This window comes from Neltuma alba, unplaced genomic scaffold (genome assembly GCF_004799145.2).
Source record: "Neltuma alba isolate B1F8T4 unplaced genomic scaffold, ASM479914v2 tig00011184_pilon, whole genome shotgun sequence".
NCBI lineage: Eukaryota > Viridiplantae > Streptophyta > Magnoliopsida > Fabales > Fabaceae > Neltuma > Neltuma alba.
Genome location: NW_021635910.1, coordinates 487,176 through 559,264, shown reverse-complemented (window position 1 = coordinate 559,264; position 72,089 = coordinate 487,176). Strand labels below are relative to the sequence as shown.

Sequence of the window (72,089 nt, the reverse complement as noted above, 5' to 3'; positions counted from 1 at the left end):
GTTGGTTGATTTTTATGGTCCAACCCGGCTGGTCCGGTTCATTTTTTAATGTGGTAAGTTTTAATGATGCCATTTGACATGTCATCAATTTAACATGTTAAGTTCTAATGAAGTCTTCTGCTTGAGTTTGTTGCGAATCGTAACTTGTGAACTGCAAATCAAAAATTGTGAATTGAAAAATCTAACATGTTAATTTCTAAGTTTGTCTTGTGTTTGAGTCACAAGAGGTTTATTGCAAAGGTTTTGTTGTGATAAGGAACTTGTGAATTTCAAATGGGAACGTGTGAATTGCGAAAGTTAATGCTTTAACTTCTAAGGACGTCTTGTGTTCGAGTTACTGATGGTTATTGTATAAGTTCTGTTAAAATGGAAACTTGTGAATTGCAAATGAGAACTTGTGAATTTCTCAATGTAACGTGTTAATTTCTAAGGTCGTCTTGTACTTGAGTTAAAACATGGTTATTACCAAAAAAAAAATTGTTGTGGACGAGAAATTGCAATTGCGAATGGGAAATTGTGAACTGCAAAATTTAATGTGTTAATTTGTAAAGCTATCTTGTGCCTGAGTTATGAGGTTATTGCAAAAATTTTGTTATGAATGGGAACTTGTAAATTGCAAATAAAAACTTATGAATTGAAATTTAACTCGTGAATACCTGATCACTTCTATTGCTGCTCAGTTGGTAAAAGGAAACTACATTTTCTTAGTAATTGCTCCAATTGCCGCACAATATACCTCTAATTAATCAGTGACAATGAGTATACAAATTACTTTCAAACTCTTTCGCTCCAACATTATAGACCAAACCATCCAAATAAGCCATCAATAATAGACAAACAAAGGATAACAAAAAGGCTCGTGAATGACCATATCTGGTTAATCTTCCCCTTCTTTCATCCTCTTTTTTAAGTAATCTGAAAAATATTGTGATAAAGCTTGCTTTCTGAAGTTAGAAATGGGATTTTGGAAACTTGAGCTACTAATAGATGTCAGACAAGGTTTGAGCTTTTACGATATGTAATGTTGGAATACTAGTTAATGGGTGTGATATAGAGAAGTGCTCTTCAAGTGATTGAGATGAAAATGGGAGTTGCAAGCTCGAAAACAAAGAAAAAATAATGAAGCCTTGAGTCTCTGCAGTGGAACCAAAGCGATCCGTCAAACTAGCAATGGATTAAAGATATGATCGTGTTGCTACTCATATATCTTACATACAATCTCTCTAATCTGTTTGGTATGAGGAAAATGGAGAAGAAAGAAGGGTTGAAAAAATTTTAATGAGCTCGATTTAAGAAATTATAAAAGTGAGGTTTAAAGTTTTTAACTAATTTTGCTTACTCTTTTATTTTACACTTTCTGTTTATCAAAATTTTACAACCCCATTTTTTTTAATTTTTTAAATTGAGCTCATTGAAATTTTTTTTTCGCCTTCCTTCCTCTCCAATTTAATCAACAGTTAGGGATCGAGATGGCAGGAAGAGGAATAGAGGAAGCGAAGGAAGAAAGAGGAACAAGAGAAGAAGATGGACAAAAGTTTTATGGGAGAGAAAAGAGGCATTAAGGTAAAATACTACTCCACATTTATAAATCCCAAATTGGATCCATGACTTGACTAGGAATTTATTAAATTTAGAGACCCTTTTATAACTTCAGTATTTCAATTAGTTTTTAAAGCGAGTTTTCCCAAAAACAATTGCACAAATAAAATAAACGTGATATACTTAATAACCAATGTCAATTAGTGCTATATTTTTTGTGTTAAAAAGATGAAATTTATAAAATAAAGAAAATGATACAACTAAAATTGGTATAATATGATCCGGGGAATTGGAATTTCATAAATCATCAGTTTTGTAGAATCAGTTTTCTAGAGAGAGAGAGTGATCAGAAAAGGATTGAAGGAGCAAGTGGATATCATTTTCTATAGTACCACTGAAATTTGAATGGATGAGAAGATCATTGAGCAAATTATATTCTTTTTACATGTGACAACATTGATGTAGGAGTTCAAGGATGTAGACATAGTTGAGGCAACTTAGATAATTCAACATAACACCAATCTCAAACAAGAAATGCGAAATAGGCTAGGATCATAAGATCGCAGCTTCACCCATATGAAAGTTTTCATTTTATATCCCAATCTCAAACAAGAAATGCAAAATAGCCTTAACTTATAGATTGTCTAGTCTTGTGAAACTTTGATGATGTTGTGAATATTACAAATTTCATATGCATGGTTGCAATGAAGCTATAATTCGGATGGTGTGTAACGTTTTAAATTTTGAATACGAGAAAAATAAGTTAAATTGGAACAAAAATATAAATAAGAGCAAATATTGAGTGAAAATTATAGTCATGAAAAAAGCCCAAAAAATTGAGAAAAAAAAAAAAGAAAAAGAAAAATAAGACAGCAGTTTATAACGTGTTTTTGAGGTTTGAATAAATCATAAAAAGTAAATGATCTGTTTGGATTAGTAGTTAAAAAAAAACTTATTTTTAATCTGACTTTTAGAAAAATCAGATTAGGTAAAAGTTAGATTAGATAATGTAATTTATATATAGATTGACTATTGTAAAAGTTAGTTTATAAAGTGAAAAAGTTATTTGGATTATGATTGAATAAGTAAGTTTAGTTCGTAGCATGACCAACAGCTCTCAAATTTACAAACTGGCTTATCACACTTATAAGCTACTTTTACCCCTCTAAACGTTTTGACAAACAGGTTGAAAAACGTCTCAAAAAGGATTCAGTTGGCCAAAAAGCTTATTTTTAGATGAAATTTTAAAGAGATAAAGGAGTTTACTTTCCAGAAAGAGTTATAAACAATTTTAAAGCTTATTTTTTGAAATTAAGGGTTTGTTTTCTCAAAAATTCAAAAAAAAAAATAGTTAGAGGTTATAATTTGATCCAAACTTGTTAGGAAAATTATTTTATAAGGAAAAAGGCTAATTAAAATAGAAAATCCTCTTAAAGCATTAAAGGATTTATTTTTATTTTTATTTTTTTTGCTATACACGAGTATCTTCTAACTTAAGACAAACAAGTTTAAGATACTATGAGGCACCAAGTGAGGCACCTCTTATAGCAAGAAATTCAAATCTTAGTTTACCATGTTATGAGAGACTAGTTTCTTTTGTTAAATCCAATCTTAGTGATTTCTAAAAAGGGTTAATATAATCTTTGGTCCTCAAATTTTTTTTATTTTGGTTTTAAACCTTTAAATTTCAAACCATAGGTTTTATTTCTCAAGGAGTAAAATGATTCAAGTTTTTATTAAATTATAGGGATGAGTGCTTTAAATGAAAAGAAAATTGAGAGACTAAAACTTATAGTTTAAAAATTGAGAGACCAAAATTAAAATAAGGACAAATTTAAGGGACTTAAAATTATATTAATTCTTTCTAAAATTTAATTGGTAATTAAGCATCAACAAAGAAGGAAAAAGAGAAGAGGGAGTAACTTCGCCCTAAGCCCAAAATGGACTTGGTACATATTATAGCCCAATATGTATAGCCCAAAACGTGCTTTATCATGCCATGACACCAAGGGGATGAGTGTCAGTTGCTACAGATTTTGGTCCCATAAATGTTAAGGCGGAAAATTACGGGTGGTATTGTAAGTGTGGGACCAATAAATAATAAAAGTATATAGGGGCTATGTGCCTTTATGACGCTTGGTGATTGTTGAAGTTGAAACTTGAGAGTGAGACTAATAGAACTCATTGTTTTGATGCTCTTGCGCGTTAAACAAGTGTCTAAAATTGTTTAAGCATGATTAAGGATGAGAAAATGACGATTAAGTCCTGTTACTAAAGCTGGAAAATTTCCAGATTTAATAAGGATTTCTGTCCGAATTTTTTAAAGTTTGTTGGAGTGCTCAGAGGCCAAATAAATAGTATGGTTTAAATGATGCTGAGCGCTTAAGTTTGGGCTGCTCATGGAATTGATCTAACATATTTTTGCCATGTTATTTAATGTCATTTCATTGGCTTTTATGAGATTTATTGAGTTTAAATGTATGGTTTGATGTTAGTTGGTGGGAATTTAGGATTAAGGGTGACCTCTTGCACATTGTGTTTTATAAGGGCAAAATCATCATTATTTCACTGATTTCATTCAATTGAGTTGATTTTGAGGACATGGGATATTACAATTATTTAAAATTGCATTTCAATTCAAAGTCAAAGTCAAATTGAAAAAATGACAGTCGAGGACCTAAGGAAGTCACAAACAAGGGCCAAGTAATTCTGAAAATGATAGAAAAGGATTCCGAGGATCAAAACGCCGCATTGCATTTAAGTGTCTCGTTTGCCACCGTGAATGAGCAGTTTCACCGTGGCACGCTTGCATCAGTAAACCAGATTAGCACATTTGCACCTAGTGCAGGAACCCAACTTCTAGACCCACTCTAACTCGTCTACTATCACTAAAAAAAAAAGAAGAGAAGAAGGGACTTTCAATGAACTTTCAGCGGTAACATTTTATAAAAATGTGACTTTCAGCAGCGACATATCTTACCTTCAACTGTCGCTGCTGAAATTAGAGTCACCATTGAGGGTCAAGACTTTTAGAGGCGACCCTTAATGTTGCTGCTAAAAAGGACTTTTGCTAAAAGAAGCTTTTAGTGGTGACCTTACATGTTGCTATTGAAAGCAACTATTAGCGGCGACTTTTTATCCTGAAAGTCTATTTTAACTTTTTATTATTATTTTAAGTTTTTTTAATAAAAAATATCATATTTAGATAATAATTTTGTTCATTAATATGATTTGTTATGACAAGATAAAGTATTTTTACATGTTGTTGTGCTAGAGAGGACGAGTGGGTGAGAGAGATAATGTGATGTGTGAGAGTAAGAGAGAGGGAAGGAGGAAGGAATGAATGCGTGTATGAAAGTAAGATGTTATAATTATGTGTGTGAGAGAATTAAATAATCATGATAAAAGTTATAATTAAATTTTATTATTTTTATATACTATTTCCATATTTCCTAATTATAAATTAAATATTAAAATAAATAATATAATAGCTTAAATAATTAGAAATAAAAAATATAAAAAATAATATTATATGAATTATTTTTTTAATGAAATGGATATCATATTTTAATCAAATAAAAATATTAAATATATATATTTAATAATAGTATTATTATTTAATAATAGCTTGTCGCTGCCATCACGGCATTTTTTGCCACCACTGAAGGATTGTTTAAGTGACGATTTTTTACCATCGCTAAAAGTATCTTTTAACTTATTATTATTATTTTAAATTTTTTATAAAAAATATCATATTTAGATAATAATTTTGTTCATTAATATGATTTTTTATGACAAAATAAAGTATTTTTACATATTGTGTTAGAAAGAGAGAAAGAGAGAGTTAGAAAAATAATATGGTGTGTGTAAGAATAAGAGAGAGAAGGAGAAAGGAATAAGTGTGTGTATGAAAGTGAAATATTATAATTATGTATGTGAGAGAGAGTTAAATAATTATGATAAAATTTATAATAAAATTTCATTATTTTTATATACTATTGTCATATTTTCTAACTATAAATATAAATATTAAAATAAATAATATAATAGCTTAAATAATTAGAAATAAAAAATCTAAAAAATATTATTGTATGAATTATGTTTTTAAACAAAATGGATATTATAATCAAATAAAAAACTTAAATATAAATATTTAATAATAGTATTATTATTTAACAATATTTAATATAATAGCATGTGACCGCCAAAGGATACTTTTAGTAGCAATATTTTTGGTCGCCAGAAAAAGTCATTGTTGAAAGGCTATTTCAATATTTTATTACTATATATATATATATATTTATATATTTGATTTTATAACAATTATCAGTAAATTCATTCCAACTCAATGGCAAGAAGAAGGAACATAAACGAAGGAAGTCAGGAGTTCGAACCATGGAAAGACCATATTCATGGTGATAATATCTAGGTGGTGACATGGTGTGTCGAGGTGTAGACACGTGGCATTAGGGGTGTTTATGAAGCCCAGTTGCCTGCTATGCCCGTCCAAGCTCGCAAAAAAAACCCAGCCTGTCCAAAAAAAAAAGGCCCAAAAGAACTATCGAGCATGTTCGGCTGGGCAAACTATTGGGCATGGCTCGGTATTGGGCATGATATGCTGCTCTGCCCCTTTGGCCCTGCCCACAAAAATATATATAAGTTTATTTATATATATTTTATTTGCCTCATATTTATTTCCTAAATCAAACATATTATTGCATTAATATTTAGTATTCATTACACTTATTTATTTTTTAATGATTTTGAGAGTTAGAAACTAGAAAAACAATTAAGTTTAATAAAATATACTAACAACGTTTTTATGTCATAGTCCACTCCTCTTAGCTACTACAAAAAGTAGTTTCATGGTATATTAATTAGTAATAACAAAATTAAAGCCAAGTATCCATTTTACTATAAAGTTACATTAGATTATTTAGAGGAACATAAATAATTAGTTGATTAATATGATATATTAACTTGTTGGGCATAGAAGCCCGTCCTGCCCAACCCATATTTGCCTAGCCCAAATTTAGTAGGGCTTTTCATGGGCTGGATTGGGTAACGAGTTGCATTTTCCAGCCTATTCATTCTTCGAGCTAGGCATCAGGCAAGGGTCCTGCCTGCCCAGCCTTGCCCATATGCAGCCTTACGTGGCATATGCGAGGTGGTAAGTGACGTGGTCTAACGACATTTTGTCACTGTTGAAAGGGTCTTTAGCGATGACTTTTGTGCCGCTACTAAAAACTTTCAACAGTGACTTTTTGACTTTCAACGGTGACTTTTGTCGTCACTAAAAGTCAATTTTTTTGTAGTATATCATCCCTCACACCTCATTTTTGAACCCTAACCAACCACTACCCTTTCCTACATTCTCCCTCATTTTCTCTTCATCCACAATCATCTTCAATCTATTTCCCATTAATTTCTGCCATTTTTCAGCACTTTCCATGCCTGTACTTGGGATTTTGGAGCTTGGTGAGGCATCTTCAACCTCAATGAGTAGCTGAATATCCATGCCCTAAGGAGACTGTAGAAGACCTGAGCTTGGAGCCTTTATTTGGGGAGTTTCTTAGTTTCTTTCCATCTTTTCTAGCCTGCAGTCTATTAGTTTTTGCTAAACTTTGTAATTATGTGCTTAGAGCTGAACTTTAATTGTTATGTTTGTGTTTCGGATAGGATATTGGGATTATGTGACAAATGTGTGTCTTGTAATGTTTATTGCTGCATTTGATTGTAAGATTATTGGATCCGATTAATCTAATATATTTTATGGTTAAGTGTGGTAGCTTGTTTCCATTTTGGTTAAATTTGCTAAGGTTTTCATATCATCATATTAATACACATTAATGAGGATGTTTTATGGTTTCATGAGTCTTTGGATCAAATGTGTCATTAACGAGTTAATTCACTTGAGTTTGAATGGTAATTCAAACTACCTTTGAAAATGGTTTTGTATAAAACACCTACTATTTTAAGAAGCTAGGAAGGCTAAGTGCCATTTGTCAGAGCTTATTTTGAGGAGAAGCTAGATTGAAAAATTTCATCTTGTTTGGCACAGCTTGTAAGGCACCAAACTTGAGAATCAAAAGCTATGCAAACGTAAGATTGAAAATAAGCTAAGGGAGGGAGTTTATTTAAAGGAGCTTATGGACTGTTATTCTCCTTTTATTTTTCTCTCTGATAATGAAAAAATATCTCCAATGCTAAGACTGTAAGTCGTCAAAAATCTTCATCGACGTGCCACCATTGGAAAGATCCTAAGGACTTAGCTTGCACATCTTCGTCTTCTTCGTACTTAGATGATACAGTCGACAGTGAAGAGTGGCTACCGTCCTCTCTGTCCAAGCTACTATAATCATCGAGGTCGAGATCACTGAGAAGATTACTGGAGGCAAGAGAATGAGTCTCTTGGCACATTTTGAGGATGAGAATCTTGATTTTGTTGACGATACTCCCGAAGGCAGCGACGACAGCGAGAATCACAACACTCTATTTGCAAAAATTGTAGACTGCAGAAACAGATTGAATACCTGCAAGAAAATTAGGGGGGAGAGAGAGAAGAGAGGGGAAGTGAAACCGAAGCAGGAGGATAATGATCGAAATAATAAAAAGTTTTTTTGTATGTCTTATAGTTTTGGACTTTCTTATGTTTGTTATGATTTACAATAATTTTTTTATAATTTTTCAAATGTTTTAAAATTTAACTTAATCATTCAATTTCACTTCTTCATATTAAATTAATTTAAATTTATTGTATTATGTAAATTTATTTTTTTATCATGTTTCATTTTATATTTACAATATATCTTTTATGATTTCTCTAAAGCTTCAACATTTAATTCACTCATTAAGTTTCATTTCTTCATATTAAATTAATTTAAATTTATTGCATTATGTAAATTTATTTTTTTGATCAAGTTTCATTATTTATTAAAACTCATACCCATTTTGGTAATTTTACAAACAAACTTATTTTTACTTAATCATAATCCAAACAACTTTTTACCAATATTACTTTTACAAACGAACTTTTTTAAACTCCAATCCAAACACAATTCAACTTATTCAATTTAACTTTTATCTAATCTTACTTTTCTAAAAGTCAAATTGAAAATAAGCTACTTTTTTTTAGTGTCAATCCAAACGGATCCTAAGTCAATTTTTTAAGGGGCATTTCATCATTAATTATTTTCAAACCTGGTCATTTTCTCACTTTCGTTCGCTTACTTTTCCAATCATCCATTTTACAACAAAAACCCAAAAATATTTAAAAGTCATTGCACTTTACATAATTTCAATCAAGTAGATAGATTTCAAAGATAAGATTTCAGTTTTACCCTTTTCAATGTTTTTATCATTCAAGTTACTTAAGAGTTAATGAGACTCATTGAAGTGAACACGACTCATATTGCATCACTATAGTTTTTTTTTTATATACAATTTTATTTTGATACCCTAAAGATAATGGGAAAAATGGCAATTAGGTCCCACTCAAGGGAATTAAATACAAAAAGGTCCTTTGAAATCATGAAATTATTTTAAAGTCCCAAAAAATTTTTTGCATTAAATTTTATTTGTTTACTTTTATCCTCTTTTTTTTAAGTTCGTATTGACAACTGAAAGAGTAGTGGTTGACAACTCAGAGTGCAAGGATTGACAACTATCATGGCTGTTTTGACAGCTTATGGTGTGATATGCTGAGAAAATGTGTTGTCAAACCAACCGCGATAATTGTCAATCCTTGCACCCTGAGTTGTCAACCACCACTCTTTCAGTTGTCAATACAATTTTTTTTTAAAAAAGAAAGGTAATTTGATAATTAAACAAATAAAATTTATTGCAAAAAGGTCTCTTGGGACTTCAGAATAATTTCATGATTTCAAGGGATCTTTTTGTATTTAATTTCCTTGAGTGGGACCTCATTGCAATTCTCCCAAGATAATGGCTTCCATCATGAAGAGTAGAAATTTGAAGAATTGCCACTAGTTTGAAGTGTTATCACATGGGGTAATTGTGCTTATAGACTCTCAAAAGGATTCCTTGAACTTTGTGATTAAGGCTGGAAATTTTCAGATTATTACACATGATGCTGTGGCCCGAATTTTTAGAGTGTATGTTCATACTTGGAAAATTCCACATTGAAGGGTAATGTTCGGTTCTTGCAAGAACTATGTCAGAATGTTCAAATGTTAAAAAGGGTTAATTAGTATAAGTATTACTGATTGCACGATGATGAAAGCTTTATGGGTTCAAATTTCTGAGGCTTAAGACTGCCAAGGAACGTACTGTTTGATGCTTCTATAAGTTTTATATTTTCTATCAGTGACAATTTTGATATACTACAAAAGAGATTGTTAGCAGTAACATTTTTGTTGTTACTGAAAATTGGCCCCAAAAAAAAAAAGGAAAAAGCCTCACTGTCGGTGGACACCACCTCACCATCAGCACCGCCATGCCACTTGAATTCTCGATGCCAGATTCAAACTTGTGACTACCTTTTACATTCAATCTTCTTGACATTAAGTTCGAATAAATCTGCGGATTATTATTCTAAAGCTAAATATTTATTATTAAACTATACTTTTATTATCAAAATATATATATTTTCAACAGTAACATCTAAACTTATAACTAAAAATATACTTTTTTAAGTTTTTGACTGTGACAAAAAATATTGTCGCTAAAAATCTGTCTTTTAATGGTAACTTTAAAGGGTTGTCGTTGAATGGGAGACTTTTGATGGTGATTTTAAGAAATCACTGCTGAAAATTAAATTTTTAATTATGACTAATAAGTTATCACTAGAGGCCATACTTTTAGTAGTGACTAAAAAAGTCTCTATTAAAGGATATACTTTTAGTAGCAATTTTTTTAGAGTTATCATTAAAAGTCAACTTTTAACCACATTTTTAGTGCCCATTGAAAATTATGAGCAAAAGCCAAAATTTTTTTTTTAAGTGGTTGTTATGTAATACATGATATATTGATTATCTCTAAGCAAAATTTGTTAATATCAATAAAGTTGGCATCTAACAAAGGACTTTCAGCTCAAAAAAAAAACAAAGGACTTATCTTTTTGTTGTAATTTTATACACGCCTCTCCACGTTTTTTGGAGTCCGCATCAAAACCGGAGAAGTTTTTTTTCACATCAGTTAAACATTTTAAAGTATATATCTTTTTCGGATAAAGTATATATGTAGTCCTTTAAATTTATATTAAATTTTAGTTTAGTCCCTTAAACAATTGATTTCACTAACGAAAAATGCTAAGTGATTTCAGCTTAATATAAGATCTCGTTTGATTTTTATTTTAATTCTAAATATAAGATTCCAATTTACTTTGTTTTTCCTGTTTATTTATTTTTTCTCAAGATAGTTCTTATAATAATAATAGTTATGGCCAATAAACTTGATTAACAAATATATTTTAGGAAAAACAATACCTATTTATTATAAATAACTTATTTTCTTAATCTACTCAAATTAGTCAACTAGCTCTTATATTTAAGATTGGAGGTAGTAACATATTAAGTTTTAATTTAAAATATTTAAATTAAAAATTATTTAATATAAAACCTAATTAAAAGTACTGTCTAACATGGTTCTATAGGATTTACTTTTATATTTTCATAAAAATAATAATTTAAAATTTCTTTTAATTGTATCTTTTTAATTTTTTATTATCATACTTTTAAATTATGATACTGGATTTAATATCAAAATTATTTTTTATGCACAATATTAACACTAATCCTTAAAATAATTATAATTTTTGAAGTGTTTTAATATAAACTTTTAACATTAATTATATAACTTATTCAACAATAAATTAAACTATGTCAAGAAACTTCAACATAGCAAATTAATATTTAAATTCCTATTAGGAGAGGTGCATATATTTAATACATGATAATATCTTGCACATGATTGCTTCCAATAAGAGGACGCTTATGTCTAGCCAGAAAAAAAAAGTAAGGAAAAAATTGTTTATTTCATAATTATTAAACATCATATAAATTGTTGATAAAAATAAGATTTATTTTAAATAATTTTTAACATATTTTAAATTAAAAATTAATATGTTAGCATTTAAATATGAGGTCAAAATTTTCCATTAGTGAGGTTGATAATGTTAAGTTTATAGGACTAATATATACTTTACAAACTTAAATCAAAATTTAATATAAATTTAAAAGATTAAACGTATACTTTTAGCATTTTTTTTCCCTCTTCATCAATGACTGGATCTCATGGAAAGAGAGGTCAAATTATTGAAGCTTGGGAGCACAAAGGTAAGAGAAATCGTTTGGCAGAAACCCATTTGCACAAGTTAGCTAGAACATATGAAAAAATAGATACAAAATCTTTACCCTGGTGAAGATATTCTAGAGGGTGATATTGCTCTCATCTTTACTGGAAAGTATAATTGATGATCTTAAGTTGGAAGCAAGATTAATCATCTCTAATTCAAGGTAGGACCTACATTTCTAGAGGGTGATATTGGAGGTGGTTTTAGTTATAAATTGACTTTAGTTCTTCTGGCCATTGCTGAATTACTAGGTATCATTCATAGCCTCAATTTATGTTGGACTAGAGGTTACATGATCCTTTCAAGAATGTTATTAATGATAGTAGATTGTTAATTAACAGAACTAGCAGGTCATAGTTTTACATGTACCTAGGAAAGATATTATTGAAGGAAATTTTTAGCTCTTTGATCACTCTCCCCCTCTTATTCAACAGGTGGAGGTTGATGAAAGATGGGTTCTTGATCTCTTGTATTTTCTTGTTTTGAGAATTGTTGTTCGTTTCATTTATTTAAAAAAAAAAAGAAGAAGTGGAAGCACCGTGAAATTACTTGGACAAAGAGAGCAGGAGGAAGAACAGAGAACTGAAAGGAATTGTGAAACCAAGGGTTCAGATTAGTTGGCAAGATGGAACGGCTCCGATTTGTTTCAAGGGGCAAAACGGTGTGCTTTGGGTTAGTGGGGAGGCAGTCGGGGGAATGGCCATGGGAGAGAAGAGGTGAGACCGGAGGGAAGTGTGGGAACTGGGAACTGGGAGAGTGAAGCCTTGAAGCAAGCCGATTCCCATGCTTTAAAACCCCAACAGGAGGTTGATTTCCCTCCTGAAGCTCCACAATCAGACACACCCTATTTCAAATTCCGAAAAATGTCAACTTTAACACCAGACTTACTCATTAAGAATCGATTTCTGGGATTCTTAATCTGGCAATCGATTCCCTCTACCGTAGTCTATTTCTTCCTTAAAGCCTTCATTTCAACTATCGCCAATTCCATTGCTGACACTGATACCTCCAGCTTGCACAGTACAAGCAGCTCCTTATTTTGGACTTTCGTACCTTCATTCAGGGGCTTCATCTCGTTCATCACATTCCACTTTTCCCTGCTTCTTTTCTCCTCTACACTCTCCGTCATCGCTTCTCCACAGCCTGACCGACCCGCCTCCCTGTTTGAGCTTGCAACTGGTCTTATCCGCCTCCTCTATGTTCCCGGAGGCGGGGGTGGCGGGTCTCCGGTGGTTGATTCCGAAGATTTTCGACATCGGGCGAAGGTTTCTTTGAGCTTTGTGTTGTTTGTGGCAGCGGCAGCAGCTTCGGGTTTCACAGCATCGGTGTCGCTTTGTGGTGTGAGAGCAATCAGAGACCATGATGATGGGTTTTGGGTGATTGGAAGACTGGGTTTAAGGGGCTTCTTGGTGGGTTTGCTTTTTGGGTTGCATTATGTTTATAAGCGTCGGTGGGTTTTGGATTTTCCTATTATTCAGGCAAGTCTATGACTTTTACTATGTCTTAAACTTTTCTTTCGTGCTATTTAAAGTTTCTGAGTAGTCTTTCTGGCCTGTTCTAAATGCGTTGGTGGTTATTAATTTGATGTTGTCTCTTGCTTGAGGAGGAATTGATAAAACTACTTAACGACATGCCCATTGTGTATCATCCATGGCTCTTAACCGAGATGGATATTGCAAATTTTATACACGGGAAGTTCATTTCTTCATAAAAACACCAAAAACGTGTACGGAGGTGACATGTTACTGGGTTGTTGGAGATATTTCAGTTGTAACCCTGTTATTATCATGCGACCAAGATATATCTGGGTTCTGAAAGGGAGGGCAATTGGATGTTCTAGGATGCGAGTCAAACTTACAGACTTGCTCTGATGGCAGGTCATCATTATACTAGCCACTGGGTGTTTTTCACTGTTTCCCCAACGAGTTTGCGCTATGAAGCTCTACATATTTATTATTTTGTCTGAAACTACACCGTTTTCCATATATTTTGGAATTGAAATGTACATTTGGTGTATGCAAATTTTGATTTATTACCTTTTCTTCTCAATAATGATTACAACTGATTCCAATTGCTTGCATGAGCAGCGTCCTCCTTACTTCAGCTTCAAAATGGGACTTCCTTCAGCTGTTAGACGAGCTCTGAAGCTTTCCTGTGTGGCGTTCGTATTTTCAACTACTTTGGTTCAGTTTCTTCCGCATCCACTGAAGAGCAGCATCACCATGCGAAGATCCTTCATGGAGCAGATCATCTGTTCCATTGGGAGTTTTGCTGTCTTTATCTGCTGGGAATTGACTCATCATTTGCACCGGGTTGGTTTTCTAATATACTTAACCGGGTTGAACTTTCATTGCTCTTAATCAAGTGTTGCATGGTGTTGACAGCTGCATTGCACATCATCTTTGGATCCTTGTTTCTTATGTTCAACATCCTTGCAGTTGTTAGTTCTCAGTTGAGTTTTGACGATCTTAATCACATATTCTGCCATTCGTATGCTAATCTAAAATGGAACAGTGTTATGATATATTGTCAAATGTTCATATACATGTACGTGCATTTTTTCATATGTTTTCATGTTTGTTCCTTAGACAACTGTTGTTGTCATGCTGTAGTTATGCTGTGCTTGTTCAAATATGCATGTTGGTTGTCTCTTGTAAGTTGACAATGCGTGATTATTGAAAAGAAAGTTTTATGCAAGATGTTTTATTTCACAATCATTAGGTTTAATTGAGTACTTCAGTATTTATCATGGCAAGATGGCATGTAAATGCGAAAATGTCATGCGCTTTATAAATATCAGCATAGACAAATAGGGCTACGTATACTTCTTTGGTCATGAGCCCTGTATCTATGATACATTGTGCTAAGAATAGCAACATATAGAATAATGAACTCCCTAGAAGTTTACATCTTTTTCTCCTAAAACCCATGCACCAAACATTTGGAGGGCAAGAACCTACTGATAGCATTTTCTCTGTTGACTGAATATGACATGTAGGTTTTACATACTAAAAGGTTCATGTTTGCACCCCCAAAAGGATCAGCAGCAGCAGAAACAAATCCAAGCGAGTATCTCCTTGTAGCCTTGGAGGAGAGTAATCCAACATCTCTTTTACGATACCTTGCATATCTTGATCTTTGTATGGTTTGTGAGAACAATGTTGACACTTGGCGGCGAGCTGCATTTTTTGAAGAAACTGGTGAGACTTACAAAAGAATAATAGCAGTGTGTTTGAGGCCTCTGGAGCAGCTAGCCTCAAGGCTAGGTGAAGGCTTGGGAAATTCTGTTGACAAACCTGCTCAATTATCAAATCAGTTATTGTCTCCAACAGACTCACGACTAGATACGAAGTACTTAGAGCCACTAACTAACTTCAAGGTATGAGTATACTTTTGATCCTTTTATACTGTTTTCAATTAATTAATAGACTTTACTATTATTGCTTTGAGAATGTTGTAGGGATTAAAGCCTTTAAACCAATTTTGTACTTCTATCCTTGCGTAAATATCTTAAACCGATGGCGATGATGGACAAATTTGTCAGGTCTATCCATGGGCTGGAAATTCTGATTTCAAAGTTAGTTCTTTAGAACTGTGCATCTGCTATTCAAGTTCCAAGTTTTGGCTGCATATCTGGAAATAGCTTTCATTCAGTGTGTAAATGGGGAATTAAAAATGATGAAATGATTTCAATTTCTTATTGGTTCCAGTTTGTCTCTGTTTAATGTAGAATGCTATAAAGTGTATCCATCTATAAGGATGACATGACCAGGGTTTATGTTCACTTAGAAATGCCTATTCTTGATTCTTCTATAGCTTGTTATTTTATGAATGCGCATGAAGTTAAATGAAGAAAGAAAAGCAAAACATTGAATGGGTTTCTTGAATGACAGCTTACTACAAGCTTCTGTTCATCCTTGCTTCATCTTTTTTGTGCGCGTGAACGTGCATGTGCTTGTGTCTTTTTATTTGACTGAAATTTAGCAGAGGGAGTCAGATATGCGCAGCACACATGCTAATAACTCTTCATTCTGACACAAGAAGAAATCAGTTCTTTCTTATTGAATTACCTTATTTATTGGTGATTGGGTTAAGGGTGTTGACCTGACGTCTTTAAGTCACTGTCTGCTTTCTCATATCGTATCATCTGATTGCGGTTCTTGTATGATGACTCTGTTCACTTTTTGCTTTGAGTAATTGCTTGCACGTTGCATTGAAATTTGATTATGGTAGATCTGCTTTTCACATGTGAATCAAGATATAAAAGTTTTGAACTTTCAAATTCTGCTATAATTTCTTGCTCCCCTAGCAGAATTTGGACAGTAAGGATTCTGTTTCAAAACCAACTGAGGTGAATGATGGGGTTTGTCCCAGGAAATTCACCCCCCTTCTCCAGAAGACCTTATTTTCTGTGGCTTTTCAGCTTGATTAGACAATACACTATTGTAGACTTCAAAATCAAACGGTCATTTCAGTACTCCAGCAATAGGCAGACAGTTGTGAATTTGGAATTCAGGCCAAGGAGTATTCAAGGTGCTGAATATATTTGTTAGCAGGCGGTAGTTTTGATGGTCATTGGCTGACTAGAGACCATAGAAATGAAGGGAAATGGAAGAAAGACAGTGAACCTCAGTAAAGGTTTTTAGGTGCTTGTTGTTAGGTTCTGTAATGAAAAATATATGAAGGAATTTTATGGGCGAGTTAACATCTGTGAACAAAAAACCCCACTATTATGACTTAGCATTTGACATATTAAAAGTTGTTGGTTTGCTTGTGTGCAGCTTTATGCGTGGTGTTCGAAGACCGTGGCTTCACTGACTGCCTGCTCACACAGAGAGGACAAGTTTGGAGCTGCTCAGCTTTCAGGAAGTAATGCAGCTGTCGTGTCGACATTGCTATCCTGCCTTCTTGCTGTTGAAACATTCATGGGAAAGAAGACAAACCTACAATCTCCCAATCAGCTGTCAGGACCTGCCAGTATCCGGTGGCTACCGGCAAATAGTGGAAGGGCTGATGTTGCAACTGTCAAAAGAAGAAGTGGACCTGTAAATTCAAAAGCTTATGCTGTTGCTGATGTCCTCAAGACCTCTATCTATCAAATTGTCTCCACATTCCATGATGAGATGTTGGCTAGTGCTAAAGCAGGTCTTCTTGAGAAGGACTGGATCACAAGTGGGAAACCCATTTTCGGTACTCGGGAGATCCTTATACAAAAGTTGCGCTTGTTTCTTGATTTCCGAGCTACCTAACTGCAAATTTCTGGCTTTGATTGCAACTTCCCTTGTTGACCTATTGGTGGGATATCCTTTGAGCTATCAACATGCTTTACCGACATAATAGTACACACAGGTTTGTTGCCTAGTGGGAGGAAGGGGGGGGGGGGTGGGGGGAATCAATTTTGCTGTCTGAATATTGAGATGGATATTAATTGCTTTCTGTGTTCTTGAATGCAATTGATTTGCCAGTTGAATTCACAGTGACGAGATTTGGTAAGAAGTGATCTTTCTTTGGTTGACATAAATATTGAGTATGGGTTTAATTTTCAATAGGTTTATTTTGCTCTTTATCCTTTTCTTCTTGTTTTAACGTTCCTTGTTACAGGAGAGCAAGTTTTTTATGGGGAAGAATTCACTTGGATTATCTAAACTAATTGGTTAATTAATAGGAAATGCCGGAACTGTCTCACATTGAATAATTGGAATTGGGTTGGATTTTTGTTTTGAACGATTGGAATATTAAAATTCTTTTTTCCCCATAATGCTCTTGGGGTGCTAAATGTTAGGGGTGGCAGGGGGGTTGATTTTGCTTAATCTACTTTATTTTATTTATATATATATACATATAATTTTTTCCTAAATTACTTGACTTATAAATATATGTAAAATATTGTGTGCGTTGGCAAATATATATATATATATATATATATATATTGTGTTTAAGTGATTTTGTGTTATATGAATTATACAAGATTTGTCTCGTAAAATATAAAAGCTTTTAAATTAGTCAGCTTAGTTAAATAGGTGTTATAAGGCCCCGAGGAATATTAATAATTACTACCTTCTGTTTTTGATATGACATTTAATTTAGAATTAATATAATTTTTAGTCTCTCAAATTTATTCTCATTTTAATTTGAATTCCTCAAATTTCAAACATAGGTTTTGGTCCCTCTAGGAGCAAAATAGTCTAGGCTTTTATTGTATTATAGGACAGATGTTTTAAATGAAAAGAAATTTGAGGGACCAAAATCAGTGGTTTAAAATTTGAGAGATCAAAACCAAAATAAAAACAAACTTGAAAGACAAAAATTATATTAACCCTTTAATTTATTTCAATTTGAATTACAAATTACATCTTGTATTCAAGATCAGAGATAGTATAATGCTCTTATAATACTCTTTCGATCCTTAATATAAGATCTATTTAACTAATTTGATTAGATTAAAGGAGTGACGTAAGTTAGTTAACTATAAGAAATATGACATGTTTTTTCTAAAATATCATAATCATTTTTTTAATATTTTTTCTTTTTTTATTTGATTATGATTGAACGAGTATCTATAGGAATAATTTAAAAAAATTGATAAATTTAAGAAATAGGTCTTATATTTAAAATTAAAATTAACTTAATAATTATGTTTTATATTAAGGACTGGAGGAGTAGATATTTTCATTTGCTATGTTGCAAAAAAAAAATTCATGTGAAATACCGCAGAAAATGACAATTATAATGAAAAACGTATGAATATTATATATAATATAATTAACTAATTGGCGTTTGTTTGGGGGATTGAAGGCCTTTTATCAAAGGGCATTACATAGAGATTGGTAAATGAAAAACATTATTTATGGCTTGTGGTATAATTGAATATTACTCAAGCACATGGGGATTAATGTTAATGATGGATAATCAACCCGGCGCTTCAAAGAGAGCATTCTTTTTTTTTTTTTTTACGTTAAAGATGACCAATAGTTCATCTAACTTGAATAATTCAAATTTAGTGTGGAATAAAAAAAACTCCAGTCGTTAATTTTTTCATACAGTTGAAATGTTGGCATGGTTATATGATTTGATTTCTATATGACTTGTGAAAGGCTAGCCTTTGCAGAAAATTACTGATGCACAAGGGGTGAAAGCACAAAAGACATGAACTTTTGTTTATGACATTCCAATGAGGCCTATCCTTACATTGCTAATACGGAAGGTGAAGAAAACTTGTATCTTCTTAACAAGCTTCAAAGTAAGAGTGTGCAAGTTTTCATGTACCATAGCCTGAGCCTGGTGGCCATGCTACTGTATAATATCAAGGTAAAATTACACAAGAGAAAAAAAAAATCTGATTTTGTCAATGGTTAGGTGTTGTAGTAGTGACTCACCCGCCACACTTAGATGAAGTCCTAGGATCAAGCTTGACATTGATATATTTGTGTGCATTCATGTGTTTAATTGTATTAAATAAAAGAAAAGAAGCCAGACTTTGACTCTAATCCATGATTAAATATTGAAAAGACATATTGATGTAAAGCTTATAAATTATTTTGCCGGATTAGTCAGTTACATTTAACGTGGATGGAATTTCTTTCTGAAATTGATATATTAATGGGATAATTCAAAGTCACATCTACAAAGTTGAACAAATAATGAAAATAATCAAGGTTAAATGAATGATACTATATTTTTCTTCAATAAAGGTTCAGTTACAGTAGTATCTGGAAAAGCTTACTACCAATTTCTTCGGTTATCGTGTCCAAGGCCGCAGCTCATACATCAGACAATTATTATTTTTAAAATAGTGCAGGTTTAACAGAGTTTATCAATTTCACTAGCAAGCATGTACCTAGAACGACGTGTGGAAATAGTGAGAGAGGGAGTCTGAATCTTAACCAAGCAAATGCATATGCGATAGCAGGCTTATGCGTCAGTAATATAGAAAGACTTTCTATCTGTCAAATTCAAGCTCAAGCAAATTTTTAAAAACATATTACTGTTTTTTTGTTTTTCAAAACAACCAAATAAAAACAAGGCTTTTTTTTTTTCCAGAAGTGAAAAATTGTTTTCAAAACAAGAATTCAAACAAGCCTCCTATCTTCTTGACAAACTTCAATCTAAGAATATCAATATATTGTACAAGACGCGAGACAATACTGTTTGAATGCAAGTCTTAGACTTCCATAGCCTGAGCCTGGTAGCCATGCTGCCAAAGTGAACCTGCACTGTTTCAATTTTACTGCATAATATCAAGGGAAAATTACACAAGCAAACCAAAAGTCAAAACCCAACTATGTCAATGAGGCATAAATTAATTTCCTGACACCCTACGCCTGAGCAATGAATAGATAAAATTGATAAGTCATTACATTTTGAGTGACACTGCTATGTTTGAACCACACAAGCTACAGCGAGCAATAAGCTATATGAAGTAACACAAACATGCTATTTGGCGTGCTGTTGCACCTTCATCCTTGCCCTTTAATTTGGCATCTGTAATAACCAGACTTTGTTGATGGCTAGTTGTCCTAATAGTAACACTACCCGTTACTCTTGGATGAGGTCTCAGGCTCCAACCTAGTATTGACGTGTTTGTATGCCTTTGTGTGTTTAATTGTATTAAATTAAAAAAAAAAAAGGAGCCAAACTTTGACTCTAATACTCATGCGAAGCTATGGGCAGCAATCGCTGGTAGATTTCCAGCACAAGCAAATGGATCTGGCAAAGGCATGATGTGTCATGTTTCTTGGACAATTCTGGAGCCTTCATGCGTCACTTTTAAAGTGGCCTCGTTCAGCGGGTTCATAGAAGATTATACTTGTCATGAAAATTTCCGTTTTGCAGGCTTATGTGTCAGTAATATTGAAAGGCTTTTTACCTGTCAAGTTCAAGCTCAAGCAAATAACAGTGGGCATGGGTCAAAACTCAAAAGGCATTTTGTAGAAGCCTGGACATTGGAAATGGTCAAATGGATGTTAATTTGGTCAAGCATGAGTCAAAAAGCATTTTGCAAATAATTTTGTGATTTCTTCAAATTCTGCGCCCTCCAGATGCAAAACATATTGATATCTGCAAAGGATTTAAGTTATATATGCACAGAGGAAGTTGCATACATCCATTTGGATAGTTGCAAAAAATTTTCTTCAATCATGGGATTGGGAGCAACTGGGAAAATAAACATTGATGTATCAACACAAGTGACATGTATTTTAATGTGACGGTTTTTTTTTGGTCTGTTTGTTTGTTTGTTTCACATGGAGGACAACAATAAAATAAAATAAGTTAATGGTGTTTATACATTTGATAATTAGAGCCATGAATTACCTTTACTCTATATTATACACTTTATTATTCTTGGCCAAAATGATTTTAGTAGATTGTTAAATGTCATTAATGTGGTTCATTTGTGTTTTCCAGCCTAATGCCGACAACGGCAACCGACCGCTTCATCGGCTTCATCATACTTGTACCCAGGAAAGCTGCATTTATTGGAATTGGAGTTACAAAAACTAGGTGAGCTTGATATCCCCCCAAAAAAAAAAAGAAATGAACTAACTTAATTAATTTTCTTAATTTATTCAAATTAGTCAATTAGTTCTTATATTAAGAAACAAAGATAGTATATTATATCAATGAATCAAATATTAAAAAATTTACTCTTTTGATTAAGCTTTTTTTAAAAATAAAATAGAATTTTTTTCCCAGCAAAGTCTCTGTTAGAAACCCAAAATTTGCACATGGAAACATTAATTAATCCATGCTTCTAGTGTTCATTCTTGAGCTTATGATCAACTCGGAGAGATTTAAACTTTGTAGACTTACTTGTTAGTTCTAATTGGTTGTTATACCAGGATTTCTGTGTCTACTTCAGCAAACCTCAAACATCAGAATTTAATAATTATCATTCACTTTAAGAAAATAGCAAGAAATCAACTTTTTGCATCCATAGCTGATACAATAATATAATATTTTAATTGATTAAAATTTCCATCCATAGCTGATGATACGATAATTAATATTTTAATTGATTAAAATTTATATTATTAATAATTTGGAACATGATTTTTTTTGGTATACTAACAAAAAGTTATATTCTTCCGGTCCTAAACATAAGACCCTTGTTGCAGTGTAACCGCAGGAGTATTATTCTTTTGATGTTGTCTATTATGTTGCCCTCCAGAATTATGTGCTGAACTGCTTTACTTGTTATGTTGAAAATGTTTAAAGCTTTGGATGGGAAAAGATGTAAGATGAGGTTTGAATTTGTGTTCGTATACAGACGATGATGATGAGTCATGCGATGAGGAGCAATAAAGAAAAAGAGCAGATGGAAGAAGTAGAAAGCATTATTATGCATATGCAGAAGAATGTTGTTAGTTAGAGATTTGTTGTTGGATTGCAAAACTTCGTGATTTCAAATTCTCAAGTATCGAGACCTTTATCAGCTCAAAAGAAGAAGAAGAAGAAGAAGAAGAAGAAGAATATTGCGACCTTTAAAGTGTATTTGGTAAAAATGGGGATTATTTGTGAGTGCTATGATTCAACGTGAATATGATGTATTGGTGTTGCATTGTACCTCTTTTTCAATTAAGGTCATGTCTGGATAGAGGAGAAAAATGGGGGGGGGGGGGGAAGAGAAGGGATACTATGAAGTAAAACTCTCAAAAATAGTTTTAAAAAAAATTGGTGAAGGTGCATTCGACATCTCAAAATATTTTTCTGGTACATCCAGCATCCTAAAATATTTTGTGGTGCATCACGCACCTAAAGCATTTTGTTAAGTGTATCCAGCATCTTGAAGTATTTTTTTTTTGTACATCTAACACTTTAATTATTCTTCTAGGTGTGTTCAGTTTAAATTATTCTTCTAGGTGTGTTCAGTAACCTAAAGTATTTTTTGATACATCGAGCATTAAGGCAAAAAAAAAAAAAAACCTTCATATGCAAGCTTTACTTGAAATATACTTGAGGGTACAGAATGCACTACAAAATATTTTAAGGTGTGTAAAAATAGTTCAAGAAGTTGAATGCATCATAACCCTAAAAAAATTATTTTAAGGAGTTTTCCGTCTTCCGATGTTATGGGTATTTGGGATAACCCCATAATCATTTTTAAAAGCATTTTTCCCAAAGACAAACTCCTCTACATATTTACTTCGTATGCCATAAAAGTATTTCTGAAACCATAGTTTTTTTTTTACCCAAACACCCTCTAATGTTGATTCCACTTTTGCTTCAATCTCAAATCAAATTTAGTCTGTAACATATACAAGAAAAGGCACATTCTCACACATAAGCCTTTGCTTCCTTTTTTCTGTTGTCAATCATCCTTCTCACTTCACCTTCCTTTCCCTGATCTAGTTTTTATTGTAACCTTCTCGTTTTATAAAAAATATTAGAGATAACTTCATTACATAAGATTAAAGCCCCATTTGACAGAGCAGTAAAAATCCCTAAAATCATATTTCACGTAAACCGAACAAAACCCCTCATATACTTGTTCGTATTTATAAATCACTATTGAAAATAGCTTATAACTACTTATAAGTTGTTCCAAAAGACCCTAAATAAGATAGTTTAGAAAAATCAATACATATTTCTTACAATTAACCAATTTAACTAATTTTTTAATCTCTTTAAATTAATTATATGGCTCTTATATTAAAAACCAGAAGTAATATAATATTACATTAATGGTCATATGAGATTGGTGGTTGAAACTATTGTTAATATCAACGTTCTTGAGCAAAGATGCAAATGCAGATGGAGCTTTTGTTGATAGTTGTCGGTGGGTATACAGCTGTTCAATTAGCAGAAAAGGAAGAACTTCAGTTTCTTGCAGTATGCAACATAAGACCTAGCTTTTCAGCCTGTTGACATTGCTTTCAAATGTTTCCACAAAAGGAAAATGATCCAATTGACTGTATTTGAAACATCATAGATAAGTCACTCAAAACAAAAACGATTTCACATGACAAAGAAGGTTAGCAACCTTATGCCTTGCCAAGATTGTCTCAAGGATGTGCTCTGTCATAATCTTCCCACCTCTGACGTAATTCTGCAGTTAAACTAAACATACTGAATCTTTACATGTTCAAGTTTATTCATTGAATAAATGAAGCCTGCCAAGTTGCAGTCTTAATGCTGTGATTGCCGTGTTGTCCCTCCTCTGCCCACAAGCAAATGAACGCGTGTGGAGCCATTTTTTTACTTTCTGGCTTCCAGCCAGCTCTAATACTCAGTGTGCTGCCTAGCATCTCTTCTCTCCCCTACAGGTAAGAATCCTCTTTGGGTCATTCATTATTTAGTTATGAAGCAAACAAGGAACTTTAGTATGTAAAACCTACATATCACATTCCAAGTATTTAGTGCATCGTTAGTACAGTGTATAGAGGGTTCATGACCAAAGAAGTACATGTAGCCCTATTTGTCCATGTAGATATTTATAACGCATATGCCATTTTCGCATTTTTCACGTCATCTTGCTATGATAACTACAGAAGTACTCAATTAAAGCTAATACTTGTGAAATAAAACATGCTGCATAAAATTTTCTTTTCAATAATCATGCATTGTCAAATTACAAGAGACATCCAACATGCACATTTGAACAAGCAAAGCATGACTGAAGCATGACAACAACGGTTAGTATGAAAAAATGCACGTACATATATGTGATAAACAGTCGTACTTTTATATTAGCATATGCATGGCAGAACATGAAATTAAGGTTGTCAAAGCCCAACTGTAAACTAACAAGTCTAAGTACGTTGAACACAAGAAACAAGTAGTCAGAGATTGCAGCTGTCAACATCAAGCAACGCTTGATTAAGAGCAGTGAAAGTTCAACCCACTTAAGCATGTTAGAAAACCAACCCGGTCCAAATGATCAGTTAATTCCTAGCAGATAAAGACAGCAAAACTCTCAACGGAAAAGATAATCTGCTCCATGAAGAACCTTCGCATTGTGATGCCACCCTTCAATGGATGTGGAATAAAATCAACCAAAGTAGTTGAAAATAAGAAAATCATACAAGAAAGCTTCAAAGCTCGTTTAAGAGCTTAAGGAAGTCCCATTTTGAAGCTGAAGTAAGGAGGACGTTACTCATGCTAGCAATTGGAATAAGTTGTTATGATTACTGAGAAGAAAAGGGAATAAATCAAAATTTGCATACACCAAATAAGACTCCAAAATATATGGGAAGCGTTACAGTTTTAGACCAAACCATTAATATGTAGAGCTTGATAGGGCAAACTCATTAAGGAAATAGTGAAAAAGACCCTAGTATACTGCTTGGAAAATGGAGAACTTATTGGTGTGGATGCAGAGCATAGTGGTGGTTGCTCGAACATAGAACAAACTAGAAAATCAAACAACAAAGCCCCATACTATGGGTAGAGCAGGTAGAGATCAAAATAATATTCAGATCAGGCAAGAAAAAGTACGACTTTAAAAGCAAAGAAAGAAAGATGCCGACAGCATCGATAGCTTATTAAACATATTTCACTTCAATACAATGGAATTAATGATGACCAATATTGACCTCCCATCAGAACAAGTCTGAAAGTTTGATTCACATCCACGAACATCCCATTGCCCTCCCTTTTAGAACCCAAATATATCTAGGTCGCATGATAATAACATAGTTATCAATGATGCATCTGCAGCAACCCATTAACCTGTTACTTCCTTGAAGCTTTTAGTGTTCGATGAAGAAATAAACTTCCCATGTTTAAAATTTGCAATATCCATCTTGGTTAAGAGCCATGGATGATAACACAAAAGGCATGTCATGAAGTAGTTTTACCAATTCCTTCTCAAGCAAGAGATAACACTAAATTAATGATTACTAATGCATTCAGAACAGGCCAGGAAGATTACCTAGAAAACTTAAATAGCACAAAACAAATGTTTATGGCATAGTAAAAGTCGAAGACTTACCTGAATAAGAGGAAACTCCAAAACCCACCAACACCTCCAATCACCCAAAACCATCTTCAGATATTGGAATAATTTCTCACAGAAAGCACAAAGCTTCAATCTGCCTATACCCATCACTCTTATCCAAGAATAATATCACTTCGTACAACACAACAAGGGCTTAGAAGAACTTATAGTTTTGCTTGTTAGAAAAACTGAATTCAGCATAAGAAAGTCTTCACACATCTGGACTTTACACCCGAGGTGAGGAGCAAGTCAAGAATCTATTCCCGAGAAAGGAAATGCAATCCATTCAGCAAAATCTTGTATGTCTTATCATTCATTGAGATGTCTCTATTCCTCCATTCATCAAGTAATTCAAAAGCCTCATTGCCTCTCCCTTCTCGACATAACCCTTCCAATACAGTCTTGTAAGTCAATTGATCAGGGGACCTAGAATTACCCAACATATCAAACACAATCTCAATAGCATCCTCAAACCTCCTCTCCAAAGCAAGACTACAAATGATTATCACATAAGTACTGGTGCTTGGCACCAAACACTTGCCCCTCATCTCCTTAAAAAACCCTAAGCCTTGATTCACCCTCCCTTTCTCACACAGACCTTTTGCAATATAACCATAAGTATAAGCATTAGGCTCACAGCCATATAAACCCATTTCATGGAAAACCCTGATGGCCTCATCAACTTCCAAACACTTTGCATATGCTTTTATAATCATATTCAACACAAAAGTGTCAGGAATAACCCCGGAAGCCTTCATCTGCTTGGTCATTGATCTAACAGCATGTAAATACACATAACACACATTCAATTTATTAAACCTCCTGAGAAGTGAATTGAACAACAAGGAGTAAGTTTCAAGTGTGGGCTTACAATCCTCAGACTTCAACATTTTCTTATACACATCAAAAGCACGGTTAAAAAGGAACTTCCGACCACAACAGAATCTAATAATAGAGTTGTATAGAGGAACACTAGCATCACAAGCACCAGCAATTACTTCCTCAACTAGGGTTTCTGTGTGTCGATACCGCCTACCTGAAATGAGTTGCTTAATCATTGTAAGATATGTGACATTGTTGTGCTTATACCCACGTTGCTGGGCAGTCCATCGGAAGATGTCCAGCGCAAGATCAGGGTCAGATTGAGCACGCAAGGCTTCATCAACATCAAATGGAGTGAACCCAGGTTTGAGCTTTTGTACCCAAGTCTCAAATTGCTTCTCCAATGGTGTTCTAGTACGAGAGCTAGGGTTTGTGAATTGGGGTTGAAGGTTTTGATCTTGGTGGGGTGAGGAGGACATTGAGCGAGCATAGAGGAACGAGAGAGCTAGAGAACAAGAGGGTTGAGTGTGTAGGGGACGAAGGGAAGAAGAAAACGAGAGAATGTAGATGCTTCTGGAAATGGAAAGAAAAAAACATTTCGAAGGTGCAGGCATAGTTTGTTCCAAAGAAGGAAGCAACAAGATTGGCCAAAGCTGGTAGTTTGCAATGCAGAAATCTACTTTGAACTAATGAAACCGATGGACTGGGAAATCTACAGGAAGGTAGTACTAGAAACTTAAATGCCCTTCCTCACCCCCCATCCAAAATTCTCTGAGAGCATCATTTCCTCTGTCCCTTGAAGCTTCTCCCTCTGTCTGTCATCTCCGATTGCATCATTTGTCTGTTATGGAAAAATGTAAATAATAAAAGTTAGTTAAGACTGTTATATTAAAAGCTGTAGGGTAGGTAAGAACAGAAGATTATAAATAGAAGCTCTAAGGACCTATTATAATCAGACTATTGTTGTCGGCGGTTAAGGTGAAGAGTATGCTCAGTTTTTCTCATATCTCTCCGATCCCCTCTCTGAATTCTTCTTTCCATGTTCTCTCTACCTTTCTCATTCTTTCTATTGCCTTTTTTGAAAATACCACAACATTGTCCCACGCAGAAAGAAGGAAACTCAAAACTCCATTGGCCAAGCAGGCGGTGATGGAGAATTTTATATGCTATTGTATCCAGATAAAACAGGACATTCTTATTCCTAATGAAGAAAAGAGCCAGCACAATAAGTTTCATCATGAAGTGATTCATGGAAGAATAGGGTGGATGCATGAAGTTCGTACCAAAGGTGATCTTCCATCATAGCCAGTTTTGTTGGGATCATTTAATCCAATGTTTCAAAAGATAGAAATCCCCTCATATGCAGCATAATTAATCTTCGTAGACATTTATCCTCAGTTCATGATAATATGAAAGTGAATAACAAAACGTACATGTGACCAAAGCCTTTTATGCTCATAACCAAAGCCATCAACTGGATTGATAACATCATAACAAGTAAATGAATATGACATCTTAATTAGCTAAAGCCAGAAGCTCATCACAGAGGTCTTGCTTTCGGCAAAGGTAATTCTTTGTGCTGCATAAGCCAATCAATATGGCAACCGATGCCTTTTTTTATAACAGCAATCACAGAGGAGCATCTAATACCATATCAGCCAACCACAAACTTAGAACAATGAGTTTTCCAGCACTTTGTCAGAAGGATGCGGAGGGGCATAAAGGAGAAGGCAGAGATTGAAGTGCCATTGACCTCCACATACATTCGGTGATAAATAACACATGCAATTCATGTCCTTCCATGATCTCATAATACATATGCGTTCAGGTTAAGAATCAAATTTGCGCATGGTCTTACCCACACAGCTGCCTTATTACAGAACCAGTATGAGAATAAAATTAAGAAAGAACGAATATACTTATTGCTTATCTGAATAAATTTAACAAATAGGGTGTGTTTGGTTTAACCAAGGGGAGGGGAGGGAAGAGATTTTAATGGAGGTGAGAGAAAGGGAGAGAAGGGGACAGGAGGGGTTTTAATGAATGAGAAGGAAGAGGGGTTTTTTACCTTGTTTGGTTCAAGAAGGGAGGAGAGGGGAGAGGTTTTGATATGGACAACTTTGCCCTTATTTTATTTTTATACAACAAAATGTTTTAATATGCTTATTAATTTTATTAATTGGTCAAAATTTCAAAAACTTGCTACCATACTCATATATCATAAATTATTTTTATATGCATTTTAAATGATGATTTTATTAATAATATAATATCTCGTTACTTTTAATATGTTTTTAAAAATCTTTTACCTCTCTAAAATATGACAAAATTAGAAAATTAAGTTGGATGAAAAGAGACAAGACCCCAACCGCAACACAAGATCATCCATACATTAGGAAATAATAGTTAAGCCTCCATTTTAGACAATAATGATCAAAACAACGTGGGAAATGGAGTGCCACAAGATTACGAACTCGAAGAAAATTCTCTATTGGTAAGTTGTACATTAAAAATACAAAAATTGTGGGTCACTGAAAGTATAAGTTTTGCAAGAAGTTACATAATCAATGGGCAAACAACCCCCTTCAGAAACCTTAATTGCAAGGAGAATGCTATGATATGAACTTCAGAGCCATAGGCCAATCCCTTCTAAGTTAATACTTTAAACAACAAGAATATGATGAGGGTTATAAACTGTGTACATAAGGTTGCATATCAAACTTCCCCAAGGTTGAGAGACAAAAGTCACAAGCAATCAGTTTAATGAAAATGAAGATCACCATAGGACTGGTAATACAAATCAATCAATCTATGTCCCATGTGATCATGAAGTCAAACATGCAGCACCTAAGGCAATTAGATTGGGACCTCAATATTGCTAATAATACAACAGCATCCTTGATTTGAACCTTCAAACATACCATACAGCTTCACAGTACGGTCTCAAAAATGATTGAGCATAAATATCAAATTAGACAAGGAACAAAGTAGACCAAATAGAAAGCCACAAGATTCCAACGCAAAAGCAATCACTTTGGATGGTCCCCCTCGAACAGGGAAGTTGTATTTACCAAAGGCCGTATCTACATAGGCAGAATCAACATTCATCATATATACTATATTGCATTCCTCATAGCCGCAGATCTCCGGGTTGGCTCATTATGGAATGAATACTACTATATGGAACTCAATCAAGGTTGTCTTAAACAAAAAGACATCTCAATTTTCAACTTAGTCTTCTTTAAAGTGCATATCGATATTCCCAACCTATGTATTGCATTTATAAGCTTCAGCTTTTTGGTTTCGTTTAGTCAGACTTCAGCTTCTAATGTATGTAATTACTTCGACGTCTCTTGGTTTATCCTATACTGCAAGTGAGAAAATTTTAAGTTCGACTAACTGCGAGAGAAACTAGAAACAAAGAAGAAACGGGAAATCTGAAGCAAAGAAGAAAAGGAATAAAACCAGATAGTTGAGACATGCATGAGCAAGAACAAGGATGAAGAACATAAGAATCGATATGATCTAGGAGAGATATTCACCTGACGACAATGAAGGTGGAAAGAGGAAGAGAGGCGACGGCGGCCGCAGGACCAGGTGGCGTCGACGACAAGCGGCGGAGTAGAGGCGACGGAGCTCACCTGGGTCGAGGTTTCGAGGACGACTAGACCAGGTGCGTACGCGACGATCGAATACGACGGTTCAGGCGACAGCGGTGGAGCATTGGCGGCAGCGATGACTGGAGAAAGCTAAACGCGTGAAGGAGCGGCCCAGGGTGTTTTTGGGCGGCCCCGGGGAGTGGGGTAAAATTGGAATCTTAATTTTTTTGGTGAGGATGCGCAATTTGTCTAGATCCCCGAACAAACATATTTGACTCAGCACGAGTCTTGGGGTATTTTCAGATTAGCAGTGACAGAAGTTATTTTTTTCAATCCGATTTTTACAAAACTTAGATTAGATAAAAATCAAATAATATAATGTGATTTATATTTTGATTAACTTTTATAAAAAAATCAGTTTGAAAAACTGAAACTTATTTAGATAATTAACAGAAAAATAAGTTTGAATGTAAAATGAGTAAAAAAGACATGAACATTATTAAATAATAATGTAATAATTTTAAAAAAAATTAAAATTATAAGGGTAAAGGTGCATTTTTAGTCCTAATCTTATTTCTAAGTGCACCCAATATTTTTATATTTTTAGTCGTGTAATTTTACTGATGATCTTCTTTTTTTTTGTATATAATTTTACCTATGAAAATTTTTTAATGTAATTTTGCCAGTGATTTTTTTTCTAGCATCTAATTTGGTGATCTATTCTTATGACCTTATTTTAAAAGTTATTTATTCTGATAGTCTTATTTTCTCTCTCTGCGGTGGGTGATGTGAAATGGTAAAACTAATGGATTTTAGATTTTGAGATACTGTGATTTTTGCATCACAAGTATATTTGATGTATCGTGAATCCAAATATTGATTTAAGTCTCATCGTGCTTTTTTCTCCTTGGACGTGCAGTGCCACCTTCAGAACACTCTACCAAACACAAGCTAAATAACTTTTAAAATAAGACCATAAGAATAAATCACCAAATCGGATGCTAAAAAAAAAACAATCACAAGCAAAATTTCATTAAAAAAATTTCATAGGTAAAATTATATACAAAAAAAAATGATCATGAGTAAAATTACAACACTAAAAATATAAAAATATTGGTGCACCTAAAAATAAGATTAGGACTAAAAATACACCTTTACCATTATAATTTTAATATTTTTTTTAAAATTATCACATTATTATTTAATAATATTCATGTCTCTTTTACTTATTTTATATTTAAACTTATTTTTCTATTAATTATCCAAACAAGTCTCAATTTTTCAAACTGATTTTTTTATAAAAGTCAATCTAAATATAAATCACATTATACTATCTGACTTTTATCTAAGAAATAGATTGTGAACTTGCAACTCAATCAGAGTCTGATAATAATAATCATGAACGACATGGTGACAATGATGAGGCTGTTCAAGGACAGCTGATTAGAGATACTATAGCAAATGAGATGTGGATTGATTATCAAAATAGGCTGATGAGACGTGATGGCTATGTACCCTAATTAATTTAAAGTTTGTGCTTTGACAAACTTGCTATTTTTAGTTTATTTAAAGTTTTATATTTAATGTTTTTTAAGCATGCTTTAACGAACTTGCTGCTTGTATTGTAGTAGTTTTAAAGTTACACATTTATTAATATATATATATCGTATTTAGAGTTTTAGACTTGTTGCTTTTAAGTTTTATGAATTGTAATAACTTATATTTCTCGTATTGTTTTGTTGCTTTTGTAATAGAATGCCAAAAAAATCAAACAACAATAAGCAATGTTTGAATTGGACAAGAGCTATGGATGACTACCTTGTTGATGCTTTCATGGAATAGTATAATTGTGGCAACAAAGTAAATGACACTTTCACAACCACTGTGTATGAGAATATTGTGAAAGAGATGAGTGTTTTGCTTAATATTGAATTAGACAAAGAGAAGATTAAGAATAGGTGGAAAACATTAAAAAAAAAAAACTTCTCTAAAATTTATGATATTTTTAAAAATAGATTAAGTGGGTTCGCTTAGAACTCATCAATCCAATTATGGGAGGCAGAAGATTAAGTTTGAGATCAACTTATTAAGGTTAGTTTACTTTAACATTTGTTGTGGAGCACTCTAATTAACATCTAAGTCTATAATTTATTCATTAATATTAACTACTGGTTGAATTTTATCCTTTGTAGTCAAAGCCTAAAACTGCAAATTGGAGATATATTCCTTTTCCCAACTATGATAAGATGGTGACTTTGTATGGAAATGACAAAGCATCAGGGGAGGGAACTCATATTACAGGTGAAATGCGAAAGAGACTTCACTCAATCAATGAGGATGATTTTATTGATACATTCAGCAACACTGATAATATTGCTTCCCAACATAATGTCAACATAGAGCATTTTGAAGCACTTGATAATAGTATCAATCAAGATACCTCAATTGGAGTTACAAGTGGTTCATCTAAAAAGAAGCAAAAAGGAAATTCAAATAGAGAAAAAGACTCCGAGTTAGATAGGATAAAAGATGTTATGTCTAAAGTTGCACAAGCTATGAAAGATGGAAATCAAATAATGAGAGATACTGTTAGAAAGCTTTCACAATTTTCAAGCGAACAAGTATGAAATATGATTAAAGAATGTGGCGTCGCAACAATCTATATTGCTAAGATCTATAAAGCTCTCATGACTAATGATGGGCTACTAAAGACATTTGCTGAATGCCCTTTTGTTGGACGGAAGGATTTGGTTATGGAAATTATGAATGACTTAGAAAATTGACTTATGAAATATTTAATTTGGTAATTATTTAGGGACTTTTAATGTTTAGTAATTTTGGTGTCATGAATGACTTAGAAAATATTTAGTCTGCTAAACACTTTGATGATTTTTTATGCTTTTTGATGTTAATAATGCAACTTATTTTTCGGTTTAGTGGAACACATGATATTCATATATGTTTTATTTCTAAATAAATTGATACTTTTTAAAGAATTCATATTTATACCACAAAAATTATGTAATAATATTTGATAATAATGATATAATATTTTTGTCATGATTATTTTTCTTGATATAATATGAAAGTATATATTCTTTATAATATGTATATTTGATAATGATAAAAAAATATTTTGTATGATATGCATATATTTTATGGATATGTAAATATTTTATATATGTGGGGTAGCTTGTTTTTTAATATTCATAAAGTAGAAAATAATAATTTTGATATAAATATTATAATAAAATAATAAAGAAATCTAACTAAAAAAATAAGGACATATTTGTTAACTTAGTTCTCCTCCCTTTCCCTCCTGAACCAAACATGAAACATTCCCTCTCCTCCTTTCCCTCAAACCAAACAGTACTCATAACAGTACTCATAACTTCTCCTCACCTCTACTCCCCTCCTTTTAATTAACCATCCATCCCCTCTCTTCCATTGAACCAAACAAAACCTAAGACCCATGCTGAGTCAAACATGTTTGTTGGGGTATCTAAACAAATTAGGCAACCTTACCAAAAAATAGGAAGATCCCAATTTTACCCCACTCCTCCGGGCCGCCCCAAAAACACCCTGGGCCGCTCCTTCACGCGTTTAGCTTTCTCCAGTCATCGCTGCCGCCATTGCTCCTCCGCTGCCACCTGAGCCGTCGTATTCGATAGTCGCGTACGCACCTGTAGGGATGTTCATCAAGCCCGCTAGCCCGGTATGCCCGCCCGAGCCCGCAAGAAAATGGCCCTGCCCAGCCCGGAAAAAAAATAGCCCAAAGAAAAATGGGCATTTTTGGGCTGGGCATATTATGGGCAGGGCAGGGCTGCGGGCATGGTATGCTGCCCTGCCCATTTGGCCCTGCCCGTGATATATATATTTATAATTCTTTTTTTTGCCAAAAATACTTATAATAGTATATAATATATAATAATATATATTATTCTCCCCTCTTTTATTTGCCATAAATACATTTAGTGGTATGCGTAATTCTTCATTCTTAGTATCTTTTTAATTTTTTTTAATTTGGTTTAGTATCTTTTAGTTTGTTTTTATTGTTGGTTGTCTTACAAAGATGCAAAAGCAAGCTCACTTTAGTGTTATATTAAAAGATATATCAATTTAAGACAAAGCAAAGTTATTGATTTGTTGAATTTATTGTTTATTCAAGTATTTATTTCTTTATAATTGTTATAAGATACCTTTACTTTAACTAAAAAAACTTTCACCAAGGTATCACTATTTGGGCTTGGAAGCCCGCCCTACCCAGCCCGTTATTGCCCAGCCCAAAAATAGTTAGGGCTTCTATGGACAGGGCAGGACAGCGGGCCGCAAAATGCAGCCCGCTCATTTTTCGGGCTGGGCATCGGGCAGGGGGCATGCCCTGCCCAGCCCTGCCCATGAACACCCCTACGCACCTGGTCTAATCGTCCTCGAAACCTCAACCTAGGTGAGCTCCGTCGCCTCTCCTCCTCCGCTTGTCGTCGACGCCACCTGGTCCTGCGGCCGCCGTCGCCTCTCTTCCTCTATCCATCTTCATTGTCGTCAGGTGAGTATCTCTCCTAGATCATATCGATTCTTATGTTCTTCATCCTTGTTCTTGCTCATGCATGTCTCAACTATCTGGTTTTATTCCTTTTCTTCTTTGCTTCAGATTTCCCGTTTCTTCTTTGTTTCTAGTTTCTCTCGCAGTTAGTCGAACTTAAAATTTTCTGACTTGCAATATAGGATAAACCAAGAGGCGTCGAAGTAATTACATACATTAGAAGCTGAAGTCTGAATAAACGAAACCAAAAAGCTGAAGCTTATAAATGCAATACATAGGTTGGGAATATCGATATGCACTTTAAAGAAGACTAAGTTGAAAATTGAGATGTCTTTTTGTTTAAGACAACCTTGATTGAGTTCCATATAGCAGTATTCATTCCATAATGAGCCAACCCGGAGATCTGCGGCTATGAGGAATGCAATATAGTATATATGATGAATGTTGATTCTGCCTATGTAGATACGGCCTTTGGTAAATACAACTTCCCTGTTCGAGGGGGACCATCCAAAGTGATTGCTTTTGCGTTGGAATCTTGTGGCTTTCTATTTGGTCTACTTTGTTCCTTGTCTAATTTGATATTTATGCTCAATCATTTTTGAGACCGTACTGTGAAGCTGTATGGCATGTTTGAGGGTTCAAGTCAAGGATGCTGTTGTATTATTAGCAATATTGAGGTCCCAATCTAATTGCCTTAGGTGCTGCATGTTGGACTTCATGATCACAGGGGACATAGATTGATTGATTTGTATTACCAGTCCTATGGTGAACTTCATTTTTATTAAACTGATTGCTTGTGACTTTTGTCTCTCAACCTTGGGGAAGTTTGATATGCAAACTTATGTACACAGTTTATAACCCTCATCATATTCTTGTTGTTTAAAGTATTAACTTAGAAGGGATTGGCCTATGGCTCTGAAGTTCATATCATAGCATTCTCCTTGCAATTAAGGTTTCTGAAGGGGGTTGTTTGCCCATTGATTATGTAACTTCTTGCAAAACTTATACTTTCAGTGACCCACAATTTTTGTATTTTTAATGTACAACTTACCAATAGAGAATTTTCTTCGAGTTCGTAATCTTGTGGCACTCCATTTCCCACGTTGTTTTGATCATTATTGTCTAAAATGGAGGCTTAACTATTATTTCCTAATGTATGGATGATCTTGTGTTGCGGTTGGGGTCTTGTCTCTTTTCATCCAACTTAATTTTCTAATTTTGTCATATTTTAGAGAGGTAAAAGATTTTTAAAAACATATTAAAAGTAACGAGATATTATATTATTAATAAAATCATCATTTAAAATGCATATAAAAATAATTTATGATATATGAGTATGGTAGCAAGTTTTTGAAATTTTGACCAATTAATAAAATTAATAAGCATATTAAAACATTTTGTTGTATAAAAATAAAATAAGGGCAAAGTTGTCCATATCAAAACCTCTCCCCTCTCCTCCCTTCTTGAACCAAACAAGGTAAAAAACCCCTCTTCCTTCTCATTCATTAAAACCCCTCCTGTCCCCTTCTCTCCCTTTCTCTCACCTCCATTAAAATCTCTTCCCTCCCCTCCCCTTGGTTAAACCAAACACACCCTATTTGTTAAATTTATTCAGATAAGCAATAAGTATATTCGTTCTTTCTTAATTTTATTCTCATACTGGTTCTGTAATAAGGCAGCTGTGTGGGTAAGACCATGCGCAAATTTGATTCTTAACCTGAACGCATATGTATTATGAGATCATGGAAGGACATGAATTGCATGTGTTATTTATCACCGAATGTATGTGGAGGTCAATGGCACTTCAATCTCTGCCTTCTCCTTTATGCCCCTCCGCATCCTTCTGACAAAGTGCTGGAAAACTCATTGTTCTAAGTTTGTGGTTGGCTGATATGGTATTAGATGCTCCTCTGTGATTGCTGTTATAAAAAAAGCATCGGTTGCCATATTGATTGGCTTATGCAGCACAAAGAATTACCTTTGCCGAAAGCAAGACCTCTGTGATGAGCTTCTGGCTTTAGCTAATTAAGATGTCATATTCATTTACTTGTTATGAAGGGTATACTTGGAAACATACTTGGAAGTGTTGGGTGCATCTTAACCCTAAAATTAATGATAACCCCATGTCCCCAGCCTAAGAAAACACAACACAATCACAACACAATCGAGCAAGTGGGGATCCGTTTTTCTTCGTCAGTGAACCAGCATTCCACACTTGCTCTAGCTCCCTGATGAATACCGGCCACTGTTGCCAGCCCTGTGTTATTGTTCTCGACCAAAAATTGAAGGTTCAAACTCTGGGGCTTTGTCTGCTCCTAAAATCCAGTGAGATTGATTTGCTCAATCTGGCTTTGAATGTAGATTTGAACTTGTTCCTCACGTCATCTGTTCCCTGCGTGGTTGTCAACCCTGTGTCTGATGCCGTCGCATCTTTTCTTATGTTTTTTTTAAATTTTTTCATTTTAATTTGTCTGAGTTTGGTCGTGTGATCTTTTGAATATTGATGCTTTTGAATAAGGACTGGGCTTACTTTTTTCCCTAACTTTGATTTTGAGCTTTTGCTTCCTTGGTATGTAATCGGCTATTATCGTTCTTTCCTCTTCATTTTGATTATTGCTGACTTCTGTGCTTTGTACTGTTTTGTTGTGCAATGTTGGATTTGTTGTGTATTTGCATTCTGTTTATTAATCTCTTTATATGATCATCAGTTTATAAATTCTCAAGGCATTCGTGATGCATGATCTGGTAAATGACTTGGCCTAAGCTGTATCTAACAATTTAGAAGGTTTTGAGTTTAAATTGTCATTCTTAAGTGGCTTGGAGGAGTTGCCTGAATCAATTGGCTTACTAAGGCATCTTTGTCAAAGTATCTAGAACAAAACTTAAGGGGTTATTATATCAATTATGTATACTTCAAAGATTTCAGTTGGTATGGTTCTGCTATGATTTCCACAAATGTAGAACTATTTACCTGACATTGGTTTGGTGAACTGTTTTTGAGGAATTTGAATGGATATGACATTTAATTGGTCTACTGTGTTAATCTAAAAGGCCTTGCCAAGTTTTGCCTATTTACTTGGTGTGAAGCTTTGGTTAACTGTCCTTAAACAATTTGAATGAAAATGTCCTTTAGCTGGTCTATTGTGTTAATGTTATTATCATCTTGCCAAGTTTCATCTGCTTGCTTAGTGTGAGGGTATTGTGTAAATGTCTGAAGTTTCTTACTTGTGAATGGGGTTGTATGATCTTTTGTGCATTGCAAATTATCAAATACTCTGAAACATATATTTAATCCTTTGAGGCCTACACAACCTGTGTAAGTTTAAGCTTGATGGAGAGTTGAAGACTTTGTTGGATAACTAGTACAAGTAAAGAGAGCACTAAAATGATGTTTGGGAAAAAACACAAAAGAAGGGAAAAAAGCCTCCTATCCTTATCCAGAGATGGGAGCTTCTCGTTATTAAACAGTTCTAAATGTTAATTATCATTCGTCATTTTTCATTTGATGTAGGGCAATATTTGTAATAGAGGAAGGAGAGAGTGAGAAGGAGGAGGAGGGAGATGTAGAACAAATGAGGGGGGGGGGGGAGGGAAGAAGGAATAAGAAGAGGAAAGTTGTAGAGCATTCAAAAATACATTATTGCCAAATCAAAGATTCTCTTTATTGGGCCCCTGCTTCTAAGGGCTTTATATAAAGCCCAAGAGATGACACCTAATAAATTTTAAAAATATAATACTAAATCGCAATCCTATCAATGGAATAACTATTAAAGCCTAAAAAAATGATAATTCATTTGATGAGTAATGCTATTTAAGATTTAAAAAAACAAGAAGTAAATAACATCAACTCTTATGTAACAAGTAATTAATATCAACTCTTGATTATTCTTCTCTTTCTCCACACACATTATCTTTAGCATTTCTCTTGCTCTTGTTGATTTATCATTTGTATGCATTTTTTTTTTTTATTTTAAGGGTAAAATAAGAAGTAGATGCCACTTTGTGTCTCAAGATTGCAAAGCTTTATGTTTTTATTATTTCTGTATATTAATTAAAAATTTCAATACAGTTTGTTGCCATGATTGTTTATTTTTGAAAACTAATTTTCAATGCTTTTTCAGAGATTTTATAGAAAATACACGAATGGAGTCATCCCAGAGTACTGTAACTACAGGAGTGAATGGTGGAAGTGGTGGCAATGGGATGTTGATCCCTCAAACAAATGATACATCGTCTCCTGCATCAGCTGCTGATAATTCTATGCAGAAGCTAAACCAGGTTATCAACTCCATTCAAAAGACCTTGGGCCTCATTCATCAGCTTTACCTAACTGTCTCTACCTATAATCCTGCCTTTCAAATGGCTCTCCTCCAACGCATGTACTGATCTACGAATTTTTTCCTTCTAATGCCATTTATCTTACTTTACTTATTTGAATACGGTTGAAAGAAGTTGTATTGATCATATTTTACTTCAATTTCAAGCAATGGTCTTGTTCTGGAACTTGACAATATGATCAAATTGGCCGAAAAGTGCAATATTCAGGTTCCTATGGAGGTTGTCAAGTGAGTTCTTTGCCTTTTAGTGTTCTCTCTTAGTTTATTTACATACTACTCTGAGGTTTCTATGATTCAACCTTGTTTATTACTTTGCTGCTGGATATAGTTTAATTGATGATGGCAAGAATCCGGATGAATTTACAAAGGATGTAATAATGAACTGCGTTGGGAAAAATCAAATCACCAAAGGAAAATCAGATGCTTTGAAGGTTGAATCTAATTCCTAATATCTATGGATTTAGATATCTTTCATTTTATATTTCATGCCCTCATATATAAGTTTATTTAGTCCAACTTAGATTTTGTGTTGGGAGCAGGGTTTACGCAAGCATCTTCTGGAAGAATTAGAGCAAAATTTCCCTGATGAGGTTGAAGCTTATAGGGAGAGTCGTGCAACTACTGCTGCTGTAAGTATAATTTTTTTCTGGCCATTTGTATTTCAATTGTAGAACAGAACATAACTGATATGGGTTCCTCTAGGAACTCAAGAAATACCAAGTAAAAAGACTTGAAAACGATAAAAATCTGATCAGCTGACACCCTAAAGGAACTTTTCTCTAGATTCTCAGCTATAAAAGGCATCACAAGAGTTGATCAAACCCTTGCTAAAAGAAAACTTCTTATTCATAACTTTGTAACATGATAATAATTGAATATGACTTGATCGTTATATAGGCAAAATTCCTAACCTTAATGGGACTAAAGATTAAAATTAATCTAAAAATATTCCAAGGATAATAACTTTGAGTTTATTCCCTAAACTTGGTCACTTGTCATACCATTACAAATGGTTAGTCCATTAATATGAGGAAATAGGAAAAAGGAGGGCGGGGTGGCTGAGACGTATCTTATTATTAATTCAACTTAGTGAATTTTTACTGTGAAACTAACTTTAAGTGTCTGAATTTCGGGGGAAAAACTGATGTCTTGGGACTAATTTGATCTGTCAAACTGAGCTGGTCCCTCCCTATCCTTTGACCTCACTATCAGCCAAATTAAACGATTCATGTAATAAAAATAAAACTTGAAATTCACAGGGTAATATTAGAGACTAAGAGCATACTTTGGTAAGCCTAAGAAAATATGCTCGTGCTGTGCTTTGTCCATAATAGGGAAAAGACTCCGTCTGTATAATATGTCAAACAAACCATGAGGCAATAAAGAATATACAGCTTAGCCTATATTTACAATTACTTCTACTACCTCAATTAAAACAGATTATCTACACCTCACCTGCAAGCATCACAAGTTGTTTCTCACCTAACCTCCTCTTGAAGCCACAATTTGTGTGGTTTACTCTCTGTCCAGCCGTTCAAGTATAGTGCAACACTAAAACAACTTATTTCTCACAGACAGAACTATCCAAAGCCTCCCACACTCTTCACTTTTTCCCACATCACTGACTTGACACTGGAGACAAATAACCCGTAATTTTGGGAAACGCTTAAAGAAATCTAAAACAATGTAGGAAGAAATCACTGGATTTCAGCCTCGGTCCTTGACTCAAAACAAAGTGAAGAAGCTCTTATCTGTATTAAGTGTTAATAGATGTGAACCTAGGGCAACATCAGTCCCTCTTGCTCTTTCTTTTCTCATGGTTTTGTGGTCTTGAGCTCTTCATGCTCTCTTCTTTTGACTCTCAGATCTTTTTCTCCAGAACCACACCGTTCAAATGAGCAAGTAATCTGTAAATACTGATTTCGTAAGCAAAACATAGCTTTTAACTAGTGAAACCTTCACCAGCAAGCTGCAAAACCAACAGCAACAAGGGCGCCCAACATAGAAAAATAAAACAGATGGCTGAAAAGAAATAGAGTGATTTAGAGTTTATGGACATCTGTTTGCAGGAGGGTTACCTGATTATATGAATGGTTGAAATCCATTTAAATGCACCGCATGCTGCTCACAGCTTAGGTGCAGAGTCTGAATCCGTTCTCCAGCTGAAACATGTTAATCAAATTTGTATCAAGCATCTGGTAAATATATGTAATACAAAGATCTCTCTCTAAAGGATTTGGTAACGTTATTTACCAATTGATCATTTGAGTTGACAAAACTCGTAATAGCTCAACTGGGCAAAATTTTCATTTTTCTTTATGAAATGACAATCAATCACAATACCTTGGTCCTTCTATGGAAAGTAAAGTTGGAGGCCATAATTAGTGTAGCTTTCATTATCAAAAATGAGCTTCATCGAGCTTGGGAATTTGTAACAAGTTTATTCAGCTCTGGACCAGCAGAGTTCCCCCCCCCCCCCCCCAAAAAAAAAAACAAAAAGTAAATATAAAGAAGGGCTGAAACGGATGATTATGTAATTGTTGGTTCCAAAGTGATGAACTCTGAGACTCCCAATCCCCTTTTGTCATGAATTTAGGGCTGTCTCAATTTTTCTGGCTGCAAGCTTTAATCGGGTGATGTTCAGTTGTATGTTTACTGGGGGCATTCAAATAATATTTTCACAGTACTTCATATCCTTGTTTGTAGACGGCTTTTCATTTCTATTCCAAGGGCAGTATCTTGAATCTGCATCCCTTGGGCATAATACCATGTATTTACTATTTCGTTGATTTGCTCCACGAAATGTGCTCTGTTTCTGTCTGGTTCCAATATAAATTTTTCCTAAATAGCTCTTGGAGATATTTACTTCTTTCAATTTAGTTTCTCCTACTATTTCCTAGTGTAATCGCGTAGTTAAATTGTTGAGTAACATGCTAGTTTCGTATCTTTTTATTGATTGTTGTACCTCATCATGTAACAAATCGTAATTAACATTGATTTCATCTTATTTTTCTGGCTTAAATTCACTTCTAGCCCCTCTAGTTTCCTAGATAATACGACCTGTTGTCCCAGGTAACAAACTGATTCTGTTATATCTTTTGAATTGAATCCCCCCCCCCTCTTCTTATATCTATCCAAAACTTACCGTGGAACACAGTTTATTAACTTGAATGTTGCTAGTGTGTTAACTCGCACTTAGATCTACTATTCAAGTGACCAGATTTTTTAGTTTGATTATATATACATGTGAACATGCATGAAATCTATATTTAAGAGGAATCAAGAGTTATTTGAGCCCATTTTTGTATATCACAGCATATACAATACGTGAGATGATTAATTCGGTTGGCAAATTGGATGCTTAGTTAGGGCCAAAGGGTTTTTTCCCCCCTTTTTTTTTCTTTTTTGGTGGTCAATAAAGTCTGAGAATTTAAATACAAAACTATGCCTCACGGTAAAACAAAAGGAAATATATCACTAAAGTTTTGAAGTTATGTATTGGCATCAATCTGATGTTTGTTGCTCTTATGCAGGAGATGAAACGTCTTGCACAGGCACAAAGTGCATTGCCTAACGGGGATGTGAGAGTTAAAACGGAGCATTAAAGTGATCTCAGCATTGTTATATCATTAGGTAATCCTTTGGTTATGTGTGTAGATGGTCCAGCCTTAGCCTATAAAGTAGTCCTTATAGTGAAGTTTTACCCGATCTCGTTGTTGAATCACAAGTTCTATTTTGTCAATTTGATGTCCCAAATAATCTCCTGTGGTTTTTATCTGCCGGTTCGTATTACTGGGATTATCCGTCTTTGTATTAGTTAAGATGGCAGCTTCAGATGATGTTTCCAAAGGCTAGAAATTACTATCTCCGTTGTTAATAAATGAACCAGTTGATAGTTGAATTTGATCTTAAATATAAAATTTTAATTCATTTTGTCTTTAAATTTATAATTGTCTTTCCAAAATATTTCTATTATCGTAAGAAGTTTTCACCAATGATATGCATATTATTAAAGATAGTAATTTATAAAAATTAACGTGTTTGTTATAAATAACTTATTAAACTAATTCTTTTAACATCTTTAAATTAGCTATTTGGGTATGTCATCTATAAAAATCAACATACGTTCAAATGTTATTTTTGTGAAATTTTTCCTTTTATTTTGGTATGAGAATTAGATTGAAATTCTGCAAATTAAAGGAAAATTTTATTTTAGTCACATATGATTAGATAAGAATTTTAAAGTTTGTTGAAATGATTATATTATTCTTACGTCATTTATGTCTATTTTGTGAAAGTATTTTGAAAATAAGTTGTCAATTACATTACTAAAATTATTAATACTATTTCATGACCTGTCAATTACGTTACAGAAGAAAAATTTTCCAATTTGTTATCCAATCTCTAATCTCTTAAAAGCTTCGTGATATGCAAGTGAATGCCAAATAATCATTTATACATTTAATTAGTGAGTGTATTAAATGGGAAAATTTTCAAGACTTCTTTAATATGATTCACAAATCATGTGATGTTATTAATAAATTTAGTAACATAATTAACATGTTTTCTATGAAGTTGTGAAAGTGAGATTTTTTTTTTTCAATTTCAATGATACGGTTAACAACTTTTGTAATGATATTAACAACTCTAATAATGCTATTCATTACGTGATACGATAGACCATGTTGACTTAGAGTGGTTTTTGAGTGCTTAATAAATTAGGAATTTTTGAACTTTTACAATGTGGTTGACAAGTCATGTAATAACATTAACAAGTTTGGTAATACAATTAACATGTTTTCTAGGAAATTGTGGAAGTGAGACTTTTTGAACTTGGATAACATGGTTGAAATTCTTGTAACAAAGTCATTCATCATATGATCTTAGAGGTATTTTAACTTTAAGAGATTTTTGAGTACCTAATAATTAAATTGGGAATTTTTCAACTTCTGTAATGTGAATGACAACTCATGTAATGGTGTTAATAAGTTCAAAAACGCAATTAACAACATTCTTTCAGATTATTTTCATAGCATAAGCATAAATGATATAAGAGCAATGTGTTCATTTTAACAAAGTTCAAAATTCCTATTTGGTCTTCATGTGTGACTAAAATAAATTTTTCCTTATTGAAGTGATTATCTAGGCTTTTCAAAATTTAAGTATCATTTTATTTTATTTTTTTTCTAATTAATACATTTTAGGAGAAAGAGGGAAAGGGAATAAAGTTCAGTTTTTTTGAAAAAAAAAATTATGATGGGATTTGACTATTTTGAGAAGCCTCTGCCTCTTCTTTATTCAAATACAAAATTCGAAATTTCAAAATATATAATCAATAGTTGAATACCTTCACTCTAATTATCTAAAATTACTACTTCAATCCCTATTATAAGTTGTTTGCAAAAGGAATTTTTATGTTTTAAAATATAAGTCACCTTGCAAGAAGTCAATATATAGTACTCCTCCGGTCCTTAATAGGACCCAATTATTGAGTTGGTTTGGTCCTAAATATAAGACCCATTTATCATATTTATCAATTTTCTCTAAATTACCCCTATAGATACTCCCTTAACCATAATCAAGTAGAAGAGGAAGAGGGGTATTAAAAAAGATGATTATGGTATTTTAGGAAAAATATGTCACATTTCTTATAAGTAACTAACTTACCTAATTTCCTTAATCTAATCAAATTAGTTAAATGGGTCTTATATTAAGGACCGGAGGAGTATTAAATTTTTTATTTTCACAAGTGCCCTTGTTGATTATATTGCACAGGGAAATCATATAAGAAAGAAATTAAAGGCAATTAAGATAGGTCAATTTTAATTGGAGGGTAATATTAAAAAATAAAAATAATTTTCTATTGTTTTAATGATACAAATTATTTTTAACTGTTTTTCTTAATCCTAATAAAATAGGAAAAGGATCTCTTCTCTATCCTTTCCTTCTCCTCCTCTGCCCCCTTTTTACCCTTCACTGCCAATAGATCAAAATCACAACGGTTCATATTTAATATTTTATAAAATAATTATTATTGTAATTTTACCTAAAAATATATAAATAAATTTAAACTATTAAAATTTAATCAGAATAATGGTTTGCCATTATAGTTAAAGTTCAAAATAATTGGAAAAAATATACTTTATAATAATATACATTACGAACTGTTAACAGATATTAAATTTTAAATTTTAAATTTATTTATGTAGTTTTAGTTAAAATTATTATAATATTTATTTTTATAAAATATTAAATTTAGACTGTCGAAACTTTGATTCAATAATGAAAAAAAGGGTAAAGGATAGGAAGGGTAGGAAGGGATCAAAGAATTATCCCCTCCGCTTAATGTAGATTTAGCATAGACATTGATTTTTTTTTTTTTGACCAGCAGACATTGATTAATATTATGAACAGCAGAATAGATATCCATGAAAATATTTTTTTTTAAAAAAAACTGAAAATCATGAAAGTAAATACTGCTCAATTTTTACCATTTAACCACAAAATAATTTCTATTTTTTACAAAAATAAATCGCTTGTTATAAAACCATGGCCTGCTTTTTCCCAATTTCTTAAGAATTCCAACGAATCTCATTCAATTCATATGAAGTCATTTGTCCTTCATCCAATAAATAAATCGGTCGATTTTGTGCTTAAGATTTTGATTTATACTAGTAGTTTTTAAGCCTTTGATATTTTAATGGATATATTTCCGACTTCAGAACGAAAAGCGTTTGAAAACTCGAAATGTTAGAGCTATAGACTCTTGGGACAAGACAAATAGGACATTACGCACCTGACATAATTTTTAGCTCTCATTATAGCAACACACATTTTGAAAAAAAAAAAAATTCAAATTGTTAGTCCAAGCACAGAAATTTTTCTGTTGTCAAATGATATATCATATATGGATCCTTTGACACCATAAAAATATGCTAGGATGGACTAAATTTTAGCTAAATAACCTTGAGCCTATAACAAATATCTAAAGCACCAGTATAGGCCTAAGCCTATATACACACACACACACACACACGTGTGTGTGCGCGCTTTTTTTAGGCATCAGTGTGAGCCTTCAAAAAGTCTGACAATGCCTGTAACCTGTTTAAAAACCTGCTTAAAATGTAGACTTTTAAAGAGGTTTAAAGATCTATATATCCAAGTTATAACCCTTTAAACTTATTTAAAAAGCATATATTATCACTTCAGAGCTTAGAATCCATTTTTACTTGTCAAATAAGAGTTTAGTAAGGGAAAACAAAAAGAATATATAATGACAACAATTATCTAACAAGTACGAATAAAAAAAAACAAATCATCTATTAATTAAAAAGATATATTTCAAAAATCAACTAAACATAACAAGTAGCATGTAAAAATGTATTTTACCTCAATTTTGCTGTAGAGCTTGTGGCAAACTCTTATTACTGAGGTTATAATATTTCATTTAAGCATCACTATAATAAACCTACAACACTTGTTACACTTTAGCGAATAACACAAATCAAGAAAGAGGGAGTGAGCTAGCATTGTGATCTTGAGCGAACAAAAAGAAAAGCGTAGAGGCGAATGACTAATGAACTTAAGGGTTGACAGAAAAAGATTATATTATATATTACTCTGCTCCTTATTATAAGTTACTTGTATTCTAAACCCGCAAACCAAAAAATACATTAAATTAATCAGTTTTTTTCCATATTTATCCTTATTAAAAGTTTTGAGAGAGAGAGAGACAGATAGGGAGGGGATAAATTGTATAGGAAATGAAAAATTGAGAGAGAGATGGGGAGGGAGATTAATTAATTTTTTATTAAACTAATAGGAGTAAAATTGGAAAAAAAATCATTAATTATACTATAAGTGACTTATATTTTGAAACAAACTTTTGGAGTACAAATGACTTATAATAAAAAACAAAATGGTATAATAGTGCAAATGGAAAAATAATAATAAAGATGTTACGTTTGTAGGTTTGTAAGCTAGGCCTTATGAAAATAGGCTTGTTTTGTTTGTCTTAAAATAAACCTGAATTTGAATCTGGCCTATTTAGTAAATAGGCGAAACTAGGCTTTAAGTGGGCTAGGCTGTAGGCTCTTGATAGGAGCCTAGCTTGCTTCCACCCCATCTAAAAGCTATCTAAATATACAAGAAAATACAAAATAAAGACTTATAAAACAGAAAACATAATTAGCTAAAATTCTAGAAAAACTATCCCCAACATAAAAGGCAATATGTTTTTTAAATAAGCAAATTGTTGTTAAAAAAAATTAAATTCGTATTCATAACATGAAAAAACACTGTATACAATATGGTTTTTAGATAAACAAAATTTTGCAATCGAAGGTGACTCTAAAAATCAAGAAATGATATGATGCCATCAATCTAAATTAAAACAAGGATATTGCAGCAAAATTGGAAAAAGTATTAAATAATATTCTTAACATATCCCCTTAAACTTATATATCTAAAATATCAAGTCCAATGGATTGTCCAAGATAATAAAATTTAATAGATAATCCGAATGATTTAATTGAAAATTCTCCAAATATAAAAAATTCCGAATTAAATAAATAAAACACAAAATAAACTAAGTAGTCACTACAAATAGCTCTTAAGTGTTCTCTTAGTTCTTGGTGAGCCCCCTTATCACATAAATGTCCTGCAGATAGGATCTTGAACTTCATTATGAAAAAAGGCAGCTCAATGCTTATTACCAGGCGCAGTCTAGAGAATTATAGATATATATTCAACTTACCTGACAACGAGAAAGTCACATATCAGCAACTTTATCGTTGTTGCAAGCTGATATATCCTCTCAGTTGCCAAGTGCACTTTTTACTCCTCTAATCCTATTTACAAGTTACTTCTAATATATTTTACACAGACTAATAAAAATCTTCAACTTTATTAATCTCATTTAAAATTTAACAACTTTTCACTTTATCCCCATTTAATATATAATATATCTCATAAGAACAAAATCAATACAATAATAAATCATGGGTAAAGTTGTAAATTTATATGAAAATTTCTTTATACATTTATATGTGTTAGAAATATTAAAATATAAATGAGAAACACATACCAGGTTTGATCCATGTTCGAATCCAGGTCATTCCTCTAAAGCTCCATGACTTGATCTACCGATACTCATGCAAAGTTTAAACTACTAGAGCTTAAACTTGAGTGGCACGGCAGAGCGCCACATAAGAGAGAACATTAGAGACAAAAGAGAGAGGAGGAAAACTCAATAATTGGGGTGAGTTGAACTGATAGATGAAGGCCTTTATCTAGACCTTTGGCTAGGGGTATTTTGCAAAGGCAAAATATTCACTGAATCCATCAGTTTGAATTTGAATATTCAAATATTTCTTAACTAATAAGATTATGAATTTGAGTTTAAATCCAAAATCAACCTTAATTAATTCTAAATATATATCTCTAATATATATATTTACTATGTACAGTATAAAGTAATTTAACTTATATCATAACCAATTGGATTTAATTCAAGATTTTTGACTAAGTCTAAATATCATAATCTTACTTGGATATTTGATTGAATAATCTCTTAATATCCAAAAATCTAACATCTCCTACTTGCACTTGATGGGCTAGCCATCGTGTGATTATCACATCTCTCTTGCTTCATACTCGGTGTCTACCATGACTGCGTGGGCACGATGTCTTCAATTTTGAATGCTTATGTATTAGAAGTCCTTTATAGAGGATTAGCATACAAAGACATCCCAAATGTACCTGCAAGTTCACATATTTTCTCGAATGCCCTAGATTCACCTATACACTTTTCCTTTAGCATATATTCTCCCTCTGGAGTTAATTATTAATTAACTCATATTGCCTCTTCATGTGCTCAGTATCCACACTTACAAGCAAGGTATTGAAAACTGAACTGACGACTAAACTAGTCAAAGCAATGGGTCAATGGTTAGTAGGTCAGCTCAGAGTCAACCTAGGGGTCAGACCGGTAAGGAATAAAAAAACTAAAAAATATTTTAAATTCTTATCATACCATCTAAAGATTCAATATCAACTTAGTACCTTGAATTACTAACAAAATAATCATATATTTTCAATAATTTTCAAGTTCCAACCTTCTTTACATGACAAAGTAACATCACATTGTCATACTACTATCCCATGTCATCAAAATGCTAAATATTCATCCTAGAAAACTATCAAAATAGATATATGATTAACAAAATATTTTTACCTACAATCATTTAATCACCAAACCAACTAATAATTATCAATACCAAAGTTATCATTAACTTCATTTAAATCTATAGGCATTGAGACACTAAGAGAAGATGGTGAAGCGATAAGAGGACTAGCAAAAGAACTTGGCAAAAGAACTTGGGGTAATATCATCATCATTCAAAGATGGAGGCTCAATATATGCATATCTTATCACCTATAGATGACAATAATTGAATTATTAATGGTCATGTGAAAAAAATAGTTATATACTTTTTGTATAAGAATGTAATCTTAATGGAAGAGATAATTATAAACCTTCATTATGCTTCTCATTCCCAAAACTTGATGCAGTTGCGATGTCTTCACTGGTGGCAAGTCTTTCAAGATTTATTACATTTAGATTATCAAATTCAGGAGTTGTATCTTCAACCACCCAAAACTCAACTTCATCAATTGATTCATAATCAATAGGATCATAACTTGTCTTCTTCTTATTCAATATATTCCTTTAATGACAAATTGTAAGAAAATCAACATTAATGAATTCTATATTCAATAAAAGCATTCATAAGTCATAGCTTTATATTACCTATCCTTCAATCTCATATTGTAGCTTGTAAAAACCAGATCATTTAGTCTTTCATGCTCTAATCTATTTCTTCTTTTGTTATGAATCCACTCAAACAAGCTCCAATTTCTTTCACAACAAGAAGAAGTAGATGTTTGGCTAAGAATATGGATTGCAACTTATTGCAATTCCAAAATTGAACTCCCATAGAATAACCACCATTGATCTAGATAATAAAATAAAAGATATTTTGTTACATTCATATATATATATATATGATATTAAATATGTACCAATAGGTGCTTTTAAACATGACATTAAATATACTTATAAGGATCTGGTTTTTAAGCTACTTTTTCATATGAAAATTTATCAAAAGAGTCTTTACAATCTTATAAATAAACACCTACTGCATCATTGTGCAATAATCAAGATTTTCATTTGAGAATGACTTAAAGACATCAATCAAATGTTTTTGCAATCTGTTCTTTTCGATCAAGCTTGGATTATACAAGAACACAGGATTCAACATATAAGCTACTGCATGAAGCTCTAGCTTCAAATGCCTATCCCATCGAGCTAATAATTCTAGTATAAGGCTTGTATAGCTCCTTATTCTTGTGAAAGATGTCCTTGATTCTATTTTTAGCCCTTTGCATCCCTTCAAAACATAAGGCAACAAAGGCTTTTTATCCAAATCAACAATCCTCAAAATTCTCATAAGTGGAGATACAATCGTCACAACTTGGTAACATTCATTCCAAAATCGATTATCTAATATGGTTGCACTAAAAGTTCTTCCAGCTTCAATTCTTGCTAACTTATGATCCCAAAATGCTTATCAATAATAAAAGCTTGCAAGTCATTTTTAAGCAAATATATGCTATGCAAGGTAATGAATGTAGTTGCAAACGTTGTCACACCAGGACATACAATTTCCTTCCAACCAAGTATTTTCCTTAGCCATGACAACAAGATTGTATGATTATATGCAAATATAGTAATTTCAGATGCTTTTGTTGCAAGTATTGACACATGAGGCATTAAAGCAATATCTCTCAAAACAAGATTCAAATAATAACCTGCACAAGGTAACCAATAAATAGTTTTATATTTGTTTTTAATCATTCTGCCACATGTTATATAGCTAGCAGCATTATCAGTTACCACATAGACTAAATCTTCAAGACCAACCCACCCAATAACTTCACAAAACAATGAGAATAAAGTTTTGGCACATTTAATTACATTGAAGCATCAATTAATGTCACAAATACCATACTATGTGTGGAATAAACTAGGAAATTAATCAAAGTTCTTTGTCCAAAATCAGTCCAACCATTAGCCATGAGTGTAAAGCCATTATCTTTCCACTTTGCACAATGACTCTCAATCAGTAACTGACATTCTTTTTTTCAATCTCTCAACAAGTCAACTTTAAAACCATAAGCATTAGAGGCCTTAAACCCAGGCCTAATTGCAGCAATAGCATCAACATATTTTTGAAAAAAAAGGACAATCAAATGCATTAAATGGAATGCAATTAACAATAGCCTATTGAGCAATAACCATCTTGGCATTACATTGTGCTTCTTTGGTTGATACTATACTCTTGAGGCTTGGTTGGGAACCAAAAGTTGTTCTAGAAGCAAAATAATTTTTAACCCTCCCAGTCTCAGGAGCTTTCCTCTTGTTGCCACTACTCTCAACGCTACCCTTTCTAAGCAGAGTTGAAGCAATTGGTTCCTCAATTTTCCTAATTTTAGTGTCTTCTTCTGCATGATTAATAGGTTTTTTCTTTGCTCCTCCTATCAAAGCTTCTTTTATTCTAGCACTTATGTCATGAGAAACTTTTTTACAAGAAGAAACTTGACTAGAGACACCAGCTAGATGCTGTTTCATCATATTTGTCCCACCTCCTCTATAAGATACACAAAAAAGATAGGTAAAAACATTTACTTTTCCCTCTTTTTTAAAGGAAACATATACCCATATAGGATCAGTTTTAGCAAGCCTATGTGAGGGTGCAATGCTATTAGGATTATTTGTAGAACCAGAAGCAAGGTTGGGATTCTCATTTCCTTCAATATTTGTCTCATCTATGATCAATAATCTCAACGCAAAAAATCCAACCAAAACTACAAATTAACTAAACAATAAAACAGAGTCAGAGCAAAATCATAAATCCAAAGCAAAATATCCCAATCAGAACAACAAGTCTAAAGCTGTAAATGAAATCTAAGCTCTAAACCATAAAGTCAAATAAAGAATTACTTTAACAAAAATCTTAAACCCAAATCAAAAGCAGAACCGTTAAGAATTTTTTTCAATAAACTAAATACAGTCATATGGGTTAAAAGAAATCTGGTAACTTTCTTCGGCGGAATGGTGAATATGATGATATAAGAGCTAAATACTATTACATTGCTTATTCTCCCATTACCTATACTTGTCATCAAGCCCAAATAGAAAGAAAAGAAAGAAAGGGAGCTTATGAATCATAACAGTTAAACATGATTATGTGAATGGTAATAAAAAAAAGGACCAAACTTTAAAGTTTAACATCACAATCTAAAAAAAAAAAATTGCAAACTCGAATGGTGGCACTGGAGCTCTGAACAATGGTTGAACTCTAAATGGCAGTTGAACTCCGTCAACAAGAACACTGATCACGCTCTATCCCTGTCAACATGACTTGTCAATGTGAATAGGCCACGGTAAAACTACTAGCACTTTGAACTCTGAAAATGCAAGAAGAAATGGTGAGCAAAATGAGTAAACAAGAGGGAAGCTAAGGCAAAAAATGGGTTTATGAGGGAGAGAAGGGAAAGAAAATTGAAGGGGAAAATAGAGGACTGAAGCGACAGAGTGAGAGGATTGAGGAAATGAGATAAGTTGTGCCTTGTGCGTCACTGTGTCAGAAGCCTATGAACCATTTTTTTTAAACAAAGAAAATTTCAAAAGGGGGAAAATGACATCATTTTGAGCAATATGATTTTTTTAAAAAAATAACCAGTGTGATCCAATAACCCATCGGGTTAACCAGGTTGTACCCGGGTCATACCGGGTCAATCTGAGTCACACCGGGTCAAATTGACTTCAGTCCAGAGGCTCAATTGGATTGGGTACCTAGCCTGTTCACTAGTTTTTTTGTTTAAACCTTCTAATCCGTCTGGTTTTTCATACCATACTTACAAGTTGTTTAGACAACTTAGTAAGGGACCAGTCAGAGAGACTAGCATAGTTATGTACTTCAGGGTAAACCTTCCTTCTAACAGGTCATCAATTGGATTTAGCCTAGTCACTTTCCCAGTATTGACCTTTTAAATCGAATCATTCATGACTATAAGGTGCAAGCTAAAGTAGTTGTCACCAAATTAGCCCCTATAAAATTGTATAAGTCTTAAGGGCATTATGAAAGGATTTTTCTCCTTTCTAGGACTCACACAGGGATCTTCCACTCATATTCCTTGTTGCGGTTTTTATAAGCACATATAATATGAATTGCATGAAGGGATCTTCCACTCATATTCCTTGTTGTGGTTTTTATAAGCACATATAATATGAATTGCATGCTACGGTATTTGTCTTAACTTTGCTAAGAGCTTAGGTCTATTTTGATTTATTAACACCATACCAAGGAACAAAAAACCAAACCGGTCAATAAACCAGTTGATGTACCATTCCAAGGGTTAATGGGTTAGACCGATTAAACTAGTTGACTTTCATTTTTCTCATCTCTCTGCACTCATACAGACTCTCTTATGTTCCCCTAGCATGAGCCCCCTCTCTCCCGTCTCTTCCACCTTACTTCTAATTAGCACAAGGTCTCTTTCTTCACCCCTTTCTTTCTCCTTTCCTTCCAACAACACGAGCTGCGTCTTGGAAAAGGAATACTGAGATGAAGATACTGCAGTGACAGCCATGCAGTAAGAATGACAGCGACGGAGTAAGAAACAAAGGGTGAAAATGATGACTATGAGCACCAATGAAGTTCAATTAGAAGACTGAGCTTAGAATCGGCGGGCAGGCAAACAAATATGGAGTTTCTTTTCATATCTTTCTCTAGATCATATTAGAGATCAACCAGATTTGGATTTTCCTTTTTTTTTTTTTGAATGACAGAGCCACGTTGTTTTATGCCGATGGGAGGGGAAAATCATTAAACCGGCTAACCCACTCTAACCGGAGATTTACCCAGTTTAACACTAGTTTTGACTGATTTAACTGGTTCAATACTGATTTAAACATTGCCCGGTTCACCTAGTAAACTAAACTAGACCCAAACTAGTTCACCAGTTTTCTAGTTGAACCAACCAGTCCGGTTTGGTTTTTTCTTCCATGCATCGTACAAACTTAAGTTCTAGGAACTCTTCAACACAAATCCAATGACATATCATAAAGAAGAGTTTTTTGCCTAACTACTAGTTTTATGGATCACATTTATCCATGATTTGATCTAATCTTCGTGTGGATCCATTATTTGGTCCATTATGGATCTCGTTTCAAACTTATATGAGGTGACACATGTAACATACTATATTTTTAAAAAAAATAAAAAAATTAATTCTTAAAAAAGTAAATATTATTAATTAAAAAAACCAAGCTTTCCCACTGAATACGAGTGGAAAATGAGAATAGTTGAGAGGAAGAAAAAAAAATGGGGTCATGTTAATAAATGAAGAAGAAAAAATAGGAAAGGAAAAGGTTGAAGTTGGAAGGATAAACAGAGAAGGGGAGGTGATAGGCAGAGAAGAGAAAGAGAAAACAAGGCGCAAGAAGAGAGAGAGAGGCAGAGAAGTGTTAGCATTTTAAAGGATAATATACAAGCTTTGAAGACTATTTAGATATACAAAAATACTTCTTTTTATCAAACTTCCTTATGAATATTTTTTATATATTTAGAGCTTTGTATTATTAGTATCATTATGATGTTTGGAGAAAAATTCTACAATTTAGGTATAGAGTAATATTGAGTTTTGACAATATATTACCGTAGAAATTTAAAGATACATTACTAAGGAATTTCAAGCAGTTTATATTTGTTCATTTATGGTTTTGAGAATTTTAAATTATGACTTTAGTTGAAAAATTTGTTATTCAAAACATATAGAGTGTTTTTACTAATTAAATTTAAGTTAAATAATTATTTGGGTTATTTAATATATTATTGAGGTTTTAATTAGTTCAAATATTGAATAGATTAAAGATATATTGTTGAGATAAGTTTTGAAAGCTTGAAGAATCATAAATTAAGAATTTTATAAAAGTTTATTTATAATTCAAAGGAGTTGTTTGGGTTGAGAAAATTTTTTAAATGAGACTATAATAAATAATTGATATTTTAATATGAAATATTTAAATTTTGGGTAATAAAATATATATTTAATCATTAATTTAATCTTGTTATACGAAAAGTCGTATTGCTAGATAATATTATATTTATTGCAAATAGCTAGATCTGTGAAAGTTAATATGTTTGAAGGGTAGTTTTATAATGTTAGAGTAGTCTTAGAATAGTTTCGAGTTGTATGTTAATAAATATTTATATGTAATTTTGTAGACTTTTAAAATTTTAGAGTAATCATTGTGTGATTATTTGCAAGCTAAAGAGTAGCAAGCAATCTGACAATTCTTTCATGTACATGTGAGTTGTGTATGATTATATTGTAGATTGACTAAGTTTTATGATATTATACTGAAATATATGTACATATCATGAGTTTTGAAATAAATGATTTAATATATTACTTTATTTCATTAAGATTTATTGCTATTAATTATGATCAATATTTAAATCTATTGATAGTTATTGGATTGTAATGAGTTGCTATTAAATTATACAAAAATTTTATTGCCCTCTTATTTAATAATATAATTGCATATGTATTTCTAATGTAACATTATCTGCATATGACCTATATATTATTAGGTTAAAGATAGAAGGAGATATGCATGGATATAAAATTACCACATGGTATGCCATCACTCATTACATAGTAGATGACACTTGTCAGGGCCCCTTCTTTCATGTTTTCCTTTGGTCGGAAATTCATTAGAGTTTGGGACATGTGACACCTCCTAATTTTTGTTTGCAGCAGAGGGGAGCCATAGTCCGAATTTGAGCTCTATATCTTTGGCCGGATATATCTCCATTTTGATGAGCTTGGAATATTCCAATAAATTGATTAGTTTCTATTGGACTATGCGTTAACCTATAACTTCAGTCAGCAGTCAAGGATGGATGGTGATATAAGATAAGTTGCATATTGCATTTTTTTTATAGAATAAAAACTGATATTATATGTATTTAAATTAAGTGAATTTAAGTTGAATGCAAAATCTGTGATCTCCATGTACGAATATATAGTATATATATAAATAGATTTTGTTTGTCATATATAATTTGCTTGTATAGGTTAGAATCTTAGTAGTTACTAAGACATTAAATCTTATCATTTATATTAACATTTTTCAGGTGAAGGATCTAGTAAGAGTTAAGGAAAGACACTAATAGAGTGAGACGTGAAGACTTTTATACTACTCAAGCACATGCTATGTTATATTTTTATTTTCCTTAACTACAAGACTTCAATGATTTACTTTGTTATTATGTCAGAAAAATATTTTGAAATTATGACCTATTTGGATACTAGAAAAACGTATGAACTTTTAAAGGAAATATTTTTATTGTGTATACGGATATAATTATGTGCGGTGTTACAACATATGTGCTATGATACTTCTCAACCATTCTTCTTGTAGTATGGTGATCATGCGGCATGTCATCTTCTATGTTTTTTTTTTAACATAGAAGGCGATTGCTCTTGTGTGAGAGTCAACCTTAACCTGTACGACATACTAGTTATTGTACACCTTGCACATATATGCATTTTCATACTTAATATACATTATAGTAATGCATTTCTTTTATTCCTCAATAAAAGAAGTTCAATACCTTATACTCTACACATACTCAAAGTCCTTGACTGTTTACTAATAATCCTTAGAATGAGTTGTGGAAGGGGATCTATCAACGTCCTTATGGCAGAGCCGTATTGAACTAGTTTTATCTTTTAGCATCCTATCTATCACCAAGAGATACTTATGTCTATGTATTTAGTCCTGTTTGTGTTAATGAGAACCTTAGCACAATCTTGCCTAACTCTAAAACTATAAATTAAATATCCTAAAAACATGATCCTAATATTTTCCATTAATTTCCTAATCACTTTAGGAACCTCTTGGGCCATATAGCTTTTTAAGTGGTGACAAAACATATTCTATATTCCAAATTTTATAGAGCAAAGATGCTTGTGTCTAGTTCTCTAAGCTCATTATTTAGCAAGAACACTTTTCCTGACCAAATGTTGCTTGGATAAGTCTTTACCCCAGTCAGCATTGTAAGTTGTTACGTTGATGTATAACTTACGCTCTATGATTTTTCTTAGGCATCTCATATCCTTTTCACAATTTTTCAGTACTTGTTTACTAGAATGGACTAAAGATTGACTCATTAGTCCACTTTTAAAAACTGTATTTGGATCAATACATAATGTTGTGTACATTGAGTTGCCAACTATACTTGAGTATGGGACTCTTTCTCTTGCCTTTTATATTATTTTTTTTGTAAGATGGATAAATCACTTAGATTATGTCTTTTAACCTCTAGTAGCGTTCATGGATTTGCACTATGTTGAGACGTAAGAGGCTTCTACTTGAGCAAGTCTTAGGTGATAAAGATAGTAGTCCTCTTATACGATCTCTACTTAACTTTTTCTCTCAAGATGTTTTTGTTGCGTCCATGTTCTTTGTATTAGAGTTTAAGAATCACGTATCTTTGTTTTGTCCTAACCGCCTTTAAGCTTCTTTTGGCTAGACATGTTGTTACGATAAGGGGACAACGCCACAAAAAAAATCACACAAACTATATGATGTGCATGCTATGGCTTTTCTTTGATCACTTCGAAGTTTTATGAAGTTATCATTCTACGAAACCTCATATACGACCATGTAGATGATTGTTTTGAGAATCTTTTTTCTCCTTTCTTCTTTATAATAAAGCCCTCAAGTTACTTTATATAGAGTACATCATTTAGTTTTCATTTAGAGAAGTGATCTTTACATCCACTTGATGTAATTTTAAGCCTAAGCTTAGGTTCTATTGCTAATCTAACCTTGTGGAGTTAAAACTCACAACAGGTGAAGGTGTCTGGGCAATCTACACCTTGTTGTGTGTACTATTTAGTTACCATGTGTATCTTAGGATTATCAATCGATACTGTCACCTTTTATTCAAGAACACATTTGTTCCAATTATCTTTCAGCTAGGTGTTTGATCAAATGATTCCCTTACTCAATTGGAATCAATATCCTCTTGTATGGCCTTCTGTCATTTTTTTTAGCATGTCCTTTTTTGAGCCTTTTGTATATTTCTTGGGCTTTAGACATTATCTTTTAAATTGACGATAAGAGTTGCCCTTTTTCTTAAGTGTTTTCATTTTTTTTTCACTTTTCCCTTATGGGGTTTGTTGCACAAGACTCTCTTCTTGTGTTTAGGGTGAGGTTTTTTTAGTATCTTCTTATTGTGATTGTGACTCCTCATATTTTCTTGAAACATCTTACCTCTTATTACTTACCTTGTTTATCTTCTTGTTATGAAAATAGCTCAACCCTTCCACTCAAATCAATGACTTGAGGAATACTTGTTGGTTCTCTTCACCCTTATTTTGCTAAAGAGATTTAGTGTGAATGAAGTTATCTTTGCTAAAGAATTTGGTTCCTAAGAACATTATGTCTCTTGAGTTTGTTTTAGTCACAAGGCGTCATCATTTTTACTAATGAAGAATACCCTCATTAGATGTTTGGAGTATTTGATAAAATACATAATTTTATCTTTAACTCCGGTTTTTTGTACTATGGATGGAATCATGGATGCATGTTGTTGACCCACATGATCTTATGACACTTAAGCCTTATTCATAGCATATCTGAATCTTTTAGTTGCTTTAGGTTAAATTAAAAATAAAACCAAATTATGTAGTAAAGCACAACTAGGATCATGTCTCTTGAGAAGCATTTTATTAATTCCCAAGTTAACTAAGTAACAAAAGAATTAAAAAAGAGGGGTTTGAAAAGGGATTTTTCTTTTTATAAAATTGATTATGAAAATAAACAAATAAATGCAAACTACTTTTTTTTATATATTTTTAATAAAGAGAAATAAAAAATGCACATTTAATTGGAATTTTAGAAAATCAGTTATGAGAATGCTCTTTATAAATGAATCAATAACTATCTTAGCTTATTTAATGATATAGCAGTAACTCAAGTGATTAAGATTGGTTTAGAGGAGTTATTCTTTTTAAATTAATGCTTAACTAGAACATTAATTACTTGTTAAATTCATTTCAAGCATAATCTCTATACAACTCGTATAAAAATCATACTAATAATGAATTAACGAAGGCATAAACATAAATATATGTATAAACCAAGTAGTCAAACTTATAAATATCAATTCAAATCTCAACAATTCCAATTTAAACCAAGAATTACAACTAACAATTCCTAATTCTAAAGCAAATATGACAAACAAACCAGAAATCATCAGTAAAATTGTCTAAACTAAGGACTAAAATTAAACTCCCTTTTGTAGCTACCAAACTCAAGCTATTGAATTCAACTCCAAAGAGCACAGCAAACTCAGCCTCTCATAGCTGTCAACTCCACAACATGTCCCAAAAATTCAGCAGCCATAGGAGACGATGGTGTTGGTGGACGGGGAAGATGGGGTCGAGAGTGATATGGGAGTCTGAGACGGAGGGTGTGGCTTATGGTTGATGGATAAGGAAAAAAAATATGAATGAATAGGAGTCGAAAACATGATGATTGTTGCTGCTGCCTCCCTGAACGATTCAATCCATATATAATATAATTTAACCTAATGCTTTTAAAAGCAAAACGACGTTCATCCTTTTTATTTTATTTTATTTTTTTCTTTTTTTCCCAGCTTTTCTAATTTCTTTTTTTTCCCCCAAAACTTGCAAGATAAATTGAGATCATATAATATCACAAAATCCCAAAATCAATCATTTAAGAGCAAATCTAAAATATGATAAAATTTTTCTTTTTAACTCCATTTTAATACAATCAATCTTTAATTCAAAATACCCACAATAAATGCAAATTATCCCACTTTAATTAATAGAAATCCCCAAAAGTTATCAAATAATATATTAAATAGGGATTTATCAATATTCATAATTGAAAAAAGAGGCATTGTTGTGATTGATTTTGAGGGAACTTGGTTGGTCATGAAAGATGTAGTTACTAACTTATCCCTCAATAAAAGATTGGTAGTTCTACTTGTGCTATCATTGGTCCAACCACATTAAAGAGAATTCTTTTTCTCTTTCTGAAAATTCCATCCTATTTTGGAATGCTTAAACTATTAATTGATTGACAATCCATTTTATTTATAGAACATCTAAAACTTGATTAGACTAGTATTTTACAACCTTTGTTGGATTTCATGTCTTTTGACCTAATGGTTTAATTGATTTTCAATCAATGTAAGAAATTTTCTAAAGTACTCTCAAAGCTTCAGGTTTGTGCAAGGTATAAACATGCCACACATTTGTGAGAAATCAATGATAAAGTTAACACAATACTATGCTCTGTGTCTTTCCCTCACACTCATAAGACTATGAATGCCAAAGTGAACTAATTGCAGAGGATGTTCAAACTTGGTTACTTTTCAGAAAGGTTTTGTGAATGTCTTACTAGGCTATGTTCACATGGGGACATGTTTTTCTTTCGACCATATTGCTTAGCAAATCCTCTTTTGCCTGTTTGATCATTTTCTCTTGACCAATGTGACTTTAGTCCAATATAGTATGGCAAAAGATTGGAATTTATTGTTCCATGACTATTGAAATCATATTGCAAAAGTTCTTCTCATTGTTGATTGATTCTTAACAAAGAAGTAAAAGACGCAAGATTCCATCAGTTGTATAAAGCATGGAATAGATTAGATAGTACTAGGATGGTTCTCTTTACAAAGTTAATGTGCATATTCCAATCTCTTTAACTTCTACTTTTCATCCATTTTTAGTCAAGAGCCATTTGCCCTTTTGATAACATCTAATGAAAATCAGTGAAAGCTTTGCTTTCGTGATCCATTACCCTTAAGTCTATGATCCATAAAGGATTAGATTTAACTATGAGAATAGTGTAGATGAACAAGCAAAATACGAGGATATCCTGCGCATTTTCACTACTCATAGTGATCCTTGTCAAGGTGCATTGTCTCTCGACAAGAATTATAGTTCACCTTCATTATATCTAGTCTCTTTATAGGCCTCTTGTCTTTATTAGAGTTGGGTTTGAAGGACAAGTCCTCCACCTCTATAGTTAAGAACGTAGGGCTAGTGGATTTCCTAACCTCTACCCTTTTAGCTAGTCTCAAGCTTAATGTGGCAAACCACATTATTGAAGGTCACAATCTTTTATTGTGAGTAAATTTTACTTTTTATGTGCTCCCACTCACTAAAAAACCTTTTGACAGCATGTACTTGCTATGTATTAGAAAGGACATGCCTATTTGGCTCATTTTCTTAGTCTTCTTCGATATTTTACCACATGTATTGTGCCTACTGGATGTATTAGGTCTTATAAGCTTCAAAATTTGACTAAGTGTTTTATGACAAAAGTGTCAATAATTTCATCTTTCAAGGTCATTCTCGCAGCCTTTGTTAATTGCTCGGATTTGCATGTTATACTATTATACTTTACACTAAGCATGGTGATCTAAGTAATATTGTTCTTTCCTCTTTTAGGTAGCCATAAGCTCCCTATATCCTTCAAGGTGCTTTAGCTTTCTAGTTCTAAAGCATAGTTGGTAAAAGATCCATGACGTCTTATTTCTCATGAATAAAAGAGATATTATAGTATCTCAAACTGTTGTTATCTCTTATTGAGTTTGACTCATTAGCTAAGCTTAGTTAAATGGACTTGGTTGTCATAACTCATCACATAGACAATAATGCATTAGGGAACACCATTTGTACTTGTTCAAGTGAGATACAGATTAATTAGATGACAAATTCACTAGTTTTGTATTTAGGAGTTAACTATGTTAGCTCCCATTCCACTCGCGTTAGTTAGCTCATCACCTTTTTAACTGTAACCTTACTTAAACATATCTTCTTTTTTGGATTTCTAGATATCACGGTCTAGAAACTCCCATTCAGTCAAATCAATTATAAGAAAAAATAATAACCCAATATTTTATCATAATTGCATGAATGTCCAAAACAGATAGAATTTGTTCAATTTAACTCTAGGGCGGGAATTTAATACAAAATTCAACCAAAAGAATGTTCAAAAAATGTCGTCTCATTATGGTTTTATTAAGAGTGGGATCAACTTAGTTATACTGCATTGACCCATGTGCCAATTTTTTCATGCCTTACCTTATGTGTTTAGCTCTTCCTGCAGCTTTATCTAGTATGTTGGCATAAAACTTAATATTCACTTCATTGGATGTGTTTGCAGCATACCTCCTACTGGTTTTTTTTAGATGATTTGCTGACACCTCTTCTAGTTATACTACTTATCACAACACCTGTGAAAAGGGTTGATGTTTCTTTTCAATCTCGATCTTTATTAATATATTTGAAGGTTTGGGAGAATTTATTTACTTCATAAAAATTTCTCATTTGTGTTGCTACAAAATTAATTATTTTTTATCTCTCGGAGTTCTGAGTGTATTTTGTAAAATTTAGACGCATCTAAATTACTTTTAATTATGAAAAGCTTTTCAGTATAAATATTATTATTTTTATTTCATCTCAGAAATTTCTTAAACTATCTTAACCCAATTATCAATTTAAATTCAATATGAAGGTTTTATGTGTTTTCTGTGTGCAGAATAACTCTATTCTGCTTAAATAGATCTAAACTTGCTTCAAATATAGGCCAATTTCATATCAAAATGAAATGTAGTAATTTTCATGGGGACAAACCGCATCTTAATCGGAGATCCCACATGCCCATAAGCAGTTTCAGAAGGTTTTGGAAACCAAAAATTCAAGGAAATAGACAAAATATTTATTTTGACCGTTAGATCTAGGGGTAGACCCCACTTACGGTAAGAAGAGTGAGAGAAAAACAAATTTTGTTTAATTTTTTTTTCAAAATTGTTTTTTATCAAAGTTTGATTTTTGACTGGTTAATGGTCAATTGTTGACCATTGACTAGTCAAGGTCAGCCCTGATGATGTCATCGTGTTCAACCTCCAATCGGGTCAGCGGCTAGAGCTTCAGCAGATCTCTGTGACTTGCCAACTTTAAACAGCCATATCTCCCTCATTTTAGCTCTGTTTTTTCACATTCTTAGTATCATTGAAATAGTCTCTTTGAACTCTCCACGTTACTATCGTTGTAGTGCACAAAAAAAGGTTATCATTTTTTAAGATCCAAATTTGAGCTCCCATGACTAACGGCTTCACAACTCCGTAACACCATTCGGTTAGTTTTTCAGCTTTTTAGGAACTTATGATGCTTTTTTTTTTATACTCGAAAAAAGAACAAGAGTCACGGCATATAACATCATATATAACTTTTCTTTAGCTCGCATACTACAAACACGTATGCAAGGATTTGAAACTCGAACGGTTAGATCGGTGCAGCTGTCACCCAGACACTCTACCGGCCTGGTTGGCAGCTTTAGGCCGTCTGAAGAGTTAGGCCATTTCGAGCCGTTCAAAACCGACTTTTGAGCCGGAAGTCGGAGTTAAACTGGTAATCAAAGCAGCTTGATGGAAACCTGATGGTTGGAAAAGAAGAAGGAAAAAAAAAATAAAAGAGAAGGAGAAGGACAAAGAAGAAGACGAAGGAGAAGAAGCTACGCTGCCAGTGGATTTTAGCATGTACACCGACGAAAAATATAATTTCCAAGGTGGAAGAAGTGAAAGAACCCATCCATCCTCAGTAACATTTACCGCGACTGGCTAACCTGGAAGAAAGAATATTAATATATTTGAAGGTTTGGGAGAATTTATTTACTTCATAAAAATTTCTCATTTGTGTTGCTACAAAATTAATTATTTTTTATCTCTCGGAGTTCTGAGTGTATTTTGTAAAATTTAGACGCATCTAAATTACTTTTATTATGAAAAACTTTTCAGTATAAATATTATTATTTTTATTTCATCTCAGAAATTTCTTAAACTATCTTAACCCAATTATCAATTTAAATTCAATTATGAAGGTTTTATGTGTTTTCTGTGTGCAGAATAACTCTATTCTGCTTAAATAGATCTAAACTTGCTTCAAATATAGGCCAATTTCATATCAAAATGAAATGTAGTAATTTCATGGGGACAAACCGCATCTTAATCGGAGATCCCACATGCCCATAAGCAGTTTCAGAAGGTTTTGGAAACCAAAATTCAAGGAAAATAGACAAATATTTATTTTGACCGTTAGATCTAGGGTAGACCCCACTTACCGGTAGAAGAGTGAGAGAAAAAAAAATTTTGTTTAAGTTTTTTTTCAAAATTGTTTTTTTATCAAAGTTGATTTTTGACTGGTCAATGGTCAATTGTTGACCATTGACTAGTCAAGGTCAGCCCTGATGATGTCATCGTGTTCAACCTCCAATCGGGTCAGCGGCTAGAGCTTCAGCAGATCTGTGTGACTTGCCAATTTAAACAGCCATATCTCCTCATTTTAGCTCTTTTTTTCACATTCTTAGTATCATTGAAATAGTCGCTTTGAACTCTGCACGTTACTATCGTTGTAGTGCACAAAAAAGGTTATCATTTTTTAAGATCCAAATTTGAGCTCCCATGACTAACGGCTTCACAACTCCGTAACACCATTCGGTTAGTTTTTCAGCTTTTTAGGAACTTATGATGCTTTTTTTTTTTGTACTCGAAAGAAGAACAAGTCACGGCACGGCATATAACATCATATATAACTTTTCTTTAGCTCGCATACTACAAACACGTATGCAAGGATTTGAAACTCGAACGGTTAGATCGGAGCAGCTGTCACCCAGACACTCTACCGGCCTGGTTGGCAGCTTTAGGCCGTCTGAAGAGTTAGGCCATTTCGAGCCGTTCAAACCGACTTTTGAGCCGGAAGTCGGAGTTAAACTGGTAATCAAAGCAGCTTGATGGAAACCTGATGGTTGGAAAAGAAGAAGGAAAAAAAATAAAAGAGAAGGAGAAGGACAAAGAAGAAGACGAAGGAGAAGAAGCTACACTGCCAGTGGATTTTAGCATGTACACCGACGAAAAATATAATTTCCAAGGTGGAAGAAGTGAAAGAACCCATCCATCCTCAGTAACATTTACCGCGACTGGCTAACCTGGAAGAAAGAAATATTAATATATTTGAGGTTTGGGAGAATTTATTTACTTCATAAAAGTTTCTCATTTGTGTTGCTACAAAATTAATTATTTTTTTATCTCTCGGAGTTCTGAGTGTATTTTGTAAAATTTAGACGCATCTAAATTACTTTTAATTATGAAAAACTTTTCAGTATAAATATTATTATTTTTATTTCATCTCAGAAATTTTCTTAAACTATCTTAACCCAATTATCAATTTAAATTCAATTATGAAGGTTTTATGTGTTTTTCTGTGTGCAGAATAACTCTATTCTGCTTAAATAGATCTAAACTTGCTTCAAATATAGGCCAATTTCATATCAAAATGAAATGTAGTAATTTTCATGGGGACAAACCGCATCTTAATCGGAGATCCCCATGCCCATAAGCAGTTTCAGAAGGTTTTGGAAACCAAAAATTCAAGGAAAATAGACAAAATATTTATTTTGACCGTTAGATCTAGGGGTAGACCCCACTTACCGGTAAGAAGAGTGAGAGAAAAAAAAATTTTGTTTAAGTTTTTTTTCAAAATTGTTTTTTTATCAAAGTTTGATTTTTGACTGGTCAATGGTCAATTGTTGACCATTGACTAGTCAAGGTCAGCCCTGATGATGTCATCGTGTTCAACCTCCAATCGGGTCAGCGGCTAGAGCTTCAGCAGATCTGTGTGACTTGCCAACTTTAAACAGCCATATCTCCCTCATTTTAGCTCTGTTTTTTCACATTCTTAGTATCATTGAAATAGTCGCTTTGAACTCTGCACGTTACTATCGTTGTAGTGCACAAAAAAAGGTTATCATTTTTTAAGATCCAAATTTGAGCTCCCATGACTAACGGCTTCACAACTCCGTAACACCATTCGGTTAGTTTTTCAGCTTTTTAGGAACTTATGATGCTTTTTTTTTTTTTGTACTCGAAAGAAGAACAAGAGTCACGGCATATAACATCATATATAACTTTTCTTTAGCTCGCATACTAGAAACACGTATGCAAGGATTTGAAACTCGAACGGTTAGATCGGTGCAGCTGTCACCCAGACACTCTACCGGCCTGGTTGGCAGCTTTAGGCCGTCTGAAGAGTTAGGCCATTTCGAGCCGTTCAAAACCGACTTTTGAGCCGGAAGTCGGAGTTAAACTGGTAATCAAAGCAGCTTGATGGAAACCTGATGGTTGGAAAAGAAGAAGGAAAAAAAAAATAAAAGAGAAGGAGAAGGACAAAGAAGAAGACGAAGGAGAAGAAGCTACGCTGCCAGTGGATTTTAGCATGTACACCGACGAAAAATATAATTTCCAAGGTGGAAGAAGTGAAAGAACCCATCCATCCTCAGTAACATTTACCGCGACTGGCTAACCTGGAAGAATGAAATATTAATATATTTGAAGGTTTGGGAGAATTTATTTACTTCATAAAAATTTCTCATTTGTGTTGCTACAAAATTAATTATTTTTTATCTCTCGGAGTTCTGAGTGTATTTTGTAAAATTTAGACGCATCTAAATTACTTTTAATTATGAAAAACTTTTCAGTATAAATATTATTATTTTTATTTCATCTCAGAAATTTCTTAAACTATCTTAACCCAATTATCAATTTAAATTCAATTATGAAGGTTTTATGTGTTTTCTGTGTGCAGAATAACTCTATTCTGCTAAATAGATCTAAACTTGCTTCAAATATAGGCCAATTTCATATCAAAATGAAATGTAGTAATTTTCATGGGGACAAACCGCATCTTAATCGGAGATCCCACATGCCCATAAGCAGTTTCAGAAGGTTTTGGAAACCAAAAATTCAAGGAAAATAGACAAAATATTTATTTTGACCGTTAGATCTAGGGGTAGACCCCACTTACCGGTAAGAAGAGTGAGAGAAAAACAAATTTTGTTTAAGTTTTTTTTCAAAATTGTTTTTTTATCAAAGTTTGATTTTTGACTGGTCAATGGTCAATTGTTGACCATTGACTAGTCAAGGTCAGCCCTGATGATGTCATCGTGTTCAACCTCCAATCGGGTCAGCGGCTAGAGCTTCAGCAGATCTCTGTGACTTGCCAACTTTAAACAGCCATATCTCCCTCATTTTAGCTCTGTTTTTTCACATTCTTAGTATCATTGAAATAGTCGCTTTGAACTCTGCACGTTACTATCGTTGTAGTGCACAAAAAAAGGTTATCATTTTTTAAGATCCAAATTTGAGCTCCCATGACTAACGGCTTCACAACTCCGTAACACCATTCGGTTAGTTTTTCAGCTTTTTAGGAACTTATGATGCTTTTTTTTTTTTTGTACTCGAAAGAAGAACAAGAGTCACGGCATATAACATCATATATAACTTTTCTTTAGCTCGCATACTACAAACACGTATGCAAGGATTTGAAACTCGAACGGTTAGATCGGAGCAGCTGTCACCCAGACACTCTACCGGCCTGGTTGGCAGCTTTAGGCCGTCTGAAGAGTTAGGCCATTTCGAGCCGTTCAAAACCGACTTTTGAGCCGGAAGTCGGAGTTAAACTGGTAATCAAAGCAGCTTGATGGAAACCTGATGGTTGGAAAAGAAGAAGGAAAAAATAAAAGAGAAGGAGAAGGACAAAGAAGAAGACGAAGGAGAAGAAGCTACACTGCCAGTGGATTTTAGCATGTACACACCGACGAAAAATATAATTTCCAAGGTGGAAGAAGTGAAAGAACCCATCCATCCTCAGTAACATTTACCGCGACTGGCTAACCTGGAAGAAAGAAATATTAATATATTTGAAGGTTTGGGAGAATTTATTTACTTCATAAAAGTTTCTCATTTGTGTTGCTACAAAATTAATTATTTTTTATCTCTCGGAGTTCTGAGTGTATTTTGTAAAATTTAGACGCATCTAAATTACTTTTAATTATGAAAACTTTTCAGTATAATTATTATTTTTATTTCATCTCAGAAATTTCTTAAACTATCTTAACCCAATTATCAATTTAAATTCAATTATGAAGGTTTTATGTGTTTTCTGTGTGCAGAATAACTCTATTCTGCTTAAATAGATCTAAACTTGCTTCAAATATAGGCCAATTTCATATCAAAATGAAATGTAGTAATTTTCATGGGGACAAACCGCATCTTAATCGGAGATCCCACATGCCCATAAGCAGTTTCAGAAGGTTTTGGAAACCAAAAATTCAAGGAAAATAGACAAAATATTTATTTTGACCGTTAGATCTAGGGGTAGACCCCACTTACCGGTAAGAAGAGTGAGAGAAAAACAAATTTTGTTTAATTTTTTTTTCAAAATTGTTTTTTTATCAAAGTTTGATTTTTGACTGGTCAATGGTCAATTGTTGACCATTGACTAGTCAAGGTCAGCCCTGATGATGTCATCGTGTTCAACCTCCAATCGGTCAGCGGCTAGAGCTTCAGCAGATCTCTGTGACTTGCCAACTTTAAACAGCCATATCTCCCTCATTTTAGCTCTGTTTTTTCACATTCTTAGTATCATTGAAATAGTCGCTTTGAACTCTGCACGTTACTATCGTTGTAGTGCACAAAAAAAGGTTATCATTTTTTAAGATCCAAATTTGAGCTCCCATGACTAACGGCTTCACAACTCCGTAACACCATTCGGTTAGTTTTTCAGCTTTTTAGGAACTTATGATGCTTTTTTTTTTTTTTGTACTCGAAAGAAGAACAAGAGTCACGGCATATAACATCATATATAACTTTTCTTTAGCTCGCATACTACAAACACGTATGCAAGGATTTGAAACTCGAACGGTTAGATCGGAGCAGCTGTCACCCAGACACTCTACCGGCCTGGTTGGCAGCTTTAGGCCGTCTGAAGAGTTAGGCCATTTCGAGCCGTTCAAAACCGACTTTTGAGCCGGAAGTCGGAGTTAAACTGGTAATCAAAGCAGCTTGATGGAAACCTGATGGTTGGAAAAGAAGAAGGAAAAAAAATAAAAGAGAAGGAGAAGGACAAAGAAGAAGACGAAGGAGAAGAAGCTACACTGCCAGTGGATTTTAGCATGTACACCGACGAAAAATATAATTTCCAAGGTGGAAGAAGTGAAAGAACCCATCCATCCTCAGTAACATTTACCGCGACTGGCTAACCTGGAAGAAAGAAATATTAATATATTTGAAGGTTTGGGAGAATTTATTTACTTCATAAAGTTTCTCATTTGTGTTGCTACAAAATTAATTATTTTTATCTCTCGGAGTTCTGAGTGTATTTTGTAAAATTTAGACGCATCTAAATTACTTTTAATTATGAAAAACTTTTCAGTATAAATATTATTATTTTTATTTCATCTCAGAAATTTCTTAAACTATCTTAACCCAATTATCAATTTAAATTCAATTATGAAGGTTTTATGTGTTTTCTGTGTGCAGAATAACTCTATTCTGCTTAAATAGATCTAAACTTGCTTCAAATATAGGCCAATTTCATATCAAAATGAAATGTAGTAATTTTCATGGGGACAAACCGCATCTTAATCGGAGATCCCACATGCCCATAAGCAGTTTCAGAAGGTTTTGGAAACCAAAAATTCAAGGAAAATAGACAAAATATTTATTTTGACCGTTAGATCTAGGGGTAGACCCCACTTACCGGTAAGAAGAGTGAGAGAAAACAAATTTTGTTTAAGTTTTTTTTCAAAATTGTTTTTTTATCAAAGTTTGATTTTTGACTGGTCAATGGTCAATTGTTGACCATTGACTAGTCAAGGTCAGCCCTGATGATGTCATCGTGTTCAACCTCCAATCGGGTCAGCGGCTAGAGCTTCAGCAGATCTCTGTGACTTGCCAACTTTAAACAGCCATATCTCCCTCATTTTAGCTCTGTTTTTTTCACATTCTTAGTATCATTGAAATAGTCTCTTTGAACTCTACACGTTACTATCGTTGTAGTGCACAAAAAAGGTTATCATTTTTTAAGATCCAAATTTGAGCTCCCATGACTAACGGCTTCACAACTCCGTAACACCATTCGGTTAGTTTTTCAGCTTTTTAGGAACTTATGATGCTTTTTTTTTTTTTTTTGTACTCGAAAAAAGAACAAGAGTCACGGCATATAACATCATATATAACTTTTCTTTAGCTCGCATACTACAAACACGTATGCAAGGATTTGAAACTCGAACGGTTAGATCGGTGCAGCTGTCACCCAGACACTCTACCGGCCTGGTTGGCAGCTTTAGGCCGTCTGAAGAGTTAGGCCATTTCGAGCCGTTCAAAACCGACTTTTGAGCCGGAAGTCGGAGTTAAACTGGTAATCAAAGCAGCTTGATGGAAACCTGATGGTTGGAAAAGAAGAAGGAAAAAAAATAAAGAGAAGGAGAAGGACAAAGAAGAAGACGAAGGAGAAGAAGCTACGCTGCCAGTGGATTTTAGCATGTACACCGACGAAAAATATAATTTCCAAGGTGGAAGAAGTGAAAGAACCCATCCATCCTCAGTAACATTTACCGCGACTGGCTAACCTGGAAGAAAGAAATGAAATGAAGAGAGAAAAAAAAGGCAATAAGGAACAAGAAGAAAGATGTTTGCGGGAGAGGAGAAAGTGACTTTTGGGGAGTGGAGAAATGTGTTGCGATGGAGGAACAAGCTTAAGACTTGGGAAAATTAAATTATTTAGTGATAGTTTTTGAAATTTTTTTAAACCAGAATAGTTTTGAAAAAAAAACTTAATTTTTGGACAAAGAGAAAAGGGGGGGGGAAACTAGACACAACCATATTTGGGATAATATTAAGATAATAAGATCTTCGTTTTGTTAATGCATAAGGAGATTTACAATTGTAATATTAGTTTTGAACACAATAAAGATTATTTGTATTATAATTGTGATTACTTTTAGAAATGAAAATTATTATAAAAATTTAAATTATTAATTATTAGTTTTTCAAATTATTTTTTAAAAAAGAAAGATGATGACGTGGGGAAGAAAGATAACTTCACATTTGAGACTTGGCAACTCAAATTTAGTGACAAACTCTTGCATTTTTTTTTCAGATTTTTCATTTTAACATACTTTTATTCTTTTTAATGCTCCTTTCTTATTATTTCAATGGATCTTATATTTAAAATCAAATGGAGTAACTTATATTTATATCATTATACATGTATATGATATTAATTTTTTATTTAATTATTATATTATCGATTCAATTGCCGGTCTAATTGATCTAATTGTTTGAACCGTGACCCACTTGACTCTTTGGCTCAATGTCCAGTTCGGCTTTTAAAACATTGCATGTATGTTTATGTTTAAACAAAATAGCATGATGCATAGCAGAAAAACAAAACATGTCAAATCTTGCTTACAAATAGCATATTATAACTGCCTTAAGATTAACACGATTTTGATGTCAATGTCAAAAATATTAAGATATAAATAGAAAACATGCACTGAGAGTCGGATCCATGTTCGAATCTAACTCATTCCTCCAAAACTCCACGACTTGATCTATTGATGCTCACACAAAGCTTAGACTACTAGATCCTAAACTTGAGTGGTACAGCAAAGCACCACACAAGAGAGAATATTAAAGAGAGAGGGAGAGAGAGTAGAAAGACTCAACTACTTGGGTGAGTTGACCTGATGGACAGATACTTCTATTTATAGCTTTGGTTAGGGATATTTTGGGAAAACAAAATATTCACTGGTTCCATCAGTTTAAATTTGAATTTGAATATTCAAATATCTCTTAGCTGATAAGATTGTGAATTTGAATTTAATTCCCTAATCAACCTTAATTAATTCTAAATATATATCTCTAATATATATATTTAATATGTGCAGTATAAATTAATTTAACTTATATCATAATTGATT

General features: G+C 33.1%; 3 protein-coding genes and 1 long non-coding RNA gene across 10 annotated transcripts; 2 read left to right on the top strand and 2 right to left on the bottom strand.

Moving 5' to 3' along the window:
• Positions 1 to 12,598: 12,598 nt before the first annotated feature.
• Positions 12,599 to 17,325, top strand: LOC114762054 (uncharacterized). Its single transcript, XM_028951505.1, has 4 exons — positions 12,599 to 13,329; positions 13,939 to 14,163; positions 14,850 to 15,230; positions 16,633 to 17,325. The coding sequence occupies exons 1-4, from the start codon at positions 12,715 to 12,717 to the stop codon at positions 17,098 to 17,100; spliced, it is 1,689 nt and encodes a 562-aa protein (XP_028807338.1). The 5' UTR covers positions 12,599 to 12,714; the 3' UTR covers positions 17,101 to 17,325.
• A 6,262-nt stretch (positions 17,326 to 23,587) lies between these two features.
• LOC114762074 (pentatricopeptide repeat-containing protein At3g25210, mitochondrial) lies at positions 23,588 to 30,231 on the bottom strand. 5 transcript variants are annotated; one of them, XM_028951534.1, is made up of 4 exons: positions 30,152 to 30,231; positions 25,782 to 27,450; positions 25,374 to 25,501; positions 23,588 to 24,108 (listed from the first exon to the last, which is right to left on the bottom strand). In XM_028951534.1, the coding sequence occupies exon 2, from the start codon at positions 27,221 to 27,223 to the stop codon at positions 26,045 to 26,047; it is 1,179 nt and encodes a 392-aa protein (XP_028807367.1). In that variant the 5' UTR covers positions 27,224 to 27,450; positions 30,152 to 30,231; the 3' UTR covers positions 23,588 to 24,108; positions 25,374 to 25,501; positions 25,782 to 26,044. The 5 variants fall into 5 exon arrangements, with proteins under 5 accessions (XP_028807367.1, XP_028807363.1, XP_028807366.1 ...); XM_028951530.1 differs by lacking the exon at positions 25,374 to 25,501 and adding an exon at positions 24,716 to 24,817; XM_028951533.1 differs by lacking the exons at positions 25,374 to 25,501; positions 30,152 to 30,231 and adding exons at positions 24,716 to 24,817; positions 29,877 to 29,896.
• On the top strand, positions 30,203 to 43,018 carry LOC114762076 (mediator of RNA polymerase II transcription subunit 10b-like). 3 transcript variants are annotated; one of them, XM_028951536.1, is made up of 7 exons: positions 30,203 to 30,282; positions 34,656 to 34,754; positions 38,873 to 39,130; positions 39,236 to 39,316; positions 39,417 to 39,519; positions 39,628 to 39,717; positions 42,622 to 43,018. In XM_028951536.1, the coding sequence occupies exons 3-7, from the start codon at positions 38,895 to 38,897 to the stop codon at positions 42,691 to 42,693; spliced, it is 582 nt and encodes a 193-aa protein (XP_028807369.1). In that variant the 5' UTR covers positions 30,203 to 30,282; positions 34,656 to 34,754; positions 38,873 to 38,894; the 3' UTR covers positions 42,694 to 43,018. The 3 variants fall into 3 exon arrangements, with proteins under 3 accessions (XP_028807369.1, XP_028807370.1, XP_028807368.1); XM_028951537.1 differs by lacking the exons at positions 30,203 to 30,282; positions 34,656 to 34,754 and adding an exon at positions 30,348 to 30,383 and having other exon boundaries at positions 38,910 to 39,130; XM_028951535.1 differs by lacking the exon at positions 30,203 to 30,282 and having other exon boundaries at positions 34,640 to 34,754.
• On the bottom strand, positions 33,792 to 34,702 carry LOC114762077 (uncharacterized). The gene is made up of 2 exons (XR_003742217.1): positions 34,624 to 34,702; positions 33,792 to 33,891 (listed from the first exon to the last, which is right to left on the bottom strand). It is a non-coding gene; the product is annotated as an uncharacterized LOC114762077 (long non-coding RNA).
• Positions 43,019 to 72,089: the final 29,071 nt, after the last annotated feature.

Excerpts from the sequence above, each read along its gene's own strand:
- LOC114762074 (XM_028951534.1), bottom strand. The coding sequence starts at position 27,223 with ATGCCTGCACCTTCGAAATGTTTTTTTCTTTCCATTTCCAGAAGCATC.
- LOC114762076 (XM_028951536.1), top strand. The coding sequence starts at position 38,895 with ATGGAGTCATCCCAGAGTACTGTAACTACAGGAGTGAATGGTGGAAGT. Across the intron at positions 39,131-39,235 it reads ATGGCTCTCCTCCAACGCAT|CAATGGTCTTGTTCTGGAAC; the intron begins GTACTGATCTAC and ends TTCAATTTCAAG. Across the intron at positions 39,317-39,416 it reads GTTCCTATGGAGGTTGTCAA|TTTAATTGATGATGGCAAGA; the intron begins GTGAGTTCTTTG and ends TGCTGGATATAG.
- LOC114762054 (XM_028951505.1), top strand. The coding sequence starts at position 12,715 with ATGTCAACTTTAACACCAGACTTACTCATTAAGAATCGATTTCTGGGA. Across the intron at positions 13,330-13,938 it reads TGGATTTTCCTATTATTCAG|CGTCCTCCTTACTTCAGCTT; the intron begins GCAAGTCTATGA and ends TTGCATGAGCAG. Across the intron at positions 15,231-16,632 it reads AGCCACTAACTAACTTCAAG|CTTTATGCGTGGTGTTCGAA; the intron begins GTATGAGTATAC and ends GCTTGTGTGCAG.